General features: G+C 37.8%; 2 protein-coding genes across 3 annotated transcripts; one reads left to right on the forward strand and one right to left on the reverse strand.

Moving 5' to 3' along the window:
* Positions 1–32,995: 32,995 nt before the first annotated feature.
* cep162 (centrosomal protein 162) lies at positions 32,996–50,713 on the forward strand. Its single transcript, XM_088409506.1, has 28 exons — positions 32,996–33,145; positions 33,995–34,069; positions 34,464–34,587; positions 37,552–37,708; positions 38,440–38,501; positions 38,579–38,631; positions 39,053–39,083; positions 39,884–39,973; positions 41,006–41,212; positions 41,617–41,662; positions 41,899–42,166; positions 42,914–43,118; positions 43,264–43,367; positions 43,700–43,816; positions 44,700–44,831; positions 45,139–45,251; positions 45,420–45,495; positions 45,583–45,706; positions 45,827–45,975; positions 47,011–47,106; positions 47,180–47,398; positions 48,133–48,327; positions 48,483–48,765; positions 49,072–49,204; positions 49,271–49,412; positions 49,520–49,618; positions 50,037–50,171; positions 50,414–50,713. Exons 1-28 carry the CDS (start codon positions 32,996–32,998, stop codon positions 50,588–50,590), a joined length of 3,762 nt encoding a protein of 1,253 aa, XP_088265632.1. The 3' UTR covers positions 50,591–50,713.
* Positions 50,714–50,916: 203 nt separating this feature from the next.
* Positions 50,917–60,157, reverse strand: cyb5r4 (cytochrome b5 reductase 4). Of its 2 annotated transcripts, XM_088410856.1 has the most exons (16): positions 59,993–60,156; positions 59,374–59,498; positions 59,145–59,298; positions 58,258–58,358; positions 57,936–58,020; positions 56,661–56,739; positions 56,506–56,563; positions 56,027–56,120; positions 55,313–55,345; positions 54,917–55,039; positions 54,468–54,608; positions 54,218–54,364; positions 53,856–54,006; positions 53,101–53,187; positions 52,600–52,761; positions 50,917–52,434 (listed from the first exon to the last, which is right to left on the reverse strand). In XM_088410856.1, the coding sequence occupies exons 1-16, from the start codon at positions 60,093–60,095 to the stop codon at positions 52,380–52,382; spliced, it is 1,698 nt and encodes a 565-aa protein (XP_088266982.1). In that variant the 5' UTR covers positions 60,096–60,156; the 3' UTR covers positions 50,917–52,379. The 2 variants fall into 2 exon arrangements, with proteins under 2 accessions (XP_088266982.1, XP_088266981.1); XM_088410855.1 differs by having other exon boundaries at positions 50,917–52,761; positions 59,993–60,157.
* Positions 60,158–72,089: the final 11,932 nt, after the last annotated feature.

The following is a 72,089-nucleotide window of genomic DNA, read 5'->3' on the forward strand; positions in this document are numbered from 1 at the left end:
TCAATCACTGAGTAGTACCTACAACCAGTAACACAACAATTACACCTATTTACAATTTATGTATTTATTTATTTTGTATTTATAACTTGTTTTGTTGTATGCACATAAAGCAATCATCATGGGTCCATTTAGTCAAAAGGTCTACTAAATTGCACAGCGCAACTATGGAATGACATCGCTTTATGAGTGCTTTTTGAGTAGTCTATTTAGAGAATACAATTTAAAACACATTTAGCCTCCAGCACAAATGTTTCTCCTGTCTAAGTGCATTTTGCCACGTCATCTTTCATTAGGAGGATACATTCAACAGAATAATTTATTACAGTGAAACATCCACAATCGAGATACACTTTCTACTTGAATATTAAAGTTTCTTGCAACATGTTTTCCTTGTGAAACCAGAAAACGACTATATATTCACAAAACATTTTTTTTCTCGGGAAACCACAAGAAAATGGTGGTTTCCTTTTGCAAGTTTATTGGTTCATCTTTCCCTTAGCCATTGTTCTGATCTTTCAATGTAGGTTACAAGAAGAAACTGAGCAGAACAAGGCAAATTGTGCTATAATTGTATTGAATAATAATAACAATTAAAACAAGGTCATGTGCTTTGCTGTACATTGGCCTGATCTTTGACTTCATACTGTTATAAAAAAAAGTAGTATTAACCCCCTTACCGATATCTGTTTTTTTTCTTAATTTTTTTTTAAATCAATGATATATTAATTTAATATTTATATATTTGTATATCATTATAAATGATCACGTTAGAAAGTAATTGTCCCTGAACCTAATAGCGAGTCGTGCCATTTTTAGCAGCAATAACTGATATCAAATATTTGCAACAATTGAGTGACAATTGAGCCGTTCACATCGCTGTGGAAGAATTTTTGACCACTCTTCTTTACAGAATGCATTAAAGGCTCCTTGCAAAGACTTGAGTGCCATGGTTCACAGTGACGAGCTATTCAAAAGACTTGGTTCATCCGTGAACATCATATTACTTGTCACACCACAGCATTTCAATTAAATTTAAATACTGACTTACTCTTGGCTACTCCAAAATCTTTTTTTTTTTGTTCTTTTCAACCCATTTTGAGGTGGACTTGCTGGTGTGTTTTGGGTCATTGTCTTGCAGCATGATCCAATAAGTACTTTGCAGCCATAAACTAATGGCCAGACATTCCCTTTCAGAATCGTCAGGTAGACAGCAGAATAACTTTTTCCACATAGCCTCAAACAGGTTTGTATTTTTGCCTCCTTGGTAAATAAAATCAATATTTACAAACTGCGATACTCCTTGGGTTTTCTCAGTGTGATATTAATACTGATTTGATTAAATGAAACCTTTGCGCGTGATAAATCTGCAAAAACACAGATCAAAAGGGGGCAATTACTTTTTCACAGCATTGTACATTAGTCATGTATATGTATTTGTGACTATATTTCATGTTGTTTGTCGACTTCAAATTGTCTCTGATGGGCCCAAGATGGAAATAAAGTGAAGCACCCATCTGAAAATGTCTGGTTTGTTCAATGAGCCAAGGGACATGTACACACTTTAAATAATTAATTGACCAAAGCATGAAGAATTTGATGATAACATTTCCCATTAGGCTTTTGGTACACAATAAGGTTGATTATAGATGAGTGCAATTTCCCTCAGTGAACAAGGCATTTTCGACAAATTTTGATCACAGCCTAAGGAAATCCTGATGCCCTCCAACACACACACACACACACACACACACACACACACACACACACACACACACACACGCAACCACCCACCCACCCACTCATTCACCGCCCTACCCCGTTTCGCTCAGCAGCCTTAATGGAGTAATGAGGTGACATTGTAAAGATGTGCTATATGCAGTAAGTGCCCACAATCTTCACACTCTTTCTCACACCCTATTTAGCAATCCAGGCAGTTGGAAAAATTCTCAACGTGCCATTTGTTAAACATGCTGTCCTTGAAAACACCATAATGCCACTTCTCATGTATTATACAAACAGTGCTGAAACATTATAGATAGCAATTTCAATCACCAAACAATGGTTTGCATTAACTTCATTTCCATTCGAAAGCAAATTGTGAACAAATGCAAAGAAAAACTCATTCTAGTGACATTGTTATGATACACACACATGGTTGGGCTGTGCTGTGTTGTGATCGGGTGAAACCAGTTTGCCGCTATAATTTCAAAAGAGATATTTGGTGCAGACGCAACACTATTTAATTTAGTTCTCGGTCATCCCATAGTGCCTTTTACCCCTATGTTTTCTGCGATGAAATTCACCACCCTTCCAGTGCAGTCTAGCCTGGTATTCCCACTTCTTTGCACTTGGGTCCTCACTCTTTCCAGGCCTAGCAGCAATGAAGAAAGCTGTGATTTGAGCCACTTCAACCAGCGGAAAGTTGGTGTTTCAAAGTCCTTTTAGAGTTGCCATGGATGGTCTGTTAAAATCCAAGACTGCGTATGGCAAAAGACAGAGACGGCAAGACAAATTAGCTGGCCTTGCATATACTGCTTTGTTCCATAAACTAACACTGGTATTGACAAAAGAGGAAGAGAAAGATGTTGACAAAAATGACTGTCTTTGTTGATAGTTAGACTCAAACTCATTTCTGTCCCCTTGAAGGGAACTGGCGGATGGTTGGACAAAGTCCAAGGTCAGAAATTGAGGCAACGTTGCATGCCAGCCATTATCGCAAAATATTTGCTAAGTAGGGATGAGAATTAGTCCCTACTCTGCAGATGACGCAAATGGTGTTTGTGACACTTGTTTTCATACATTGTACACTGATAGTTGAGAGGAATATTGTTTTGATTGCTGTTTTGAACATTTCAGTATCACAGATTTCAATAAAAATGAATATAAATCACATTTTTTCATGTGGTTTGTCTTTATTTTGCTAGAATCAATTATTTCTATTTATAAAATGGTATATTTATTGTTATATTTAGCCTTAAGATGTGACTATTTGGCTGTTGCATGTGGCTAGTGTGAATTTTCTCTCATTTATGTCACTGCATATGGAAAATCACAATCGGGTAAAAAAAAAAAAATATATATATATATATATATATATATATATATATATATATATATATATATATATATATATATATATATATATGTGTGTGTGTGTGTGTGTGTGTGTGTGTGTAGTTCACACTGCCATCAAATACAGATGAAATGAAGGTTGGATAAAGGTGAATTGGGCCTCTTCAACTTGAGGGTAAACCTAGCTCTAGAGGTTGCATTTATTTGGAATTGTGATTGACCTTACAAAAAATGTAATCCCATCCAAATTACAGAATTGAACATCAAAACCTGCAGTCAGCACATGTACATAATTTTGGCAGCCCAGGGCCAGTTCTGCTTAAAAAATTTTAAATGAAAAAATAACCTAAAGAAACACCACTAAAGAGACAGCAGAGTGGCGCAGCGGAAGCGTGCTGGGCCCATAACCCAGAGGTCAATGGATCGAAACCATTCTCTGCTACATAGTTTTGATTTCTCATTAATGCAGCTCTACACTTGAAGTTGGACGTGGGCTAATTTTTAAGCATTACTCTTGATGAGAAATATTGTTAAGACACAAATATTTGGCTAGTGATTTTTTTTTCTCTTCTGTCTCACTTTGCTTTGGATCTGCGTTGGAAAAATAAACAGTTTTTTCCCCCTACTTTAATTAAAATCCACAGTGTAGGTACTCACAAAGGTGGCAGTCCAGTGAACGTAAAGCAAAGATATTGACATTTCGGGAGGTATTTTCTTGCTGCAGAATACAAACAAATGTAGAAAATGAAAAGAAAAAAACCAAGATCTCCACTTTGGGGCCAAAAGGAACTAGTTAATTCACCCAAAACCACAAATGAGCCAAAGACAGATTTTAGAACACTTTACCTTTAATGAAACAGTAATTCCAAGAGTGGGACTTAAAACCACACCTCTTGACAGACTGGAATCATGATCGAGTACCTCAGACCACTAAGCCACAGAAAAGCTTCAAATCATTACTGAGGGTGCAAATTTAGTTGTAAAATTAAAAACTGCAACAACCCATTCCACATGATTAAGCAATGGGTTTCTTGGATGCCCTCATAAAAGGCAAACATTGCAAGGAAATGGAAATGAGGGGTCTGAACTCAAGTAAGGACATAGAGAAGACAATGATTCACAGTATGTGGGTGACAAAAAGGTGAAAATTGTGGATTTGTTATGACCACATCAAAGATGGCTGGACTCTGTGATGGGATTTACAGAAAACCCTCACACACTGACCAGTTCCTTTGTACTCATACCAACCAGTGGAAGACAAAGTGGGTGTACAAACAATTCAACAACTCACAGCTAATGTTTTAACCAGACCATTAGCAAAACAGAGAGCTTAGGCAACTGAGGGTGTCTCAAAAGCTTAGGTTTCCCCAGCTGGTCTATTGTGAGAAGTGTAGCCTGTTACAGATGGGGTGAGAGCAAGTTGAATGAGGGAGAAACAAGTGACAGAAACAACCGTATTATTTACGGCAACGTTTTACGACAAACTCAACTTTATAATGCACTTCCATCCTGTCTATACCATGAGGTGAATACCGGAACACTCTAAAGATCAGACACGCCATACCAAAAAAATTAAGTATTCTAGTAATCTAGTTGAGCCAGTCCAGTACCAAATTGGTATGGTTTATTGGGAAAAACAAGCAACCAACTGATACAAGTGATAGAAGGGATAATCCCTCGTCAAATCAGCATTGAACCTGGGCCTTGGGAAAAAACACACTCATTTTAAGACAGAAATGTGCATTGTCTCAGCAGCCCAACAGCACTGAAATGTTTTAGGTGACTACAATAAACGGTAGAAAACACAACAAGGCCATAGCAGAGTGAGTGGGGCAACTAAAGCCTATTAGTAGATGGATTGAAGTTATCATTATCCTTAGTTTTAACCATCCCTTTTGATGAGAAACATTGTGAAGCCTAATGTTTTTCTTTGTATTAGTTTACTATATGCCTGTAAACATTGGTGTGTTATTTTCCCATAATTTGACATTTTAATTTCTTTTTCAGCTGGATTATTGTGATCTAATTTACATTCATCTCAAATTCAGAATTTTGTTTTGTGTGCTATGACTTTATTTTACAAGAATGAATTATTTCTATTTATAAAATGGTATATTTCTTGTTGTATTTAGCCTTTAAGGTGTGACTTTTTGGCTGTTGCATGTGGCTTTTGTGAATTTTCTCTCATTTATGTCACATTGCATTTGGAAAATCACAAACAGGGATAAAACTCAGCAGTGACAAAAGCTGGATGTATTTTTTTCTCTAATATTACAACTCTATTAATACTACCGCTCTTATTTGATCCAATAAGACCGAGTGGTGTTTGATTAGCCAACTATTTTTGCGAGTTACAGTGTAAAGGTTTTGAGGAATGCTAATACTGTATGTAAATAATGCAAAAATGATTCAATGATTTTTTTTAAGTTAATTATTTCACACCTAATATTGGTAATACAGTGAATTAATTGGTGCAACTAGAAATTTAGGAGCCACTGGGGAGACAAACGAATTGACTCTTTTTAGAAAGAAGAGAATCACTAGCTCTCAAAAAAACAGCTGAAAATCCCATCGCCACTCCAGTTACTCGAGTGAAAGCTTTCTCTACAGATGCTGCAAATTTGTCCTATGTTAGTTCAGCATTGAGTCCATTCGCTGCCTTGAAATTGAGTTGTAATGAGTAGGTGGATAAGACAGATGATGGATAATATTTAAGAGATGAGTGACCAACAAGAAGAAAGGAAAAACAGAATTATGGTTGAGACACTCTTAGAGGAAAGAAACAGAAGCAATGTTGCAGTGTCTGCTTGAGAGTGCATTTTAATCAGCTGAGAAAGCACCAGTGAATGAGATAAAATGTTTTCTGAGAAGTGGGAAAGTGTAGGTGGGATATTTGGTACATTATGTTCCCTACCAGAAACAAGTGCTCTTTACATTTTAGCCCCCAGAAGTCATTCATCTCACACAAACTCAAAGCTCTTATTTCTTTCCTGGTGCAAGTTAAGACTTTTTATTTCCAAACTTAGAATAAAAAATTCCTCAGCTTGATTCTACAGTTGTTTTTCTTTTCATTTTCTATCCAAGCTTATCGTCAGTTGGGTAAAATATATACCGTACCAGCAAATTTTTGACGAGAAGCTGGTCGACAAGAGGTTGGTTTTCACCGGCCTATTTAATACACGACAATAAAAGATAGTCAATGTTCAAACTGTTCAAATATAATTATTTATTTTTTCACAAATAATAATTAATTTTGCATGTTATGGCTGCACCATGTTCCAAAAGGCTAGAACAGGGTCATGTTCCCCTCTGTGAAAAAGCACCTTTCCCAAACATTCAGAACTGAAGACACTAATCCTCTGAGCTTTGCGGGTGAACTATTTTTTTTAACCATTCTTGCTTTACAAACAGCGACAGCTGTTCAGCAATTTGGAGTCTCCTTTGTTGTATTTTACGTTTCGTAATGCACCATATTTTAAATTGGGAAACAAGTTCATTTTAAGCTCAAAGACGTTTTCCGTGTTTTTTGATGGCCTTTGCATAGCCGTTTTCATTTGCAGATGAAGCGGCAACTGTATTTGCTGACTGTGGTTTTCTGAAGGGTTCCTGAGCTAATGTGGTAATCTCCTTTGCACACTGATGTTAACTTTTTTACTTCATTTTTACTTCATTTCTTGCTGCTTACCTGCTGTGATTTCTCACGATTCTATGAAAACAATAATGTTTCATGGACTGTAGATGATAAAATCTTGAAATTCCTTGCACCTGTACGTTAAGGAACACTGTCCTTAAACTGTCTATTTTCTCACACACCTGCTCACAAAAATGGATAAACATGTCCCATCGCTTGTGAATGATGAAGAAATTCAGCGAAGCTGCTTTCTTGTCGAAGCTTTTTTGGAGCATGCATGCATCAAATCTCAAAGGAGCTAATACTTGCAAAACAGTCACAAGAGTTTACTATTTTGAACATGAAATATTTCGTCCTTGTAGCATATTCAATGGGATATATTTTGAAAGTGATTTGAAAGTTATTATATTCTGTTTCATTTAAGATTTACATATTACCCCAATTTCATTGGAATTGGGTTTTTGAATAGCCCAAAGAATTAAAGCTATTCAAGATCGTGGCACATCCTGCACTTCAATGGTTATGAAAAATTTGGAGATAATCCTTAAAAACATTGTCCCTTGCAACCCTGAAAGTATTCACCTATGACAATGAAATGTATTATTTGAGTAAAATGACAAGCAAAAACTAGTAAAAAAGTACATTGAAAACACATGTCAAACCCGTTTGAAACTACAGATTTCATTTTGAGTCACCACTAGGATTTCACAAGTTTGCGCAAGTGTTTAGGTGCCAAAATGTATTGCAAAGTATTACATTAAAAAAAAAGGAAAATAAGGAAAAATTATGGCAGGAAATTTGACAAGTTTTCTTTACTTACATACAGATAAAAAATGTTATGAAGACACAGTAGAATGACATTTGCCAATGGCCTGGATTAAAAGCAAAACTATATCTTTGTCTTATTTTACTTGACTTATGCTGTTCTGATGACAGAGTAATGACATAATTCAATTCAAAACAAGATTGATGAAGCCGACTTCAAGGAAAATTCCAAATTAGTTATGATCAGCATTACAGATGGGTTTTTGGTTATCAACCATACTGCTGTTGCAACGAGTCTGGATTGACTTGCGCCCCACAGGATGGCATATTCAAGTTTGTGCCTGACAGCTGAGCTGAATCCCTGTGGATAGTATGCAGTGGGCCCAACCCAAACTGAGCACTGCAGAGTAATAAAAACCTACGGCATGCATTCCCATCTGACCTATCGCAGAGGATAGGTGCCTAATAAAAGAGATATAAGTAGCTTGTCATCAAAACAATGTGGAAACAACTGTAGACCACATTCTTATTTTATGTTATATGCAGCAAAATGAAATTTACTTTTGAATTGCACTCAGGGCCAGAAAAAAAAATTGCTTTTACTGCCCCCAATTCCCTAATATCAGCCAAGGTTGTTATGTCTGTGATTTACACATGTAAATAACACAATGATTGGGAATGGCATGCCCAGGAAATGAGTTAAATCAACAATTAAACTGAGTCGTTAAAAGCCGGTGTGGCCCATAGAGACAAAACAGGCTTCAATTTCTTTATGTAAATGATCTGAAATTACCTAATGAGGACAATCTCAAGTAAGGGTGTCTAATAAGCCCTCATGTATTTTATAACATATTTTACAGTAGGTCCTTGGCTTGTGTACATTTAGACGTCATCTTGTGCTTACGATGCAACCTTGATGTTTTATTAAGATGCTTATACGTGGATATTTTAATGCATCCAGGTCATTTCATTCTTGGGGCATTGAATCCATCGAAAATGGACTGCTGTATTTGTCTTATACATTATTTCGCTTTTCAGAGTTGGTGTCATCAGTTCATGCAGCAAGGCTTGGTTAGGAGTGCACCAGATGAAGTCGGTGTTGCAAACCCTATTTATGCTCCATGATTAAGCCACGCCCCGGCCAAGAATGGTATCATTTATTTGTAATGCAAAGCACTCCATTAATATTGCATTGAGTTATAAAATGGTAGTTAAGGCTGGTGGGTATCTGTTGTGGCATATACAGTGACTGGGAACTGTGTTGTTTCTTGGTGCCAAACTCATACATAACCCCCACAACCCCGGTAGAAATTTGGAACATTCAACAGGTATATTTATACAGGTTATTTGGAAATTGGTCAGTGTCGTTGGATATAAAAGGAGTACAGTATATCCTGAAAGGCTCAACTGTCACAAGGAGGAGAACATAGTCCAGCAGTTTAAGAACAATGCTTTTCTAATGCATGCCTTGTTTTTCAGCAATGAGGTCTTGGTGAGCATTCACACAAGGCATGGCGGCAGAACGAGCGTACCGTTTTCCTTATGATACCACTTCCTACTAATTCCAGTTCATTAAGAAGATCTCCACTGGTGGTTCTTGGTTCCTGGAGAATCATTCTTTGCACTCTTCTGTCAGAAATCTTGTGAGGATTACTCGATTGATGTAAATTTGTGGCTTTTCACTTTGATATTATGGGCCCCACTAGCGGTAGGAATCTTTGACTGTCTCACGGTTCAAATTGTGGGTTATTCGATTCAGAATCAATTTTTGATTCAAAACTATTTACATTCAAAATGATTTTATTTGATTAAAGTCAAAATGATTTCTGCTTCAATCTAAAGATGTGCAAAAAAATCATGCAATCGATTTGTAATTATGTGCCTTTTTCCATTGAAACAGCATGCTGACAACTGCTACTCTTTGAAACTAGCTTTACATTGTATACATTTAATAGCATAAAATTAGAATACTACAAAAAAATACGTGGTCATTTTACAGAGAATTGCACTACCAAAATATTATGTGAAAAACAGTTTCCCAAATGAAGAATATTCAGATATCTCAGTAGTATACATTTATGACAACATTTGAAAATAAACTTTTTCAAGTGAGAAGGGACACAAGTTGAATGTATGCGCAAATCAGGAAACGCGTGCCAGTCTGCAGTCTGTGTACCTGCAAGCATAATGGAAGCATTATCAGTCACAATTAGCTGATCTGTCGCGGTCAAAGCCCCTTCGTTAGCAACTGAGTAAAATGTTGCTTCACATTTGCGGCCATGTGCTTTCATGCATTACACAAGCTTGCAAAACACAAAAAAGCTACTCTACATCGGATGATCATGCATCACATGTTCGGCACTCTTCTCATTTCGGGCAAGGCACTGGCGACTTTTCTTTCAGTCTCTTTGTGAAGAGGGATGCTTTAGTGTAGCTTGGCCACATTGTTCGTAACATTTTCCACTATCTTGTAAGGGCTTAAATATTTGCTTTCAATGAGGACGGGTCTGGTTGACTTTGCTTCATTGTTTTTGTGCATCCTGCTGGCGAATTTGATTTTTCAGAACAGGCGTGGTCATGTTACGACACAGTGCGCCTCTAACCAGTACGTAAGCCGGCAGGAAGCGGATTGAGTTCTTTTGATCTATAATATTGATTTTGGGACATTTTAAAACAAAGAAAATGAGAATCCCTATTTTTATGTGAATTTCCTCACCGTGCTGGTGGGGGTAAGAGCCATGTTCACTGGAACTTTCCGTGCAAAGCTAAGAAGGCGGCCAAGGATAAAGACAAATGTGTCATTTTGTAACATCAAGTAAGTGTGGAGCAGACTATTTGAGGTTTTGGTTCATATGCTTTATCGCCAACTAAAGTTCCATGATGTGGAGTACTTGTCCTTGCTGACCTATAAGCAATGCCACCATTCAGTTTTGCTACAGCGATGGTCTTGAAACAGCTCTTTGCTCTTAGCCATCATGAAATATGTCTTGACTCACACCTTTGCAATGAGAGTTTTAGGCCAGCAGTTAGAACTGAACAGGCAGATATTCATTTGCATTGACAAGGGACTGGATTGCTGTTTGATTATTGATAGATGGCAGGTGTTGTTTGGCTCTCCAAACCGTTTGCAATTCCCCTTTTTTTCTTTGCTTTTGTCATTTTTACATTATGACACATGATTCTTTTATTTTATTTGTGCTACTGTTGCTGTATATAGGGATTAATTGGCAGTAAATAGGGATTACATGAGTTTTGGTTTTAACATGTTAGCCATTTTGACACTATGTGACATGCCAACCACGAGTTAAAATCGCTAAACGTGAAAATGTTGCCATAGACTTACATATATTCACATATATTCACATATATAGTGATATATGTGAATAGGTCTTTCTTGCCTGAAGCCAAAGGGAAGCCATTTTATGGCTTTACTGTTAAGCGCTTCAGAAACACCAGATTAAATGTTACAATACTTTACCTTTCAAGTGAGGCCACGTTCCAAAGCAAGTGGCGGCAGAGGAAGGCAAAGAGCAGGAAAAAAAACTTTACGATACCAAGATAACATAGTCGTGTCTTGGGCTTCATTCTGCTCACCCTCATAGTGTTCAAATCTTCCGCAGTCCGCAGTCATGGCATAGTCAATTCCCGAGATCCACTTTCCCTCAACGAACAGCCAAATTAACGAACAGTAGAATCTCATATTGTGTTTAACTCAAATGGGAATTTTGAGGTTTCAAGTTTTGTCTTTTTGGTTGTGTTTTTGTTTTCTATACTCAGTCATTTTTGTAATATGACAAAAAACAAAACAAAAACATTGATAGAGAAGTGACCGTGTCGCGGGGTTTCACTCGATTCAATAAATTACAGCAATAGATTTCTCCTTGGTTTTTGTCAGGGCTTTTTTTTTTTCACCAACGCGAATGACATCACCGTTTCTGTTTCGTTTGCAGTTGAAGAGCACTGTCACCTCTGTATTCCTGCCACATCAGTGCCATCTGAAAGAGTATGCTCAACTGCTAAGGACATATTAAACACAGTCAAGGGTACGCTTGAAAGAAACTTTTTTTTTGTCTTTGAAAAAGAACGTTTAATGTGTGCTCATCGATGTCAATGGCGTGTGTGGCTTCTGAAAAACAATAAATAGAACCTATTTGTCTATTTTAATAATTTCCTTGTTTTTTTAATTCATTGTGAATATATATGCCACATATATATATATATATATATATATATATATATATATATATATATATATATTTTTTTTTTACAAAAAACGCTCAATATTTTTACATATTGCTATGTATACCATATACCATGTGCTATATATACTCATTCCCTCCTCTGAATAAAACTCAGAGGAAATAGACTCTTTGCACTTACAAAGAACTGTCAGTGGCTTTATTGCCATTTGGAGACAAGAAGCTACTGGCAGCCATCTTTCCTTGACTCTTGCTAAACTCACCTAACTTGAATACATTGATATTTCTCTGTGGCGTGTTCACACTGTCTCTATGACAAAAATGCCACTGTTTACGCTCTCGCGCGTTTCGAGTGATGAAATGTACAGATACCACTTGTCTCAGACTTAGTGATGCATCAGTATACCATACATAGTGACATTTTTGTCATAGAGATAGTGTGAACACGCCACAGAGAACTATCAATGTACAGTGGGCCCCCGGGTTACGAACTTAATCCGTTCAGCGACTACGCTCTCGTATGAAGGGCAATCCGCACCTATGTTAGGTTAATTTAAACAGCATATACAAAGGAAATATGATATTTACCTTTGGAGCAACGTGACTTGAGCTGAGTGGAGGCGGAGGGGAGCTGAGACCATCGCTGATATGCTATTGCTCTTACAATGTCACAGTCACTGTTTCAGTCACGGTGTCAGTCACGGAGATGCTAAAACATATCATCCTATTACTTCTTCCTTTACCGCTACTAGCAATTTTAGAAGCTATGTCTAACAGATAAAGTTTGCAAAGTCTTCACAACATTCCTTTCTTCCGTTTTTCACTCATTTTCTCTCCTTCCTTCCATCCCGACCAGCTGTGCCATCAAGCTAGATAAAGGCGTTCGGCCAATAGCATATCGGCATTTCTGTGATTGACGGGACGCCGGCCTATAGCATCTCCGTGAGTGAGACCGGGTGACCTTAATCGACCAATAGCATATTGGCATCTCTGTGACTGACTCCGTGACTGACACCGTGACCAAGATAGTGACTGTGACATTGTAAGAGCAATGGCGTTCACGTTACTGTCGCAAGCGTCGACTGCTGATTTTGTTGACACAACTAAGCGAAAATATATTTGCATACACAATGGCCGACATGTCCGATTGTTCGTAAGATTGTTCGTAAGACGAAAGGTTTGCTCGTAAGTGGGGGACAAAAATCTCCGTGGTCCATGCTCGTAAGTCGAATTGTTCGTAAAACAGGGTGTTCGTAAACCGGGGGCCGACTGTATTCTAGTTAGGTGAGTTAAGCAAGACTCAAGGAAAGATGTCTGCCAGTAGCTTCTTGTCTCCCAATGGCAATAAAGCCACTGACAGTTCTTTGTAAGTGCAAAGAGTCTATTTTCTCTGAGTTTTATTCAGAGAAGGGAATGAGTACCCACACCTAACAAGAAGCCTGAGCAATAAAAACATCTGATCTCAATGATTTTGCTCTTTTGTTTCCGCTTCACATTTTCTTATCATTAGAGATACTGCACATGCACATACCTTCAAATAAGTTTTGTCAATTCTAAACGCAAAACTAATAAGTGACCACGACCATATATTTTTGAGTGTCGCACCAATGTTCTCGAGCCCTGACATATGTTAAGAAAACTCTTGAGTGGATCTCCAATCACAAGCCACTAAATAGCTCAACCAGCTCTTTTATTTCCCGTAGTAAATGTAAGTTAAAGCTGTATGAAAATGGCATTGCTATTACTGCGCCCTCAGTACTGCAATCAGACCAAAGTGCTTGGAAAAGCACATCCAATTAATCTGAGAGCATTACAAGGTTTGACATTCAGTGGCTGTTTTTGACAGAAAGTGCCATGCAACATTGAATGAAGCAGTTTTCAAAAAGACTGCCGGCTATTGCTGCTCAGTTCAGCTCTTAGGAGTCACAAAATGTCTTTCCGACACGAGGCTGTTAAAAAACCTGGGTGTCAGCAGTGACTGACTGCGTGTAGCCTGTTCGGAGCAAAAAAACAACACATTGTGTGTAATTATGTTCCTCTTTGCTTTGGTAATAATTAGCATAGATTTTCTTTCTGTTGCTGCATTTCATTCAGTCAATGCAATTTCCCCTCGAATATTGCTCTTGTCACAGAAATTATATTCATTTTTTCAATGTATAGTCTGTATGTTTGTATATCTGCAAAGTGATCGATGATCATCAATGTTTTGCCAAAAGGCCTGTGATCTTCTCAGTGGTTGCATGGCCTGATTGTGAAATGGAATTGTCATTAGTCGATGTCTAGCCAGCATAGGTCTCTCATTTGTGTCGCCTCCTGGCCAATCATATGCCCATTAGTCTTCATTTTGCCTTTTATGGCTTGGACCTGCTTGGTTCAATCAGCTCCTGCTCTCATTTCGTCACATTGCTTTTATCTATAGGATCGAAAAACAGGGCTTCAACTATTAACTTCTCAATTACTCACTGATAAAAGCATACAAGTACTTTGAACAAAAACAAGCTACAATGGCCCTGACCTCATCCAAGGCTAAAGAATCCAAGATAGTTCTGACTGTCTCATTTGATATATGAAATTGTGAGCAGTCACTGATGATGTAGTAGTATTGTACATTCACCTGACTTTGATACAGGTAGCATTAGGTCAGTCCTCTGTCACAGTTTGAACATGTGAGTGAATGGTTGATGGTCTATGTGTTTTATGACTTGGTTATGAAACAACACTGTTGTATCATAAAGTAAACTGATGAATTTGATTAATTTGTTAATGACTTTGCATTTATTTTTTGTCAGAAAAATATTACTAATTCTTTGGAATGCATTGTATTGATTCTCATAAAAGGAGTTGTAAGACTTATTTTCAAATGTAACCCTCTGGTGTTGTTTTCTTTCAGTAACAAAGCAACTATGTTGAAATAACGAACTGTTCTTCAAATGCTATGTTTGAGGTTAGAAGATTTTTTTTTTTTTTTTATTGTCGCTGCTGCATTACTGTTGCCTCCTAACACTCCTCATTATGGCTTTATTTGGATGAGAGGAGCAATCATTTGTGTCTGAGCTCTGTTTTCTTGGCCTGTGGACGATTTCTCTGGGGGACTCAACCAGCCATTCACAATAAATGGGATGTGGCACGGCAATCTGTGGGAAGAGGCTCAGGTCATAATATGTGCCCTCATACATAAATTACGTAGTTAATGCACAGCTAATCTTCCAAACAGACATAGTATCACCCGCTGGTAATATGTATACGCAGTGCAGTTGCAAGACTGACATCAGCAATCACATCAGAATTGACAGTTTTATGGACATTTGCGAGTGTCTCTGCCCAGGCATTCTGTTAATCCCCTTTGTGAAGTAGAAAAAAACTGTCATTGCACAAAATTGTCTATGAATTTTCTTAGCTGCTTGTCGTCACAATGGTAGCAGGCTTGCTGGTACCTATCACAGCTGTCTTTAGGCAGCAGACGTTTACACCTTGAACTGGTTGCCGGACAATCACAGGTCACATATAACAAACAACCAGTCAGACTCACAAGCACACCTAAGGTCAATTTGAAGTGTCCAGTATACCTAACACGCATGGTTTTTTGTAATGTGTGAGGAAACCAGAATACCCAGAGAAAACCATTGCGAAGATGCAAACTCCTCACTCGAGGGCCAGAACCAAGTCACGAATATATGAATCACTCTTAAAGCGTTCATGCTTGTGGAATACAGGAAAAAAGGCAGATTTACCCAAATTCAGGGAAGCGGGCATGTAAGGCACAAGTTAAATAACAAAATACATGTATTACAAAGCTCACTAAAACAAATGAGATACAAAGGGTACAAGCTAAAATGAAGTGTACAATTTAGCTCCCAATAAGTGTATAAGGTATGTTATGTAATGTTTTATCCTTTATTATTCGTGTCTTTTTTTTTTTTTACATGACTAAATTTCCCTCATCCATTCATTCAAAGTTGCAAAAAAGCATGGGGAACAAGCATCTATCACAACAGTTTTGGTGCAACATTTGACAATACTCATTATTTCTCACCAAACATCTCAACCTCTCCACACGCCGTATTTTGCATAGTGCTGAAGTTGGGTTGCCAAAGCAGGGGCCTTTGTTAGTGCGCATATGTAAGTTTGTGTGTTTGTGCGTATGTGCATGCGCATTTCAAGCAATGTTAATTGTACAGTATATCTAAATGTGCCTGATGCATAGCAAAACAGATTATATAAGTATAATCCATCTTGCCATGCATCCATTTTCTTCTGTTTATCCAGGGTCAGGTCACACGGGTAGCAGCTTAAGCAGGCAAGCCTAGACTTCCCTCTAACCAGTCACCTTATCCAACTCTTCCAGGGGGAATCCCGAGATGTTTCCAGGTCAGCCGGGAGACACAGTCTCTCCAGTGCGTTTGCTCTCTGCGAGCAAGCCGCTCTGCTCATCCACTCCATTGTTATGAAACAGTCAGACTAATTACCACAATAACAACCCCCACACTGAGTTTGTGACACTGAGTTGACATGATCCTCTTGGCCAGCCAAAGCTCCAGAGGACTACTTTGGATGAAACATTATGATGTGAGACCGGCTCAGTGGATGAGTGGTTAGCACGTCCGCCTCACAGTTTAGGGACCTGAGTTCGAATCCAGCAGCCTTCCTGTGTGGAGTTTGCATGTTCTCCCGGAGCCTGTGTGAGTTCTCTCCGTGTACACCCGCTAACTCCCACACTCCAAAAATATGCATGGTAGGTATTATGGACATACTAAATTGTCATTAGGTGTGATTGGGTGCGTAAGTGGGTGTTCGCCTAAGTATACCCTGTGATTGGGTGGCAACCAGTCCAGGGTGTCCCCTGTCAGCTGGGATAAGCACCAGCAAGCCTGTGTCCCCTACGGATGGATGGGGGGACCATGATGTCAACCAGATGCAACGCTAGCACAGATTATTGTTAGCTATACAGTATAAGTGTTTTGAGCATTATACTTTTACAATAGGGTAGACATTTTTGGGTAAGTTTTTGACATGATGTTGTGGGGGCACTAAGTCAAGATCAGACTTCAAAAGTAATTATTCATTATTAATGTATTTGTAATGCATAAATGTAATTTCTAGGAAGTTGTCAACCATGGTTTGATTAATAACAACATAAGAATTTTATCTAGTGATTTAAATGATGCATACCTACTTTTTAAGCACTAGGTCAGTTATGGTTATAATGAGGTTTTAGAGGTCTTAGAGCATTTTTTTGAAATTGATTTTTAAGCAGAGGCGGGTGGATTTGTTCATTATTTGGAATTCAAATGGGAGGTCTGCCATTTAAGTTTTAGGAGTTTTGAGATGATGTGCTGCAGAGCACTTTCCTTGAGCACTTCCCATTTTGCGAAGGGACTTTTTTCGTCACATGAGCACAGCCCTGTAATTTTGTGGTCAGTGGAAAATGGCAGACCTAGTTTGTGTTGGCACTCTTTGCGCGACCCCCACTTTTAGCCAAATAATACAATCGAGGAGGTAGAAAATTCCCTCATGATGAGGTATAGTAGATTACTTCTATGAGTCAGTTCTCAGAAATGTACTTCTGGATAGAGAAGGATTTTATTATAGCTATTGCTGTGTTTCTTTTTTTCCATGCCTTGAAACATGGATTCAGTTGCTCTTTTATTTTGTATTGTCAGGACATCTTTTGCTAAATGATCAAACGACTCCCTCATAATACTGCTGTGAATGAGTTTGTTTTCAGAACAAGGATTGTCGTCTAGATTTGTGGGATTTTATTTCCTTCACCTTTACTTCCTGACCTCTCTTTTTCAAGGGCTGTAAGGTTTCATCAACAGCCAAAAAAATGTTATTCTGCATTTCCTTTTTTTTTTTTAAACAGTGATGGTTTATACTTGATTGGCAGATGAGGCAAACACACTTACACGTCATGTACACCATTGTGGAAAAAAAAACAAAACACTGCTCCCTTTCCCTAAGTGGTATATTTTCAGTTTCTTATTTTGTCAAGCTCAGCAACTCATTTTAACACACTTTCTTAAGTAGGAGAAATATATCAGGGATTAATTAGGCAACTCGATATCTTGTTTAACACTCGCAGCACTTCATCTTTGCATATGTGGAGTAATCCATGTGTCAGAGTAGATAAACCTTCACACTGGTTGCCCTGGATGTCAATCAAGTGACAAACGTCAGGTTGAGGATGAGTGAGGATGGGAAAAGGATTACTTTTTTAACTACCATGTGATCCAGCACTTCGGCTGAAAAACCCAGCATAGACGAGCATAGAAACTTGTTTTAGTGTATAAAGACTAATGCTGGTTTGTGCTGGTCTGATGTCAATGGACCGGCATGGCAGTGATGGTGAGCCAACATGAGATGCTGGTTGTCCAGCATGTGAATGCTATTGGACACTAAATACATTCTAGATTATGCTAGGAGCACCCATGCTGTGTTTCTCGAGCAGTTTTCCTGATTTCAATATACTTGGTTTTTTGTTGTGCATTGAAAACCACTGCCACAAAGAAAATAAAACACTTCACATAGCAAATTGTTTGAGGTTGTGGGCACATTGACAATGTGTTGACAATGACTGAGCTAAAGGTTAAAAATGTGAAAAATAAAACGGGCACTCTGGCAAAATGTCCATAGATGTGAAAGTTGGTGCATTTTCTATTTTGTTTCAAGAATCTAATTTTATATCATTTGTTTCAATAGAGAATATTAATGTTTATCATCCGTTAACTAATTACGTACTGCCACTTTACATAGTCATGAAAAAGGTTTTGAAGCCTAAAACTGAATACACTGTTTTGTTCAGTGCATTTGCGCTACAGGAGATTTGTGATGTATACTTGATAAAATGTAATTTTTCATATATTTACTTAGTGGCAGGTACTGGTAAATAATTGCCTACAAGTGTCAGCACATTGTTTACCCCATGAACACACGTCCTTAAAGGCAGACAAAAGCAGAGTCATAATGATTTACCCTTTCCCCTCTCCTTGCGTACATATTTAATGGCCTCGAATGAAGATAATAATAATAAAAAGAAAAGTCTAATTGAAGGGACTCTAGAGGTTGGCTCTGATGTTTCACTTTGCTAGTCCATGCTTAACAAATGACAGGTTTTCTCTGTGGTTTATAAGTGGATGGTTTGAGGAGGGTGGTGGATAGGGGAGGGGAGATCTCTTTGACAGAATTGTAAAGCGGCAGAATGAACAGATGTCTCCCAATGATTAATGTTCCTCCCCGCCTTGCCTCAGAGGTGCTGCACGCCCATGCATCTCTAACCCTATACCAGCGCTATAAAGCTAATTTCCTTAACTTGCAGTTCTATGTCTTTATAAAAATGTTTCTTTTCTCCGATATGGACTATTTGTTTGAAGGTTAGGTTTGTTCACAATGTCTAGCAGTCTTTAAATAGAAGTATTTTGGTAATTACTAGAGTGGACATCAAGGGCATAACAGATACATATTTTGACCATGTAGTGAAAGGGTTTCAATGGAAATTTCCCTGCACTGGGACATGGCAAGACTACAGATGGCAAGGTGTGTTGAAGGACTGAAAGCCAGGGTAAAACACTCAGAATCACTCTTTTTTTTTTTCTTTTATATTTAAACAATGACTGAACAACGTTAGCAGTTGAAAACAATTCACAACTCCAAAATCAATACCGACCAAATTTTTATTGATTAATGAAGGCACTTTGTGATCAATTCTGGCTTTATATTATTAGCAGAAAGATGCAGAAGTTCATCTTGGGCTTAAAAACATATATTTACACTTAAATGTCTATTTCCAAACGTATATTTTAAGCTCTTCCTTTTTTTAATTGTACTATTTACAGTAGTCATCGTTAGTCTGAAAAGGGTGTAGAACAACAGCGACCCCTGCTGCAGTCTTTTGGTAAAGGGGAAACCCACACACTGTCGAGGGGAAATAGCCCATTAAATTCTAGCACTGCATGGTAATGACTACCAGGCATATGGTAAAGGGCTCTCATTAAATATTTACACTCTTGGTTAATATTTTATATAGTAATTTTGTATTTAATTGGAATTCATATTTGATATAAATACATAACTAAGTGGGACATACTGTTCTCAAATTGCCAATGCCAACACACAAACACTTGCATATATACACACTTAAACTCACACGTGCATGTACGGGCTGGGCATGTACTGTAAATTGCTAATGTCCCCATTGTAGGACTAATAAAGGTTATTTTACTATATATAATCTTAAATATGACATGCACCGGCGAGTATGCGCGAAAATGTGGTGATTATTGCATCTGAAACACACTACGAACCATTTTCCTGCTGTGCTGAGTTTATCACTCCGTTTTGTGTTCCCCTGCTAAGGAGAGCCTTAATTTGCCTCTTACATAATGGACAGTTTCACAATCATAAATTCATCATCATTAGACTAAATTATCAGATAATTTATATGATCTTGTATTAAATTCATGGAAAAACAAAAGACAACCTTTGTCATTCTGGATTTATATGTTTAATTAAAATTGTATTCATGAATAACATGGTAGAATAACAGTGTTTTATATTACATAAAAACAATAAGAATACTTGCGATCATCCTAATGACAAAAACAAATGCCAGAAGATGTTCAAGTGTAGAACCCATTTCCCTCATTCTGGAAAACTTTTGGATGAAACATGCTGTATTTATAATGTTATGTTACTCATACGTGCCACACATCTCGCCCACTCAGCTCTTGTTGGCTAGATTCCCTCATCATCCACTTAGATTATCATTATAGAGTATGCATGAGTGGAATTTCTAAGACTGCATAACATCTTACAACACCAAGCCTTCCTACGGCCACACACACACACGCACGCACACACATACACAAAACACACTCCTACCCCCACCCGCAGACACTTTCTTGGCACAAAATAATGTACAAATAGAGCATATGTCAGCACTGTGATAATATGCAAAGTGATTGTATATTTTATTTTTACAAAATATGTAAAAAATGTGTCTGCAATTTTAAAATACTATTTTCAAAATCCTTGTGTGTGAAATGCATGCATTTATGAACATGCTTGATCCCCCTAAAACCTAAAACCATAAATCATGAAAATACAAAACCAAAAAAAAAAAAAAATACTGTATGCCATTTATGGTGATATTTCCTCATTTAACTCTCAACATAGACAATTGTCTTGTCCTTTGCTGATAGATTGGATGAACCCACCAATCTTCGCCTATACAGAATATATATATATATATATATATATATATATATATATATATATATATATATATATATATATATATATATATATATATATATGCAGTGAGAGAATATAATTTAAGGACGATATGCTCAATTTGACTAAATTGATCAATTATTGTCATGCAAAACTATATGTGTATCTGTATATTCTGTAATTATTTTCAGTCGGTTAGTGGAGCAAAGCAATGACAGCAGCCATTAACTGAAGCTGTCCAAGTGTCTGGAAATGGTCCTGTGCAGTGGATACTGTGGATTGTCCATGATGGACAGAAGCTTGTTCAGCATCCTCTTTTTGCCACAGATGTCAGGCTGTTCATTTCTATGTCCACCACAGCCTGCCTCCTTGATTTGTCCAGCTGAGAAGTGTCCCTTATCTTGATGCTGTACTGCCAGCAGATAAAACAATACCGTGCATGAAGGTGCCCACAACCGTAGACAGACACAATATTAACAGCATTTTTTACAAATGAAAAGGAAGTCAGTCTTCAGTGTTGGAAGTCCAGTCTAGACTTTCTTCCAGCTGCACGCCAACATATTTGAATTTCTGTACAATCATCCCGCTGTCACGATAATGCACAATAATTTAGGGACATAAGAGCAGTATGTCAAAGGCATTTAACTACTCGTAATATTAGACATTTTGTAACTTCTCAACTATGACTGGACTAAGAAAGCTTTGGACAAAAATTAAAGATGTGTTTAAAGTAAATGGACAGCTGTTTGTTTCAGTTGGAAAGACATCAAGAAGAGCAAATGTAGACATCAGACAACTCATAACATCTGATATATAACAGTACATTATTCTTGTCATTGGTTATTAGTCATTGAATACACACATTAACCCTTTCTGGTACAGTGCGCCCCCGTGTTACGAACTTAATCCGTTCAGCGGCTACGCTCGTAACTTGAACTGCTCGTATGACGGGCAATCCAAACCCAATCAATCAATCAAATTTTATTTATATAGCCTTAAATCACCGAAGTCTCAAAGGGCTTCACAGAATGAAAAGAGGTCGTACAGAGACATCTTTTCAGTATAAGGTACACAACAGCATCCCCTGCCAAAGCTCCCAGAGGGGGAAGGAAAAACTCAAAAACCCCAATTTGGGGAAAATCAGAAACCTCCAGAAGGGACCACAGGTGGGAGGAGCCCCCTTCCAGACCCACAGGTTGAAGTGGATGTTGCATGTACCAGACACAGAAACAATATAAATTACAGAAAACATATTGTGCTATATACTGTAGTGCAGTGATGTCTTGACAGCAGGCAAAGCCATTGGGCAGGAACCATCCCACATTCCAGCCAGGTGGACCGCAAACGGCCAAACTCCTAACCCGTGATGGTCGACCAGCGCAGGACCCAATGGAGGCGGTAAAGTCAACCCTCACCATCTAGCTAGCCCCCTCTCCCAGCCGGAAGAGGGGGGCAGGAAAAAAGAAAAAAAGAAGAAGGCTGCAGACAGGCTAAATTAACTAAATGCTTTTGAGTATAAATGTGTTTTTAGTCAGGATTTAAAGATTTCTACTGAGGTGGCTGCGCGAACTTCCATAGGTAGGGCATTCCATAGTACTGGCGCGCGAATGGAAAATGCCCATGTTAATTAGTGAATGCGTGCAACGCGTGCAAAAACCTTAGGTAAAAACATCACGACTTTATACACATATTAAAAATGAGTAACATAATCTACTGTACAGTTAAATTAAATAACATATACAAAGGAAAAATGACATTTACCTTTGGGGCTACGTGACTTGAGCTGGGTGGAGGCGGAGGGGAGCAGGGACCAACCCGCAGAATTTATTTATTTATTTTCTTAAACGGGAACTTTTCTCAAACTAGAACATTTCACCGGCGATTTCCTTCTATTTAATCCATAATAGAAGAAGAAGAAGCCTCTCAATTTTGTTGTCGATCGGGGTCCGTCCCCCGGCAAGGAAAGTCTTGCCCTTAGAAGATTGCCGAGCGGTTCCGTCCATACTCACGAGCAAGGTTAACCATGCGTGCGCCTCCTTCGTATTTTTTATTAATCTCCTGCTTTGTTTCTATTGTTATCATCCTCTAACTTCTTCCTTTATCGCCACTTGCAATTTTAGAAGCCATGTCTAACAGATAAAGTTTGCAAAGTCTTCACAACATTCCTTCCTTCCGTTTTTGACTGATTTTCTCTCCTTCCTTCCATCCCGACTAGCTGTGCCATCAAGCTAGATAAAGGCGTTCGGCCAATAGCATATCAGCATTTCTGTGATTGACGTGACACCGGCCAATAGCATCTCCGTGAGTGAGACCGGGACTGACACCGTGACTGAGACAGTGACTATGACATTGTAAGAGCAATAGCGTTCAACGTTGCCGTAAAGAGCGTCAATTTCTGATTCGGTTGACGTAATCTACTTATACAATGGCCGGCATGTCGGACTGCTCGTATGACGGAAGGTTTGTGCGTAAGTGGGGGGCAAAAAACTCCGCCGTCCACGCTCGTAAGTCGAAATGTTCGTAAAAGGGGGTGTTCGTAAACCGGGGGCCGACTGTACAGTGGTCTCTATCGTGAACAGCTGTTCAAATGTTTTTTTTTCTTTTCAACATTAATGAATCTTAAAAAATATATATATATATATATATATATATATATATATATATATATATATATATATATATATATATATATATATATATATATATATATATATATATATATATATACATACATTTAAAAATTGATTGGAATTGCTCCTTGTTTTTATTGTGATATGTCTAGTAATACTACGCAATGAAATTTCTATTCTGTTCACTTCGCCGAGCAGACTACTTTCCATAATCGAGCAAATAATAAAGTCGGCAATAAAACAAAAAGTAATAGAGCAATAAAGGCAGTAATAAATAACCACTAATAAACAAAAAGACTTACATTCTGAGCCTATTTAGGAGTAGATGCGACTGTAGAACAATACAAGAGATCAGACCCAAATGCAAGACTTCACGCAAAGAATACAAAGTCACACTGTTTATCAACCGGCAGGGTTCTGTTAAAAAAACAGGCAATCAGGCAGAGACAAAGCAGAAATCTTTGAGAGAATGTGATGCTCAAAGCAGGGTCTAGAAACAAACAGGGTTAGCTCTTTTGTGAACAGAGGGCTATTGAAAGGTGTTCTGGAATTTTTTCTACGGGGTGGCCAGAGTGTCATAACACCTCAGTGAGGGGTGGTCAGGGGTGGCATGCACAGAGTTTTAAAGAATTGTATTTTATGAACTGAAATGTAAATATGCAGCTAATTTAAATAAGTGGCAGGTGTCAAGGGGTATAACAATACTGCCAACATTTTAAAATGGCAGAAAAATCCTTTCCCCTACATGTGGAGGTGGCCAAATAGTGACAAGGATTGGCCATGGCTACACTTGGGCACCATGTAGCATCGCCCCTTCTGGAACATGACTACAGGGTAGAATGAATTGTCAACAAGACATAATGTGACTGATTAAAAGTACCATAATCAAAAGCAGTCATTTACAAGCATATAGGACCACCACAACAAAAGCACATTTCTCAGCCATCTGTCTCTTGCCCTGCTTGACAACATTAGGCTAGGATGCAGAAGCTCCTCTGCAGGAATTGTCAAGCAGATCGATGCATCCCCTCCTATCTGAAAACTAGTGGCAAGAAAAAGACAGGTGGTTTGCGGCATTGATGGACAATGTGGTAATGCGCGCAGCTACATCGTCGACTCTGCTTTTTCATTTCTGTAGTGGTAAATTACAACCAGCTGTGCTTCTGTTTGTGAAGTTGGACAACAGCGCAAGTGTTCATCTCACTTTAGTTCACGTGACAATCGGGGGTGCTGTGGCTGTAGTTGTGTCTTCTGTGGTGACCCCACATATTTCCAATTTTTATTTGTATATGTTGAACATGATTTTTTTGTTTTTTTATCATTTACAACTGTTTTTCAAGCAGTTGCTGTACATGTGTAAGCATGTGTTTACTGCACTTAGCTCATCTAAAACATAGATTGCGTGACATCGCTAAAAAGCGCCATTGATACTTCTGTTTAGCTTGATTATTGAGATCATTCTTATCCTGCTACCGTGGAATCCCACCAAGATTAACTACGCCCACTGAAGCAGAAGAAAGAACATTGGATAGGATAAGAAGTTTACTCTTTGAAAAATTGTCTTCCCTCATGCCTTCTTGGGTCCTCTGCATTTTTTAGAATTGTTCCTTTAAGTTTTGCCTTGATTTTTTTTTGCATTTCAATCTCAACCTGTACCAACATCACTTCTCTGACCCACTTACTCATATTTCTAATGTGACTAGAATTCACTACTTTGAACTGTCCTGTTTCTTTCATCCTGTCTGCTGAAACTCTCTGATATTTATGACTACAGAAATCGGAAAGTTTACATTTGCAGTTTCTGTCCAAAACGCTCACCATCTCAAACTCCAATGACTTTTCTCCCTAAATGCAGAGGACTACTAGATCTCAAACCTCTGACGGATTTTCAATTCCTACTCGTTTTGATCTCTTTTCTGCACTTGTTGCACTACTTCTGGATTTTTTTTTTTTTTTGTCCAACTGAGAAAATAGCCTCTCTTTTTGGTGTACATAGTCTAACCACTTTCACAAATTCCCAAATCTCCTCACTCTGGTCTATTCACAAGGCATCTGTCCCTATCCGTCAATGTTTTCTTCTGTCTCGGTTTCTTCCTTTTGCCAATTCTTTTTCCTACTACTCAAATATTTTGTGTCTTCTGTGCAAGATTGCAAACCTGTTGCAAGGATTTAAGATAAAAGCCTGATATATGCTATGAGATTCAGAGCGCTGGGCTCATAGATGTCACAGTCACAGCATGCATGCCACAGTAATGTTTGCTACAAGCTAAGTTTGAAAGTAAAGGAGCAACTGTACTTTTCATACATCTGGTAGTTCATCTGCTGGCAAGTAAAACACAGGCAGAAAGCCTTTTAGTGTGACTTTTAGTGTGTAGAATAACCTCTCTCCACATTTCTTCCAAACACTCACCTCCTGATGCTCAAGAAAAATAGGACTGTTGTAAAAGTTCTGCCCAAAAGGCACAACACAACAAGTGCCCGTGGCCAGCATAACCAACTTCAGCTCAACAAAAGATTTAGCCTTCATCTTGAATAAAGTGTTAAAGTATTTTGTTATTTCTAATTGTTTCATTACTGTACATTAGTATGGATTAGCAATATACTGATAAACCATCCCGTGAGAGATGTGTGCATTTGCTGATGTGTTAACATTAGCATTAACATCTGAAGTTATTTAAGCAGAAAACAATCGTGTTGCATGTTAACTGATGTTATTGTTTATTTTTTTACATCTACATTTGGTATTATTATGCCAAATAAAGACACACATGCGAGAGTGTTGCAGACTTTACACAAGGAAGGATCTACAGGGAAGTATGAAAAACCACACTCTGAAAACAGGGATATATTACATTGTCAAAAGTTGTTAAGCAGTTCTCAAAGTTTCGAGGTCAAGCTGTGTTCACTGTGATTTTGTTACTTTTCCAGGACATGGCCGTGTTCCATTTAGTCTCTTTTACTCTCATGCATTTGCTCAAACTTTTCCAAAAGCTGTGAGTTCAAGTTGTGCATGTTAGGTATGGCCACAGCTTTCGGCTTGTGCCATACTGTTTTGTATTTGTTTAATGGTGTGTTCGAATGGGATTGTGTTTACAATATTACCTCCTGTTATTTACTACTTTGAATACCAAATATCAACTTTATGACTTAAAATGATGTTATATCTATATACACCACTTTCCATTTGATAGCACATGTGTCCCAGTGATTCCTCAATTTATAGCTTTGCTGTATTAACAATGGCACAAGCCCCAGACGGCTGTAAATTTCATAGCAATGCACATTTCACATCTCACAAAATGTATGCCATGCAATAATCTCAAACTGTAAACTCTGACTTCTGCATATTATATTTCCACAAATAAAGGATATAAGTCATCAGTCCTCTCAGTTTTTGTCATATTTCATGAAGATTTCTGCATTACCTTAAACATACAATTATTTCTGACATTGGCTTTAAAATAGACTACGATAACAATAATAATAATAATAATAATAATAATAATAATAATAATAATAATAATAATAATAATGATAATAATAATAATAATAATCCATCGATTCTACTACAGTCTACCAAACTTAACCCAATTCTACAGAGCATGATACCAGATCCAGTTGGCAAGATGGTGGTGGTCAAGTCCGTGCAAGATAAGATGAGTGAAACATAATAACAATAAATTGTATGCTATGTTCATTATGTTTGTATGAAAATAGTCTCGTCCAAAGAGGTTTGAATGGCCCTCTTCCTGACCTATCAGTTCTCTCAACTCAGCATTGTTTATATAGCATGTTGAAACAGCCATTGCTACACTTGGGATAAAATCAGTCACGAAATAACAAACACACACAGTTCGCTTGAGGCGTACAGTGAAGAAACTTTGGAAATCTGAATTTGTGTTGGGGCAGAAGCTCTCTTTTTGGCAGCTGAAACTTCAAACATGAGGCTGAGATTTGTATCTTATGTCCCACCCCCTCAAAATCTTCCCTCATTATCTATCAGCTGTCCAACAGAATGCGTATGGGTCCGCATCACAGAACTTTTACATACAAATATAGCATAAATAGCTTGAAATTTTCCATGTAGCGAGACAGATCACAAAATTGAGTCATCGGATCAGAGCAAAGACCTAAAGTCGCATTTGCTGTTTAAATCAAGAATAGCCTAAAGATTTAGAGGAATGTGCCATTTTAGGCAGTAACAGAGTTTTGTGCCAAGTGTATTTTTAGAGGCACCAAGCCAACTGCTGATATGAGGAGGAGTTCAGATGTAGGGTTTCCGGCGGTGAAAGAATATGCTTGATGTAACAGTGTGACTTACTTGATGTGCACTTGTAATTCATCCACAGGTAATATGGCAGGGGGCCTCACCATACGCTCTTGTTTATCATCCCATCAACCACTGATGGTTTGGTGGAATGACATGCTCAAATGTGAAAAGGTACAATGATTGCAGATTTCTACCTATTTCAAATGGCACTTTCAAACTTAGGAAACGTCGTGGCAGTTACTAGCAAGTGCAAGTCCAGGTTCTCCTTAGTGGTACTGAGTGTTACTCAGTAACTTCTTCTTTGGAAAGAGGGGGATTTCTTTTTCCGGACCGCAACAGAAATATATTAGAAATACTGTATGTACATAGGCAGTAATGTGACCATTTCTATTACAGCATTTACATGTTAAAGTACAGTTTATCTCAAAGAAATGACGATGCAAATAGTGTCAAGTGCTGCCTTACCATCTGACTACATTTTGGCCTGTTTGGCTGCTGCTTCTCTTCTGCCCATCACCTACTTGGAGCAAGGACCAAACGGTAAGTGAGGCTGACATTGTGGATGATTCTCTTTTGTCTGTTTAGAAAAGGGCCTGAAAAAGAAGCATTACTGTTTATTATGAGTGTGCCAAAAATCAATTTGCATAAGAATCGGAATTCTCATTTACTGCAATTTTGTTATGTTCTTGTGGTGTTTTGTTGTGTTTTGGTTGTTGGGATTTTTTTTGTTCTTTTCTGTTCTGGGTTTTTGTGGGCTTTTGTTCATGTGTTTTATGTCATGTTTTGTTCCCCCTTGTGTCTGTCCTCCGTCAGTGTGATTGTGCCCAACTGTGTGCATTAACCTGCTTTCTTTGTGTTGGCCAATCAACTCCCTCTTCCAACCGTTTCTTATCCAGGTGTTCCATGTTGTCGCATTGGATGTGGATGTATTAAGTTTGCAGTGTCCTTTCACTTCTTGTCGGGTCATTGTCAACGTGTCTAACTGTGAAAATGTTACTCCCAGTCCCTCGTTGTCATTGTGCTCCTGTGATTTCCCGAGTTTATAGTGTTTTTGGTCCGAAGTTTATTTCAGTTTTTTTGTTTGTCACTTTTTGAAGTCATCGACATAGTTAATGTTTTCCATCTTTATATTAAACCAGTGTTCCCGAGCACAGCTGTTTGCCTCCCTGCCTCTGGGTCCACACCTTCACTCAACGATGCCTGTAAGCAAGTTCTGGAAAGTCAACCAAAAACAAACAATAGAGGAACACCCCCCCCCCCCCCCCCCCCCCCCACCACCACCACCACCACCACCACAACTTTGTGAAGCCACACGGCTGCGAGTTTAAATGCAAAGCTTCACTCCGCTTTGAAGAATGATAATTATGCATGTATTTATCAAAAGAGTCTTTTTCTCTACTGTGGGTTCCAATAACATTGATGTCGTGATAAATACTTCTGCCCCCTTCCTACTAAATAGGTCGACAACAGGATCTTCTGCTTTCCCTCACACTCGACTATCCTGGCTCTCTTAAGTGCACATGTAAATTAATTGAGCTACCCAGGAACAAATATTCCTAAAGAATAGAAAGCAAATGATCCCTAATGAACACAACACAAAACTTCAGCATGCCCACAAAACAAAATATAATAAAACAAATGAAGATAAAATACAAAATAATGTATGCGAACTCCAAATAAATTCACATATTACGCACGTACATGTAAATGCATGAAAATACTGTTTGTCATAAATATACTGAGAAATATTAACATTTTTCACTTGGGCAACAGTTTTTCACATAGTATTTTTTATCATATTTAATACTACAGAAGCTATACTATTCATAGCTAGCATCAAAGAGTAGAAGTCGTCCACATGCTATTCTAAAATTGGAATCAAATTAAATGGAATTGTTAGTCATAGATTCCCACCCCTATTGTTTAGCATCAACCTGATAGACCGTTGCTGATCATTTTAACACTGTTGTGTGTAGCATTTAATATTGCCCATTCGGCAGCCTGGTTATCGCTGGTAAAAGAGACAATAAAGGGCTTTCTTGTCTCTGTGTTTTACTGCCACAAGATGACCAAGTTTTCAACATTAAGCCATGCTATTAATCAAAAACTGTCAAGTTGTCTTAAGAGCAGCATGTAATCTACCAAACCTCAAAGGAGGAGCGAAAACACATCACCCAATGTGGATTTTAAATACGCTTAATCAAAAACTCGAGGTTAGATGCTAGAGAAAGTGCACTTATGTCTCAGTGAAGGTCACTCCTATTATGTTTGATGGAAGTGCATCTTCATAAGTCACTTTTCCATAAGAGGTGTCCCTTATGAATATAAATCAGAATAAGAAGCCGGTGTGTGGTACGATGAAGGTAACTGTCCAGTTTTCACAGTAGTGCCAACACTTCCAATGTCAGTGTGACAGAGGAGGACAGAGCTTCCATTAGCAGAGAGCTGGTATTTGACTTAAACTATGAAAATTAAAATGTACTGACCAAATTCTCCATGTCCTCTGTGAGATGAATGTCCGTGGGTATTTAAAAAAAAAAGATTGCTGACCTATCTGTCATAATGTGTTCAATCACCCAAATAATCTAGAGATTTGTAATTTATTTTGTTAAAAGATCAGTCATCTCTGCATGCGTAATCACAGGGAATTTACAAACATAGGTTCATAGGATTTCATAATGGTCAATATATATAAAGAAGCTACTTGCATCTTTGTTTTAGCTAACCCTTTACAGAATGTTGGGGAGGTGTGTGAGACTGTTGTAGGGCATAGCGATAAAGTGATGCAGGTGAAAACAGAATTCATATGGATCCTCACTGACCTCTAAAAGATAGAAAGCGAGGGAAGTCAGACAGTTTATTAGATTACTTCTGATGTCTCGCGATGGACCGTTTACCCAGTCACTGCCTGGGGGTGGGGGTGGGGGGGGGGGTGGCGGGGGGGCAGTTCTGTGGCTCGACACTGGCACCAAGTGGAATACATAGAGCATTGCCAAAACTTTCAACGAGGGATAGAGGTTTTCCGTATTTCTCAGGAACCTAGGGGTTATTTTTTTAGCAAAAAAAAAATAATAATAATAATAAAAAGTTTATATATGGTAATAACATATTAAAATAAAAACGTTGCTTCTGAAAACTCCAAGTTTATCTTATAGTTTAAGAAATGTTCTTGCGATTTATTTTGGAAACAATAAAGTAACTGTTCCTTTCGAGCAAAGCAAAGCAATGCATTTCAAACTGTGTCGCTATTTTTCATTTTATTGGCGTGTGATGTGTGTCTTTGTAGCCAATCTGAACTAACTTCTCAACCGAATTGCGTTGTGTAGATGAGAAACATTCAAAGTTGATACATAGAACATGGACAAATAATAAATCAAACTCTCCACCATCTTGAAAAAGACATGTCCTATTACGAGATTAAAGTCCATCCATCCATTTCCTATAACTGCTTATCCTCACAAGGGTCGCAGGCTTGCTGGTGCCTATCCCAGCTGGCTTCAGGCAGTAGGACAACCTGAATTGTTTGCCAGCCAATTGCAGGGCACACAGAGACGAAAAACCATTCACACACCCAACCACACCTAAGGACGATTTACTATGTCCAATACACCTGCCATGCATGTTTTTGGAGTGTGGGATGAAGCCAGGGTGCCCGGAGGGAACCCACGCTCTCGGGAGAGCATGCAAACTCCACACAGGGAGGTCGGAGACAGCTGGATTTAAACTCAGGACCCTTAACTGTGAGGCGGACGTTCTATTCACTGCCCCACCGAGCCGCCCTGAGGTTAAAGTCTTATGTCCATAATTTAGCCAACATTTATGACTGAGATTTCACGTATACGGAAAGTCTGGTTGTTTGTACTGTATATGTTTTTGTTGTTATTAATGTTTAGCTGTTCATTGTTATATTATTGTTATATTATTGACAAGGGATTTGTTAAAATATTGTGGACCGAAATGCCAATTCAACAGTCTCAACACAGGAGTTCAAAACTAGTCATAGTATGCCATGTTATAGGCATTTCTGAAATCTAGTGGTAGAAATAGCGTACAGCATCAATTGTCGCTGTAAATTGTGAGATAATTTACATTTCATTGGTGAATTATGAGAATGGAAGTAAAGAAATAGTGGAAGCGGGATCAATAATTTTTCTATGATCACATGTTCACATAATAAATTTTTACCTAATATTTTTTGTTAAAGGTCAAATTAGAAAACGCGATTAAATATAAAAAAAAATCTCCATGCGTAATTTAAATTGTACTCTTTTAAATAATTTTAATCTATTTATTTAATGTGATTCATTATTTTTCCGGTCTCACTGTTTTTTCCATGCCGTGCATTTATTTTCTACTTTTGAGTGATAAACACAAATATACAAAAGACGATCATTAAGTGATATTTGGATTATGATATGGTGAAGCAACAAGAGATCTCAGCCAAGGCTTTAAACGTTGACGATGGATAAAAAAAAAAAAAAAATCAAAACAATCATTAAAATGTAAGCCTTTATTCTCATGTGCCTCCGGTGTATGCCTGCACGTCTGTTTTCACTTTTGAGGGGCACTTAGCCTCTATACTTGACTGGACGAAGTTTTTCCCCTTCAGTTTGTTGCTGGGATTCGACCAACGGCCTGCCACCTGCGATTTCGGATCTTTTGAGGTTGTTTTTAATTGTGCTTCATAAATAAATTTTGACTAGATTTGACATATTCCTAAATTGAGCGACCAGATTAAAATTGAAGGAACAGATGAACAAATTGAGGGAACAGATTAGTAAATTGAGAGCAAAAATGACTAAACTGAGAGTACAGATAACTAAATTAAATGAGATTAGTAAATTGATGGCACAGATTAATAAACTCAGTGAACATTAATAAACTGAGGACAATGATTAGTAAATTGAGGGAGTAGATAAGATTTTTTTTCTCATACACTGGCATCAAAGGGGCCCCGTAGCTGTCTTGAGTGCCTTAAGTAGATCCCCTTCTATTTTTCTTTACATCTGTAGTCCAGGTTTCATCAACATGCTCTGATGTTAATAGAAGAAATACATCGGTAAATATTCATATTACTCAGATATAAAACACAAGCGTTTGTTTCTCAAACATATACACATACGCATTTGTTATGAATAGGTGAATGAGAGTCATCAAACTCCGTGCACGTTGCTTTATCTGCAGCTGTGCCACAACCAATATGGCGGATTCGTTGACGATTGCAGGAAAGAGAATCACACAAGGCGGTATTTACGGCCTATATATCTATGGCGGGAACAGTCGAAGGCTCGAAGTAACCAGGAAGAACTTGTTTTCCGATGTATATCTTGCGTTGCTCTTGGACATTCATGTGAGTTGAATGATGCGCTCGGTGCGATACGATGTTAATGCTCGTTGTTCAGCCCTTATATTAAATGCTGTATACTGCTCAGTTGTGGTGCATTCACGTTTACGAAGGCTTAAAGCTGCCCACATTAATGCACTGATGCTCCTTGTTCGTGTTCGAGATGGCATATTGCCTGTCAGTTGTTTGTGACTAAAAGAGTGATAGCATTTAATGGGCTAACAAGACAGCTGATTTGTAGTTTCATTAGTCGATTAGACAAAACAAAGAACCACATAATAGAAGCCCTGGTCAGCCCAGTGAAACGCTGTTTTAGATTCACCTCTAAGGTTAGAATGCATTGAAGCGAATACTTAGTATTTATTTGACTTGTACACCTTTATATCTTTTATGTTTAATCATTTGTGATTGTGTTATGTTTGTGTGTCTGCAATAAAGAGTTGATTATTTCAACACGTTTACTGATATAGAAGTTCAACGTGAGTAAGTTTATTTTGAGATTAATCTAGTTGGCTAACGTTATTACTAACACATTTCTGAATGTAAATTAATTTTGAACACAGCTAATGCAGATTCTCGCGATAAATATACGTATATATGCGATATATAAGTACTAAATATGTCTGTGGCATACCTAAAGCGACAGGCAGACCAATCCCACTCTTCCACTAGATGGCAGAAGATACCATTGATATGTGATTTCCTTCCGTTATTTATTTATGACGTTGGCTCAATTAAGTTTGGAAATCACTGCCTTTGAGCATAAATCAGTCTCCTGATGATCTACTATGCGAATTGTTACCAACTCTAAGGGTCACATACCCCCTTTATTATCTGTGTTCTTACTTTTTATAGGACTTTATTGGAGTTCAGAGCATCATAATGTCTCACAATCAAGCCAAAGTAAAGCCAGATGAACTTTTCTTGGAGGTAAGTCGATCTGAACATGGAATTTTATTGTAATATAATATAGCAGCAGCAACAATGCTGCTGTAATGTTTGAACCTAACACTCTCTTATTGTGAAATTATCCATTGATGAACCGGGCTTTAACCATGCAGTGTAAATCCAGCCTAATGTCCAATTTATGACCCTAAAATTGTGAAGGCGTAGATCAGACAACAACCCTATTATCTCAAGGGTGTATTGGATTACCAAGGTTTTATTTTGATGATAAACTGGCATGCCTTTTTTATTGCTAGAGATCAAAACGACAGTACCCATAAAACACACTAAATTTAAACGCACACATCATATTTACACTAAAGTATAAATAGAAAGGTACAGTATTTGCCGCGTCAACTTGACCATGTTTTCTTTTCAGTCTGTTTTAGATGGCTCAGGGGATTTACGTGAAATGCTACCAGCTTTCAACAGTAGTCATGAGTCCCAGAAAGGGATTGTATCACCATGGAAAGCTAACAAATGCAGCAGTGAAATGGGAACAGGTAAAGGCATTACACTCATTCTGTAAATACTGTAGTTATGTATTTGCTTTATACAGTAGATATGGTATTTATGTATACACACACACACTTAAAATATATTGTCTCTCACTGCATATATATATATATATATATATATATATATATATATATATATATATATATATATATATATATATATATATATATATTAAACCTATGCTGTTTAACTCATATCCCTCAAATACAATATAAATCAGCATACCCTGTGTGACTACATAGAACATTTTTTTGTAAAGAACATTTTGGGAGCGACTTCTCCTTTAATGTCAAAGCTGTCATTGTTTCAACAACATGTCGGTTTTCAACACATGTGTTTCAAACAGTTTGTACTTGAGACATAAATACAGTGGGCCCCCGGGTTACGAACTTAATCCGTTCAGCGGCTACGCTCGTATCTCGAAATGCTCGTATAGCGGGCAATCCAAACCCATGTTAATTCGTGAATGCGTGCAACGCGCGCAGAAGCCTTAGGTAAAAACAATATATTAATATTGAGTGACATAATCTACTGTACAATTGCATTAAATAACAAATACAAAGGAAAAATGATTTTTACCTTTGGAAAGACGTGACTTGAGCTGAGATAAGCAGAGGGGAGCAGAGACGAAAGCTTAAAGTCAACACGGTAAAGCAGATATGCTATTGGTCTTACAGTGTCACAGTAACTTTTTCAGTCAGGGTTTTCTCTTCTTCCTTCCATCCCAACCAGCTGTGCCATCAAGCTAGATAAAGGCGTTCGGCCAATAGCATATCGGCACTTCTGTGATTGACGTGTGACGTCGGCCAATAGCATCTCCGTGAGTGAGACCGGGTGACCTTAATCGACCAACAGCATATTGGCGTCTCCTTGACTGACTGATACTTATTGGCACGTTTTTTTTAAACGGTTGGAATGTATTGACATCTTATTGATTAAAACACATTTAAACTTGTGACGATTCTTTGTCCTGCAATCGGCACACTTAATTTCAAGTCAGCTGTTTTTCCCGACGTGAATTGAGCTGGGTGGTGGCGGAGGGGAAGGTTTGCATGTGTTATATTAACAAGGCACCACACTTATAGATTGTTCGAGCATCAGTTTACTGTTCGGTTCAGCTCACAGTATTGCAACAATGGCGCTGCCCCAAAGCATGTTGGGAGGTTGCTCGATTGACATGACTTGCAATTATGTCAAGCATCTACTGGATGGTACTATAATACCACCCGTATCAGAGAGCAGACCTACGCTCGGACATAGCGCGCGACGCACATATGCTATTGGTGTTACAGTGTTACAGTAACTCTTTCAGTCAGGGTGCAAATCACGGAGATACTAAAACATCATCCTCTTATTTCTTCCTTATCTAACAGATAAAGTTTGCAAAGTCTTCAAAACATTCCGTTTTTCACTCATTTTGTCTCCTTCCTTCCAACCTGTCCCATCAAGCTAGATAAAGGCGTTCGGCCAATAGCATATCGGCATTTCTGTGATTGACGTGTAACGCCGGCCAATAGCATCTCCGTGAGTGAGACCGGGTGACCTTAATCGACCAATAGCATATTGGCGTCTCCTTGACTGACTGATAATTATTCGCACTTTTTTTTTTAAACGGTTGGAATGTATTGACAATTAATTTAAAAAAAAACACACATTTAAACCAATGACAATTCTTTGTCCTGCAAAAGGCACATTTAATTTCATGTCAGCTGTTTTTCCCTTTAGCTGTACAAACACTACACTTAAATGGTAATATATTTACACACCGTGAGTGAGACAGTCAGTGTGACATTGTAAGAGCAATAGCGTTTACGTTACCGCCACAAGTATGTACTAATGATTTAAAATGACGCAACTGCTGAATTTGTTGACGCAGTTAAGCGAGAACTTTCTACACACTCAATGGCTAGAATGTCGGAATGCTCGTAAGGCGAGAGGTTTGTTCGTAAGCGGAGGACAAAAATCTCCCTGATCCACGCTCGTAAGGCGAATTGTTCGTAAATCAGGGTGCTCGTAAGCCGGGGGCCGACTGTATGAGTTTTTTGGTACTGACATTTCTAAAAAGGGAGTAAAACGTCTAGTTGGCGCACCATGCTTCTCAATGTGTGCCTGCCACGACCCCTTTATGATGTCGTTCAATTTCGTGGGCCACGAAACATCCATCTAGACCACTTATCCTCATGAGGGTCGTGGGGTGAATGAAGGAGCCAAAAACGGGCGTTTTACTGACTATGGAATTCAGAACAGTGTCTATAGATAGCACTCGCCAACACATATTCCTCCTATCAAATCAGTCCCTGTGGGAACTCAGTTTGCATAACAACAGTTCAGCAGTTCCTGGCTTTGAATTTCTGGCTGTGTGCTCCCAAACACACATTTTTGCCACTTTGGCATTTCGTACAGTAAAATGTTGTAACTAATATATGAAACATTGCAATTTACTTGGCTGACTCGGTGCAAAATCGTGTTTATGGTGGAAATCAACACTGTAACATGGTTACAGGCTCCAAAAAATTGACTTTTAATAATAGGCCCCACTAAATAATTACCCATATCAAAGGTGTCTTTTTGTTCTTAAACATTAGTGTTGTATATCGTGACTTGTTTTGTAGCTTAATATTTTCTCCTTATAAAGATTTTGAGTTATTCTCTCCTTTGGTTTTACATTTGCACCAAGAAATTGCACTTTATTAGGAACCCTAAAAATGTCTCAATAGTGTTTTTAGTACAGAGGGTACACAAGTGACAAGTTCAATACTAAAGCAAAGATGAAATGGAACATGACATACAAGTATAGTACAAAGACACATTTTATGGACTCTTGAGAGAAGGATGAAAATATTGTATAGTGTTGGAAACAATTAAGCTTCAAAGCTCTGAGGATCCCAAATGCATAAATTCATCTCTGGAGCTTATCAGCATGTATTGTTTGCATTTCCTTATGTCAGGTGTGAACTCAAGTGAGGGATTGGACACTTTGATGGAAGAAGAAGAAAAGGCCAAGTTTTTTGGAGAACTTGAAGCACGAGCTTCGTCAAACATCGATTATTGCCAGTTGAACAAGGAGATTGACATTACAAGTCATACTTCCAGTATTAACCTCAGGTGTGTAAATACAAACAGCAGTTGTGTTTCCTTGACTTACAATTTGCTTTCCATTTAAAGCAAAACATGAAATTTAATGACTGGATAAAATTGGACCTTTTTTCTGGCGTCCACAAACATTTTTGAACTCAATTAGGTGTTTTTTGAGTTATATGACAATAAAGAACACATTGCATGTATGAAAGTAGAATCTCCTCTAGCAAAGTATCATTTGAGTACCACTACCAGTATGTAGACTTCGTCTGTGCAAAAGAATTAAATGTAAAATGTGTTCACAATGTGTTAACATTGGTTTGATTGTTGTTGTTTTTTTTAATCCAGTACCGCGTTTGTTAAGGTTTATTAAACTTTCAAGTACAATATTTTAATGTTTGTTTTTAAGCAAAAGTTTCTTGATACAAATCATTTAACTTTTGTGCAGGACATAAAACCTACAACCATGATTTAAGTACGATATTGCCAATTTTCTATTTCCTCTTAATGTCGTTGATGTTCAAAGCTTCAATAATACATATTTTATATTTACAGTATTGAGCATGCGTGTCTTTTATAAGGGTATAAACAATTTCACATTTTACCATTTTCTTGTCATTCTTTGCATGTGTTCTTTCCAGGTAAAAGATACCCACTTATCCAAAAATAATTAGATTTAATTCATAATCCATCCATTTTATGAATAATTTGAGGATATTACTGTTACACTTTACTGAGAATGGGTCTTATCCGTGCAGAATTGCTGAAGACGCACCTGATCTGAATGATGAAGACCAAAACAAGATTGCTGGCTCTCCATGTAAGTCGCAAGTACTGTATTTATCTGGCTGCTCTTTTGTCCCTGTTTATCCCCTGTTTTTACTTCCATGTTCATAGGTTTGCCACAGAGCAGTAAAGATTTTGAAGAGGAATTTGAAGATGTTGAAAAGGTTTGTTGATTTACAGTATATCTGACACAATTTGACTTAAAAGGTTGATCTGTTGGGTTCATCTTGAGCAATTGTATTCTCTTAGCTTGGCTGTTAGTGATGAACCCAACTCACCCTTTTGGGCCCAAGTGGCTTTCAGGAAGGTTGCTTGGTCACCACTGTCATGTCACATGCTGCTTAGAAAGAGACTCTCTCGAGACTCCTGACCGTGTCCCATCAGTGTGTGCTTGAGCTGATTGCTGGCCATTAGCGGCAGCATTAGCTGTCATCATTACTCTCATAAACATTACTGTTGCAACTCAGCAAATGTTTATTGATTTCATGGCTGACAATTGCTTCTTTCATGAGATGAGAATTGTGAAGACAAAAAAAACCCCAAAAGTTTAAGTCTTTGGTCCTTTTTTTTTTTTTTGTCTTGCAGAAGTATCGAAGGTGTCCAGTTATTACAAAAGGTAAGGAAGACCCTTTAACTCAAGGATGTCAAATGTACGGCCTGCGGGCCGGATCCGGCCTGCAAGGAGGTGTAATCCAGCCCCCAAGATAATTTTGTGAAGCACGAGAATAAATAATAGGACCGAACTCATTAGTCTGCCGTCCATAGTGAATAAGTAAAAAAATATTACTTTTACAACCAATGCCCCTGTAACTTAGAAGCAAAAGTGAAAAGTTGCCACGCTTGTACAAAAAAGCTTGCTGATCGCTTCCGTGACAGCAAATGGAACACTACACCAGCGTTCATGTTAGCATTAGAATCTAGCTTGCTCTTGCTACTGCTCATCGCAGGTAAAATTGCTCAATCTCTACAGAGTTTGACAATGGACAGGTTTCGCCATCACGGCCGTTACCAGACATTCGTTTTTGGTCCATGTTGTAATGTAAAAAAAAATCAGTCTTTCTTGTAAAATTTGCTTCATTCACGGCTCAGCAGTTTATCACACCGCTTCAGTATGTCAACTTCTTTTGTTCTTTTGTATATACAGTATAAACTTTCCACAAAAAAAAAAAAAAATATATATATATATATATATATATTTTTTTTTTTTTCTTTTTTTTTCTTTTGGGGGGGACAGGGGTTTATCCTGTTATCTGTGCCTCCACCTGTGTGAGAAAAGTTAGCATTGCAGCATAGAGCAGGTGTATTGACCTAGATGATATACTTAGAGAGAGGAAGGGCGTATTGACAGATATCTATATTTTTCTTTCAATGTGATCTATCTACTGTATGTGCTAATCAGATGAACATTGCTTTCAGATTCTGTGGATAATTTCTGCAATGACTCTCAAGGACAAAAGGAAGACAGAAGGAAAGAAGCACTAAAAGTGTTAGAATCTCAGGACAAAGGTAACACACAACATGCATAATTTGTGTCATGTGTTTTTAACTTTTTTGCTGTGCTTCTCCCACACTTGAAGGGGTAGTACCAAAGCTGAGCTTCTAACTGGGTTCCACTCAATGACCAGCCTCTTGTTTTTCCTTTTTTTTTCCTTTTTTATTTTGATTTTCCTCAATCCTTGTTATGTTGGTCACAGATAAAAAACCGGCTGTCTGCTCAATTCTTGCTTCGGATCCACAGCTACTGTATAGTAATTTAATGTCTGCGCCTAAAATCATCTTACGGCGTGATGGCGTCTATTGCTGACTCCGCTCTAGTCACGGCTACGTAATTGTTCCATTTATTTACCTTGATTACGCGCAGCTTCGTGATTAACGTGCTCGGCTTGCGCTCACGTGACAGCTGTCAAAAAAAAAGGCCGTTCGCTGTGACAATTTGTGTCCTTTCATTTCAAGGACACAATTGTTTTTGTCGATCCCAGTTAAATTATTATTTTTTAAAAATCCTGTTGGCTTAAAAAAAAAAAAAAAGCGTATTTCCCTTGAGTATCGCAAATTTTAAACTATAATTCACAACTTTTTTTTATCATGATTTGAGCCTTGTGGCTTTTAGTCCAGTGCGTAATATCTGTAGTTTTGTTTGCTTGTTTGTTTTAACTTGTCACCAGTGCGTCATTCCTGAAGTTTTTTTGTTTGTTTCTTTGTTTGTTTGTTTGTTTTTTAAACTAGCCAACAGGGAGCAACTATCAAACAGAACTGAAAAGATGTGCGTTTTTACGTAAAACCATACTTCTGTATACATACCTGATGTTACGACCTGCAGCTTATAGTCTGGTCCAACTTGTCCGTGACAAAAATGTTTTTTGTTCAATTTTTATTGCTATGGCGTACATGCCGATGCAGCTCAGAGGCCGGTTTAGAGTAATTTTCATTCATTGGAATGACCACTGTGGGATTCATCTTTTTGATAGAAAATATAGTTTTCCCATGTTTTATAAATACCTTGATTGTGGAGTGTAATATGTTTGCTTTTTTTGGCAGGTCTGTTCTATGAACAGAGTACAGGGTCAGATATGGATGCTCTTCACAATGCCTACCAACAGATTCATACTGGACAGGTTTCAGATGACCTTAAACAACATCATCTGTCACTGGATTGGAATGAGAGCAACAATAGACCGATTGCTTTGTCCTTCAAACGTCAGCAAGCCACAAAGTCACTTGAATGTGCTTCTACTAATGAGTCTGGTACTGTATTGTATTATGAACCACGCATACCTAATGTGTTAAAAATCTGCCTGAATTTAAATATTATTTTTATTTATCTATCTATTTATCAACTTTTTTTGTAAAAATGCGTAGCAAAATGTGGATTGTTAGGGCGGGTGGGTGGTGTCTAGGACTAGTTAATGCCAATTCAGTTCATTTCAAAGGGGAACATTAATTTACTATACAAGTAAAATGCGGTACAGTATAAGCTTTGTCACAAAATGTATCAGATATCAGTTCATCAAGTTATGTACCCATTTGCACTGCCCTTCAAATTTGAGCAAACAAAACACATTTTTTAATTCGCCAAAAGGCATTCATTAGCCTGGTTGAAATTTGTACATTCACTTGAGGAACATGATCAGCATCTATTCTGTATCTAGAATTACCCACTGCTGAAGAACTGATGCGACCCATCCGACCAGTCAGGTTAGTGATACAATATGTTCTCTTCAATCAGACACTTGTGTATAATCGTTTGCTTTCTCACAGAGAAACAAATGCTGATATTAAAACTAAACCGTCGTGGACAGAGCATATTTTGAGGTTATGCTTATTTGTTTCATTACTGTGTAATGTATAGTGTATGTATGATATGTTTTTAAATTGGTTCATATAATTTATAACAAACATCATCTTCTGTTTCTCACATTACTTGATCATAGTGAAGATGACGAGGAGCTCATCCGTCCATTAGACAGAACTTTTCCAATTTTGACCATCGATGAGGAACACCATGAAGAACCACAGCAGGCAGAATCAATAAAGGTTCAAGAAGTCAAGAAATCTAAAAGCTCACTCTTCATACATCCGGAACATTCGAAATCTGGCTTGACCCATCACATCAGAGATGAAGTAGAGAGACTGATGCAGGAACAGAACACAGGGGCTCCTTCCATGGCTTCTCAGCTTGGAAAAGAAAAGAAAGAACATGTGAGATAAATGTAAAATGTTAGATTATACTGTAGTGTAGATGTCTTATTTGAAAGACTGTGTGGTGTGCCAACAGTGGAATCTTTAAGGTGTAACTTCTCAAGCATAGCTGCCAATCAACAGAAATTCACGTCCAGGACAATTTGCCTAAAAATCCTTTTGGGCCCCCAAATACCTCTAGCTGTGGTACTGGGCTGAGGCCCCTGAAGTGTGTTTAGCAGCTCATGGATTGAGCTATGTGAACTTTGAGGAAAAAAATGTTGCAAAGAAATTATATACATATACAGTACAGTACATACAGATACAGTATGTTTATCACCAATCAGCATTTTTAACCAACAAAAGAATTACCCCTCTCATTAAAAAAAAAAAAAAAAAAAAAGTGAATCCACAGGTGCTAAACTGCAAATGTGTAGGGGTCCAGTGTACATGACTCTAAATACAGACAACAATCATACATATATAGATTGTGTAAATTCAGTCTTCGCAGAACGGAAGTTGCATGCTGGCATGCTTGATTATGGTTTGAACTTTGAAATTGTGTGCATATTTACAGTTGGTTTCCAGAAAATCTGGCCAGATTCCTGATTGTACAATTTAAGGGTCATTTGAATCCAAAGTTTCCACTGTTAATGTGGCTTATATCATAACGTATAATTGCATACACATGGCCAAGTTAGATTTGCTCATCGTAGTCACTGCAGTTAAAATCAATATTTTAAACACATTCTTTGTATTTTCTCACAGCGTCCCCAGCGCAGTACCTATAATCCTCCCTCAACATTGTCACTAAGGAAACCATTTGTGGCAACTTCATCGGTACAGAAAATTGAGGGTAAAAGGATGACAAGAGCGAATAAATGTCCTGCTGCAACCAAATCTTCTGTATCCCAAGCAATAAAGACCAGCCACAAAACTGCGAAAACCAAAGAAAAAGATGACAACAATGCAGGTTAAAACTAACGTTTACTCACAAAATATTTTGAATGACCTTCTTCCAGGCTAAACCAATGATCATTCTAATTATTTCAACACGATATATGTAACTGCAATAAAATGTAATGTGTTTTCAGTCATTTTTTTCCCTTACTTTGTAGACCCAGGTCTGAAAATGGGCAGTGAGCTCGTGGTATCTGTCCAGTCATTAGTGAATGTCCTTCAACAGCAAATGGCAGCCAACACTTGCCAGGAAGTATCAGATGTATGATATTTGCATCCCTGCCTTTGTCATACAATTGTCAAAATCCATTCACTTTCCATTTACCTTACATGCTTCTAATTCTGGGCATGAATAGTTGGGTTTCCACATCAACACTCCACTTAATGCTATACTGCCTTTTTGCATGATAGGTGAAACCTCCTCCAAGACAAGTAAAACAGTCGCTAAGAATGAAATGAACCGGATAGTTAAGAACATTCATTGGCATGCTGCTGTTTATTTAGATCTTCATATGTCAAGATGGTTGTGTTTACATACTCTCTAGCATGTTTTTTGATCAGATGTGTTTTGTTTTGTTGTTTTTAATTCTGAAGGGCATTCCACTGTTTGAGGAACTAACAGGTCAATTGACCCAGAAGGAAAAGGAACTGCAAACAATGAACCTACAAATAGAGGAGCTCCAGCAGCAAAACTATGTTCTGCAAAGCAAGGTTTATAAACATGCACACAAAGAACAACTGTATTTTTTGAGGAGTCAGAAATCAAGGTTCGAATCTGGGTTTGGGGTTTGTTAAACTGATACATTTCTAGATGTTATCTACTTTGTGCTTTCTTGTGCTGACAACTTACTTGTGCTCGGGGAGAGCATGCAAAGTTCACACAGGAAAGCTGGAGCGGTGGTTGAACTCAGGTCCTTGAACTGTGAGCCAGACGTGCTAACCACTGCCCCAACGAGCCGCTGCAAAGAAGTCAAACAAGCCAAATTGTGCCAAACTGATCTTAATTAACAGGACTGCTAATATCTTATTTCAAATAGGGCACCAAATGAAAAAGTATCTGGAAAAAAAATCAAAAAACAAATTTAAGTAATGCACCAAAGAACGCAACTCATCATATGGACAAAATTATTCGCAACTCTGTTAAAGACAAACCTACAATGCTTGTTTGCACAACAGAATTTGCTTAAGTAGTAGCTGTGTATGAAAATGGTTTTATTGGAAAAGGAAACCTCGGGAGGGTCAGTCTTTTTAGTATTTTTCACTCACCTTTCAAGGCCAATAGAATATCATGTGCTATGTCTATGTAAATCTGCGTGGTATCATATGAAAGATTGATATCCATTCCTTACTTTGAACTGCATGTAGATAATACCTGCATTATGAGTGTGAAAACACTGCCTTTCAATGTCACAGTTATCACTGCAGTGCTCAATTGGCTTATAATAAGGGAAGCATTAGTCAAGTGTGTCAGCTCCTGTCCTTTAAAAAACGTATTTGACCAGAATTTAATTGTTTATTATTTTAAAAGACGGAAATTCTCGTCCATGGCTCTCACTGGCTTCCTGTCAAGCTGTGCTTTTTCTCCTCTTTGTAGTTGCATCGTGCAGAAGAAGCCAGGAAAAAGTTTAGAGTGCCACAGAAAGCAGAGCCTATGACAGAGGAAGCCCTCCAACAGATTAATAAAGAAATTAGAGATCAGGAAGTCATCATTAATGGGTACCAACAGGTAAGCAATTTAGAAATGTCTTCCTCTGACTCTCTCATTCCTTTTTGCTTTTATCTTGGAGTCCGTACTGCACTGTTCGCGATCCTATCCATGTAGCATGTCTGTATGAAGTGGTATTTGACTTAAACTGGGGCCTTTTTCCTACAAAGGCAGAACGGTGAACACCACATCCGCCTCACCATAATTTATCCCCCCATTTTCATAACATATTATAGTACCTCACTAAGAAGTACGTCTACTAGCTAAGTAGTTTTTTAATTGTGATCTACACAGAATGCTTCACTTGTTGTATGGTGATATTGTACAGGAAAATGAGAAGCTCTACTACCAGTTGAAAGCTCAGCAGGCTAAGAGTACAGCCAATGAACAAGCCATGTTTCAAGAAAATCAAAGACTTCAAAGTGAGCTGGTTTTCACAAGGTAAAGTAAAAATGTGCACAATTGGCAACCAAGACATGACAGGTTACTAAAAGGTGAATGGAAGATGGTTTCTTCGTTTACACCATAAGAAATGTCCCCTTTAAATGAAGTCTAAATGGTATTTTTGTGTTCAGCCATTCTGTCTGTTTGCTTTTCTGTCGCATTTAGAGAGCAGCTCAGCAAATCGTCAAGCTCATTGAATCATCGTATTAAAGACTTATTAGCTGACATTAATATAGCTCAGGCAAGTATATCTTGTCACGCATATGTCTTTGATCTTAAGTCTATTTAAAGCGTCCTGACAGGATTTTGATGTGTTTCTTTCAAGTAGAAGAATGAGGCCAAACTGTCAGAGGACATTGACAGACTGAGGCAGGAGAACCAGGCTCTGCATCTGGAGATGGAACTAATCAAGGAGAGAGCTATGGTTAAAGCACAGACTATCTCCACCTCTGGTAGGACTGATAACAAACTGTGCTACAATAGATTTAAGATACAGTAGATTATTATTTGTTTATATATTAAGGAAATCATAAATGTGTATTGAGAGTTGGTACGCTTTTTGCATGTGCCAGTCAGTGTACCCGTGGATACACACAAAGAAGAAGTCCTGGCACTGAAGAAGCAGCTCCAGTGGTTTACGGAAAACCAGGAAGTGTTGTCCAGAAGAGATGCGGAGCGACTGAAGGCTGCTACAGCAGAGATCAATTCCCTTAAAGTTCAGGTCAGTTTCTGTGTGCGCTTGCTCCGGATAATCGTATATATGTATGTTATTCGGTCAGTCAATTGCATCAGTCAATATGAGGCTTTTTCAGAAAAATCGTAATTGTCAGGGGGTTTTCTGTTCAAACATGAATAGAATCTTACTTTCTCATGTAACAGTAAATGCTTTTCAGTCACTCTGGGCGGGAAGTAAACGGCAGGCATGGCTAACAGAGTGGTTTTATGTTTGAAATGCATCTCCGATCATTTGCCCATTAACTCTTTCAGTGCCGAGCGTTATTGGAAAAGGCAACCAATCGGCCGGCCGATGTTCAGCATTTTCACTCGTCCTTCAAGGCCTACAGAATATTTTGTGCAATGTCTCTGTAAACAAGGGTGGCATCATATGAAAAATTGATTTCCGTTCCTTACTTGGAATTACAAGTATGTCATGTATGTGTAGTATGTATGGCTTTCTTCCCTAACGTGAGCAACACTGCCATCCACTGGTCACTGTTCATCACAACAGTGCTCAATCGCCTTAACTTATTCAATGCCATAGATGAGAATGGTCGTCTTTTAAAATAGTAATAACAATAATAAATATGCTTTTGTTTTGTTTGTTATGGAGAGGAGCTGTCACTTCTGTCACTCTTGACTAATCATCCTCCTATAAGCCAATTGAGGACTGTAGTGGTAACTGTGGCCTCTAGATGGCAGTGTTTACATATCAGAATCGGTATCTGCCCGAAAAAGTCCTATCAGTTTTAAATTGCACTGTTTTTGGAAAAACGCTGACAAATAAAAAAGCATGGCACAGCAGATGAAAGATGCGGACTGATTTTATTAAAATTGGACTGTCTTTAAAATACTTGAATTATAAATCATGTCATACAGTCCCAACATGTCTTCTGATTGAAGCTGCTGCAATGTTGTGCAGAACAAATGGGTGCGCAAAAATCACGGTTTTGCCTGTGCCGGCCATAAGTGATAGCGATGCAAATCTCCATAGTACGTTTCAATGAAATTAATTTTAAAAGATAGTGCTCATTTTCAGGTAGAGCGCATGAAAGCCCAAGTGAGTAAAAGAAGTGTGGGACAGATAAAAGTGAAAACAGTCAACTTTAAAAGAATGCAGGACTTGGAGCTGCAGGTATGGCTCACCTCACACGCAAAATATAATGAGACAGCTGGTTTTAAGTGTTAATTGTTTAAAAATTGACCAGGTAAAACAGCTGGAGCAGATACTGAGATCCAGAAACCCAAACTCGTTGCCAGCTCTCATCGCCGCCGCAGCCGTTACTGATGCTAAATGGGATGCGGCCAAAGATATGAACACCCTTCTCGAGCAAAGGATACAACACATTGAGGCAGAGATGGAGAAACGTGATGAAGATGCCAAACAAAACCTACGTTCTATGGAGAAACAGTTTCAGGACACCAAGGTATGACTTGTTGAGGGAACACGTCAGGATAAAATAGAAATATTGCTTCCAAATTGCGAAAAATCGAATATGAAGTATTATTTGCTCATCCTTGCACACTGCAAGTTGGATGGTTCATACTCGTATGATTCACGACGCATATGAGAATTTTGGTTGGAGTGTTGGTTGCTCGTTGCTCTTTTTTTTTCCCGATAATTATTATGAGTGCCATTTTTAACATCAACCCTAAGAGTTTGAAACATGGTGTATTTTATCATCTGTCCAAACGATCTGGACTATAAATTGTAGCCACTATTGTCAGCTAAGGTAGGATTTCACAGTCGTTTTCAAGTCATGGTATCCAACTTGGCTCATAAAAAAAAGATCAGAGCGGATCTTTACAATGTACAAAATTTGCCATGGCAGGAGTCTCCTTTTACTACTCTGATTGGAAAATTGTGTGAAATGTTTCCATATCAAGACATTTTGCCTTCTTAGACTTATTTTTTACAGTATCTATCTTGTAGTTCATATCGCTGGCGCCAATCCATCCTGGTGAATTTCTTGTTGTTGGGGAACATTTTTTGTGTACCGCACTATAAGATGATCAGATGCTGTCACTGCTCTTGCTTTGGGACGGTCAAAATGCACCGAGTTGAGACGATGCTTACGTTAAAGCAACATAATCTCTTAAATGCACAGTCAGTTAGTGCTCAAATAAGCGCAAAACCGCATATCTGTGTCTCACCATGTAGCTGCGTTACGAACACCAGATCTCTGAGTTGGAACAGCAGCTCAAGCGCCAACAGGAGGCGTCAAGTACTGAATCGTGGATGTCGCAGGTTGAAACAATGAATAACAAGTTACAGCATATAAAGGAAAACTATGAGCAGAAGGAAACTTTTCTTCAGGATCAGATTGAAACTCTCAAAAAACAACTCCAACAAAAGGTTAGTATTTTTTATATCTACTGCCTAGCAATGAAAATGTTTTTTAATTGCAAAGTTTTCCACGATTATTCACGTTTCTTCAAAACAGATAGTTACTTGCACAAAATCTTGGAATTATATATGTACAGTCGGTGTAAATCACCTATTTCTCTCAGACCCTGCACAGCCCAAGCCGACACCAACGGCAGGCTGAGGAAGCTCAAGGTGCCCGCATAACCCGACTCAACCAAGAGTTGGCTACTAAAACACGGACTATTCAGGAGTTGACTCGTACTGTAGACAGACTGCAGAAAGAGAGGAGGAGCATGCTCTCCGGCCCTAATGTAGAACAAGACTCTCAAAGAAGAGAGACAAAAGCACCACCCTCAGCCTGTGCACAGGAAGAAATCTTCTCTGGCGCTGAGTGCGAGAGAACCGAGCAGCCCGCCGCCTTCGCAGGTATGCGCGTGACGACTTGCAAGAAACTCTTTTTTATTTGTGCGTGTTTTGCGGCTATGGCGGCCCAGTATGAACTCCTTTATTACGAACAATAGCTAATTTGGCGGAAAATGCCAGATTGAATATGTTTACATAAACAAGTGAAAACGTATAGTTTGCGATCAATGTGCTCAACGTACAACACGATCGATAAGAAGAGCAAATCCTTACGAAAATGCGTAAGTAGCGAATGTTGTCATAGTTCTCCTGCACAACGCGTAGCGTATATTATTTGATCCTATTGTATTTTATAATTCCACTGCACAGGAAGTCACATCACAGAGGTGATGAAGGAGAACGACACCCTTCGGGAGCGTATAAAGCAGCTTGAGCTTCACAGTGAGCAGCAAAAGGAGGCACTCAAAGCTGATGTTGTGCACACAAAGGAGGAGCTGTGCAGGTATGGAGACAACTTTGAGCCTCAGCAACAGAATGGGGATGTCTGAGTATGAATTGTTGTGTTCAGGCAAAGGAATCACTTTTTGGAGCAGATTTCCACGCTGAAGGCAGAAAGCCTCAAGGCGTTGGACCAAATGCGTGCCACTTATGCCGTGGAGCACTCTTCTTCAAAGGTTGCCCATCTTACCAATGAACTCAACACTCAGGGGGTAATCGTTTCACACCATATCGCACGTGTTTATTTTGAGAGGAATCGATAGCAATGTCTAAAACTGTTTTTGTTTTGTTCGTTTGTATTTCCATTCCGCACCTTCAGGTCAAGATAAAGGTTTTGCAAGATCAGCTGAAGGAACTGCATGGGGCCAAAGAAGCACTTGCCATATCACTATCTCGAGAGTCAGCTTTGGAAGCTCAGGTTTCAGTCCTTAGTCCTCAAGATGTTTTTTGTTTTGTTTTGTTTTGTTTTGTTGGGCTTTTTTTGAGTCTTTGTGTGCATTACTCTGAACACCATTCATCTATAAAATTCTGTGTTCCCAAGCTTTCGGATGTGCAGTTAATGCGCAAATGTTTTCCACATTCTGTAGCCAACAATTTTGTTCAGAAGTGCTAATTTACAATATTCATTATAAATCAGTGTACCATAACAAATCTTTGATTTATATATTTTTGCTGGGCTTTAGCTGAGAACGTCATCCATTTTCTCTTCTACTCTCAAGCTGCATTTTTCCCATGGGACTGTTTTTGGCACAGTTCTCCGTTTGAGGATCATCCAGAGTAATTGCACTTTGAAGGTAATTTGGATACTTTTCATGTGTTGTTTTTCTACTTTTCAGGTCGGTAAACTCTTAAAGGAACTGAATGAAATGAAAGAAGCACAGAGTCCAGAGGTAAAACTCCTATGTAGCCTGGAGGAAAAGATCCTCACCATGGAGCTAAAACACCAAAACAGAGAGCAAGAGTTGAATCAGGTAGAATGGCTTGAAACATATGATAGAGATTGTCATGGTACAAATCGGTGTTGGAAAATGGCCTTTGGCAGACAAGGCATTGTTCACTAAATCGTTTTTGTTTTTTTTAAATATAGTTGGTTAGTCACGTCAAGAGTTCTGAAGCACCTCCAGCTATATTTGATTTGGATTCAGGATGGGTTTAAAACCAGAATACAATTGATAGTATGTGTGGGGTTTGATCCTCCATATTCTTCTCACAGATCATTGGGGGTTCGTGGCTGGAGGGTGATCAGCAGGCACAAGTGGAATATTGGAGGTGTCTTGCACTGGACAAAACCAAAGATCTGGAAGCGTTCCGCATGGAGTTGGACTCTATTTTGGATATCATAAGACATCTGCAAAAACAGGGATTGATCCTCCCTACTCCCGACTCATGAGCCCCAACAGAGGTCAGACCATCCAAAATGGATGGACCATTTTGAATATTTCGGCTAATTCTCACAATTTCAAAAGCACACTTGTTTATAGCACTATTGTAAAAATAAAATGATCACATTTTATTGACTGGAGTTGCTTTTGGGTCCTACTGGTCACAATTAGAGGCGTCTGGTGGAGTTTTTGTTGGAGGGGGTGGGATCGTTTATAATATTATACTGTACATCAGAATCTATTATATGCATATACAGTGTATGTATGTATGTACAGTATATAGTGCAGTGTTTCAATTGTGATGTGCAGGACGAAACAATTGCACACCAGGAGATTGAGCTCACGTTTTATTGGGCACCAACTGACACAGTTGGTATCATCGGGTTGATATTTACCATATAAAAATAAATTAAATACCGTAGGTGGATAGGACATGTTATAGCAATGGTATTTTTCCACAGTAGTTCCATATACTGATGAGGGGAAAACAAACCTTGCATTTTGCTTGATAAATCCGTTTTTCTTTTTACTCCTCTCGATAGCACTGTTGGTTTAAAGATAGGGGTTTAAAAAGTAGCAAGTCGTGATGCGTTCAGCTCGGGGTTAAAACATACAACAACTGGTTCATGAAGCATCCCGAAGCTTCATTCTCCCATGTCCACCTGCCTCAGAATCAATTCAAGACCCTCCATGGACTGCCAACAGATCCAGTGTTATGCTTGCATACAGTGTGAGTGCATTCATTTGTATTTTCTGTCTCCAATACCATTTACATTGTTTTCATAAATGTGACACATAAAGCCACACAACTTGACAAAAATTGGCTTACACAATCATTTGTACCCCTTGAGTTTTTTCCTCATTCTAACACATTATGTATGCTAAACATGTTCATGGGGAGTTCAAGAGGTATACAAGAAGTGGTACAGTACATCATTAGGTGAAAGAAAATCATTTCCAAATTGCATGAATTGACAATGTCTTAACCCTGTATTGGGCACAGCGGCCGCTTTCGGCCAATAGTCTAAACAGGCAAAAACAGCCTTTATCAGGTTCATGTCTTTCTATTTTTGAGTCCTAAACAGGCAAGAACTTCCTGGATTTTAGATCAATTTAGGGGTAGGTTAGAATTTAAGCAAAGGCTGTTATGGACGCCTTTGGCCGTTTTGCCTGTTTAGACTATGGGCCAAAAGTGGCTGCTGGGCCCAGTAAAGGCTTAAGACAAACACAGAAATCCAGTTGCAGTGGATCAAATACTGTTGGATGGGGGTGGGGGTGGGGGGGGGCATCAAATTCACTGTGTGTTTGGGGTGCATTCGGCGAAACGAACAGTTACAAATAATACAGACGAAATTGAAAATGCAGTACAGTATATATACTACTGTGTATATATGTGTAATTATATACACACATCAAAAATGTGTGTACAGATGTCTGCATATATACATATATACATACACACACACACGCATACACATATGTATATATATGTGTACATATTTAAGCGGTTCAGATGACAGATGCACATGCTTTACATATGTACACATATACACACACATACAGTATCTACATACTGTATATTTTCACACAACATATAAAACAGTCCAAATTCTCTAAAACGGCTGGTAACATGGAGGTGGCTGCTCTGAAAGCAGCTGGCAGTAAAAAGAGTTCATATCTTCACATCCTTGGTGCATAGAAGGTCTCCTCCTTACACAAATTGTAAATGTGTGGTATAATTCACAATTAGGTGCGATTGCCACTCAAAGGCACATGCAGTCTTTACCGGAGAGCACATCAGCCCTGGAAGGCGTGGACCTCATCTTCAGCGAAGCCCCGCTGTTTCAGCAACCTGGGAGATGAGAAGTAAAATCATTTTCATCTCCTGCACCGTATGCCTGTTTGACCAGTAATTTCAACCTTCCCCAAACAATATCAATGACATTTTTCTGTGACTGAAATTGAATGTTTGTGTGAGTGTTTGTTTATTGTGGTTCTATTTTCAAGCGTCACACACCTGACAGCGAGCTCCGTAAAGCCAGCGGGGCCACATACACAAACATAGCACTTTGAGCCCTCTGGTTTACCGAGAAATTCTTTGATTATTGCATCGTCCACACGGCCCTTCCTGCCGCTCCAACTTTCACAAGGCTCGGAGAGGATGTGCGCCACCTGAAACCTGACGTAGTCAAATGAACGCAAAGATTTTCACCTGAGTCCTTTCGTTTCAGAATGTCATTGTAGGAGTTGCTGCTCCATTCGGGTGAAGAAAAAATCCCCGAACCAAAAGAAAAATACATTTTCCCCATGTTCATTTTCGCCTTCAATAAAAAGTAGTCCATTCGTGACGTAAAAAAACGAAATACAATTGTGTGACCATCCAAATACCCGATTGTACTTTTATTCCTCTTGCTCTTCAATTCCGCAAGTTCTTTACGTCAACTTTTGTAACTTAAGAGTATCAGAAAGATACTGGGGAATGCTAATAAAATGCTTTCAACAATTATGACTGTTGTACCTTTCATCTTTAGCCGTTAGTTCATCCAGTTCCTTTCGCCACAGGATGTCTTCTTCCCGTCGATTAAAAAATAGCAACTGGGTTTTCCTGGAGATGTACACATTCAGTTGTGGTCAGACGTTTTCATATCTTCATCATGAACATGAATGGAATTCAATTTGGTCGTGCCAATTCTTTTAACAGGGTGGCATAAATTGTAGGTGTTATTGATCAATGGTTTTTAAAGAATCGGATGCACAAGTTTATTTTGGATTTTGTCTGGAGGACGACACTTATAAGACAATATACTCAGTGAGCCTCATTGGTACATCTGCAGATTTTTGGGGAGTATATTCTCCATTTTGCAAAAAGAATCAATTACTTTTGGTAATAAGTGCTAAAGTCATGCATTACTTTAGGTAGTAAAGACCAAAAAGAATCAAAAGTGAGTTATGTATAAAGTAATTGATTATTTAAGGACATCATTCATTTAGGACCACCCATTTTCTAACACCCTTTTAAGCCAAACACTTGGAAAAAAAATTGAAAAAGGTATTTAAACAAAAAAGTACCTAGGATTAAAAAAAAATGTAAAAATACATCTTTGGGATTGAATTGGTTAAAAAAATTTAAAAAAAAACATCTGCTGCATTTTTGGTGCCATTTGAGAGTTTTATGCCACTCAAGCAAAGCATGATTCTAAGAATTTACATCTCCAGAATGAATGTAATCGGCATCTGTATGAGTATACAGATAATCACTGATTAAAATAAGACCTCATAGTGGTGCTTTCCTGTAGGGCCACTCGAATGAGACGAGCCATCGGAGTGAAGCCAGTGCCTGCTGCTAAAAGGTAGAGGAGTGTGGTATCACGAAGGGGGCGGAGACTGAAGGTACCCTCTGGACCACTAAGTGATACACGGTCACCTAAAGAGTGACGACAAACAAAGTAACAATAGACATCACGGATAATAATGGAATCCGGCTTGCTTTCATGGAAGTCAACATCAATTTGATGGCATTTCATTTTGATTTTTGGCTTGCGTTAGCATAATGATTGCAAACACATTTATGGACATTTTTATTTGAAGACCTTTGTAGAGCCGTCACTTACTTGAGTGAAATGGTAAAGACTTACCTATGCATAGGCTGTTGAGATGTTGAGTCAGTACTCCGTCCGAATAAACCTTAATCATGAGGTAGAGGTCTGTTTTTTCTGACGAGGTATTGGGATCACTAGAAAGACCCTTGTCAACTGGGGTGTATGGTCGCACAACCTCTATGTCTGTATGAAGCACAAGGGCAAGCTAAAATCTTCTTTTCTATCCACGTTCACCCGTTCAAATCTGATTTGCTTTTGTAAAGAGACCACATTTTTGGGTGGCTACCTTGAACAAGGCATTTGAGGAAGACGTGTTTCCCCACAGGCACATGCATGATAGTCCCACGTGGAAGTTGCAGTTGAAATGCGTGCGTGTTGTGGTTCACCTCAGTCTTGGACACCAACGTGCAATCCCGAAAGAAAAGTGCTGCAAAAAAAAAAAAGGAGTTTCAAATCCAGCTCAGGCTGAGAACATTTGAAAAAGAAGAGCAAACTTTTGCCGTTATCTGAATGGTACTCTTTTTTTCTAGTTCTTTGCAATAATCCCTGCTATTTGTGGGGAATAGTACCACACGTCCTTTGATAATTGACTATAAACGCCACAAGATGGCGACAAAGCACTACTTTAGCTAAAAGACAACAATCAGCCAAACACATGGAATAAATTAGCCACCAACTTGATTCAAAAGGGGGATTGAAGAAAACGGATGCATATTTCTACAAACTTGGAGTCACCTCTGTCTTTTTTGCTCAAAAATGTATTGTGGGATTCCAAAGGCTGACCAAAGGTTGACCATTTTCCTTGAGCCTGCTTTGGGATGGTCAACTGGATCTTTCCAACGGTGAAGGCAGTGTGAACTGGTGACAAAATGGCAACGCAGCATAAGACAGGGCAAAAAAAAAAAAAACCTCCAAAACAAAAAGTATAACGTTAAGCTGATCATGTACTATCAGTGTGTAGCATCGCAGCATTTTAATGAGTACAGTGACATTGGTGACAGTTAAAACTTTCAATTACAAATACCACCGTTTCTATTCCCAGTAATATTCCAACGTTTGCTGTTAGGAGTGAGAAGCTTCAAATGTGCTTTAGTAAGTCACATATAATTTTAACAACTTGAGGTATCTTACCAGCAACATCTCCGTCAACATCTTCTGAAAGACCTAAACACAAAATAAAAAAGATTTCACAACATATATGAGATAATCAGAATATTTTATGAATGAGATTTTATATCGTGCTTTTCTACTTTAAAACATCAACCTACTAATGGCGCATCATCGGGAGAAAATTGGGGATCAATACCTCACTTGTATTTGTACATTAGGGGGGTAATATAAAAAGACTTTAGGGTGACTAAGCATTTTAATTTTTCCCTGAAACCACATGTTCTAACAATTCACATTTGTAACACTGACAACATCCTCTATAACAGTGCTTCTCAAATGGGAGTATAAAAGAAGGGCTATGTGAAATTTTGAAAGTTTCTGTAAGTACCAGCAAATCTAATTTTATGTGTTTTAGTGTCATAACAGCAACAGTTCATTTGTCTTATCAAATTAATAGCAAATTAATTATAACATGAAGCAAAACTATTGCTAAATGGTGTTTTACACACACACACTAGATCTATCTTCTTGAGTTGCTAAATAAAAGACATAACACTACAAATGTTAGTTCCAAAGTTCACAGGTTAGTTGGTGCTTGGTTGAAAAATATTTTCACATCATTGGAAAGAAAGAGAACCACTGCTCTAGAACTTACTATAAGAAATGGCAAAATGTGTTTTTGCGTGAAAAAAAAAAAAAAAATCTGATACATTTTCAACTGCTGTTTCTACTCACGTAAATGTACCATGTAGGACATTTTTCCAAGGAGCACTTCTACGCGCAGTACGCCAGCCTTGAGATCAACAATGGTACAACCAGAGTTGGGTATCTAAGGGTGATACCACAATAAGGGATTATTAAAAAAATAAATAAATACAAGAAGTGCTTTTTAAAAGGTAAAGCACACAACTGGCTACACCTTGAACTTAATAGTATTTAAAAATGTGTAAATTAAATAAAATAAGCATGCTTTTGCATCTTTTTGATGCAAAACTAACGCTGGCCTTTGTTAGTAGACATTTCTGCGCCTTTGGTACACCATTTTATTAGTGTCACATCTGTCTGACAACAAAAGTGTCACAGATGAAACATCTCTAAGGATAGAACGGAACAAGATCTTGATTATGGGGCACATTTTTGCTTTTGGTCAAACATCATTTTTGTAGATTTCTGTTTATCTGTGACAAAAACAGACATAACAGATGAGTAAGTACCTTCCGTTGTGTATAAATAACTAGATGAACTGTTGTTGCAGTTTGGAACCAGTCGTACCTGTGTGAACACACAGAAGGAAAAGCAGAGGGGGGAAAAAAAAAAATCAGTCAACATGGTTAATGTTTTTAGTTCTATTGCAAATGTCTACTTATACCGAGGTCGATAATCTTTGACAGCCAGAGGAGACACTTGGTTCGATGGGGAAAACACGGGTTGAGGGGGTGGGATCATTGCTGAGGAGAAATTGGAGAGAAAGACATTAGGAAAATTATTGATGAAATTGTTGCTTTAGTGAAAAAGTAATTAATAAGGAATCTACTCACTAAGGCCAACTGCCTTACATATAATATATATATATATATATATATATATATATATATATATATATATATATATATATATATATATATATATATATATACACACACACACACACAATTTGCTGTTGTCATGTAAATATTGGTCACAGTGATTTTTTTCCTATGACATATATTTTATTTTTAATTTTTGACAGGTCTTGATCTTGATACATAGCATTGAATACATTTCAAAACTCAATTTGGGTAGACGGGTGATTCCTTGCATTTGTCTGCACCTTTATGGATTTGGAAAAAAAAAAATCAAACACTGTGTTTGTCAAGCAGTTCAACACTCAAATGGATGACACCCAAATTACAGCATGGTTGCGTCACCTCAGGAAGTTGCATTTTATTCTTTCCTCAACCCTTCAATCTCTTGACCAAAAATGCCTTAAATTTTCTTATAAATGGAAGTCATCACAAAAGTTTTTCACATTAATGGCAAAGAGCTGCAAAATGTCAAAATGGCTGCACTCTTTGATGGATTACAACTAGTCAATTACATCTTTTTATTCGACCAACATGATAATCCGCAGAATAATGGAATTAGACAGCAAGAAAAATTGGATTTGACTTTCACCTTAAATTAACATAATGCATACTTGATTGTGGTCAAAGCTGCGTCAAAATGCATCATCAGGCAAAAACACATTTATTTTATTTTACATGGAATTCAAATTAAACTATATGTAACACATCAACACACTATAATTGATCTAAATAATTAAAAACATAGCAATCGAGGAAATAATGATTCAGTTATCTACAAATTACTTTCCAAAAAAAATGTCCAACACCGCACACTCTGTCAAAGTACAGTGTGTAAAATTATGACTGCAACTACAATCAATAGTTTATGACTTAATGTCACCCAATGAGATAAGATAATCCATAATGAATAGTCTCACTGCTAAATTCTGCTCAATTCCCATTCTAAGACAATGTGCCATGTCATTTTACAGCACTGCATTACCTAAATACAGCACTGATAAAATTGAGCATTATTATCATCGTAAAGGTGGATTTTTTTATTCTATTTTTAATAAATCTCTGTACTCTTGTGAAAATACCTTTAATTGCTGTGGTGGGCTTTGTAGCCATCCTGCCCACCAGACACTCTTTCAACATGGATTCATAATTTACCCACCGATGGACCTGTGGACAAGCAAAAGAGGATGCAGGAGACAGGCTTAGATGGAGGCAATTGATTCGCTGTGTCAACCCTTGAAGGCAATGCCGAAAGAAGAAGAAGCCCACGCGATGTTCAGTCTTAACTTATCAGACCCAATTAATAATTCTAGTTCAAAGTCAAGCTCCATTTAACGCACATTTAGATACGAGTAGTAGGAAGTGCCATTTAACATAAAAACAATTGGTGTGAAACATCCACACCTGGTCAAAGAGCTCGGTGCCATCTATGCCTGCCGCCTTCATCAGTTCATCCTCTCCACCAGGGTGGTAGTCCATGTAGGGGGTGACATTATACACCATACCTACAAAAAAAAAAAGAGGTTCATCCAGGTAACTCAGTGCCATCAACTGATAATAATATCAGCAAGTAGTTTGCATGTATATGTCCAATAATGGACAAGGGAAACACTGAACGCGTGACAATAAAAATAATGCACTAGGGCAGTAGTTCTCCACCTTTTTTCAATAACGTAATATAACAAAATATTTTTCTTAGTTGAGTACCCCTAACCAGTGCATAGCATTTACTGATGAGAAAATGTAAATAAAGTAAAAATTAAAACAATGTCATGCCATCAACAGCTTATGTATTAAAACTTCGGAACTTCATTTATAGTGGTATCTAGGTGTACTGTATACACCATCTTTACCAGATCATGTAACATCTTTTGTTTTATTTCTGGCTTGTCTGTCAGAAAACTGTAATTATTGACAATACACAACTGGATAAACATGTTGCAAAAAGTCACTAAAAGATCATTTGGAAATAAGTTCCTTCATGTTCCAATTAGTTTACAATTGTTTTGTAAAGAAAAATGTACTGTGTCTGTTACATCACTAAAACGCATTAGATTTCATGATGACCTGCAGAAATCCTCTTAAATTCACACGTACCACTTGAAATTCCCCAGGGGCCCTCATTTGAGAACCTATGGGTATCCAGCAACAAAATTGAGACTAGTCAAAAACCCTGTGGCTGAGTGCTTGTCAGGATGACTAAATATATGAAATTGAGGTCTTCTGAGTCACAATCCTGACCGCAACAGCCCTCAAGTGGACATCTCTTGTAACAGTCAGGGGATGCTTACCGCGTATACAAGTCCAGCAGTCGTTCCTGGTGTTGTGTTTCTGCAATTCTTCATGAGTAACCTCAATCAGACGGCCCCTCAAACCGGTTAGATCTTTACCACTTTTGGAGAACCGAATCCAGTCCATAAGACTGTGGCCTGGTTTCAAGGCGACCTACATAATAAAACACAGGCATATATATGAGGATTAACGATTTAAAGAAATAAAAGTTACTTCTATCATTGTTACCTTGGTCCTCCCCGACTGTCCGGGCCGAGCAACCCGCTGCTGGGAACTCGGCGCAGGGAACGACTGAGTTGGAATGTTCAACATGTTGAGAATGCCTCGCAGGCACCTCGACTTTCGAAGAAAATCTACTTGGAGAGACCGTTGTTACTACACCCAGTAGCCAAAGCACAAAAATCCACTCAGCCTTGCTGCGAGTCAAAATCCTGACTCGCAAAAAAGCGTCGCTTCTGACACATCTTTGTCAACAATGTTAAGCAATCCTACTGGGCTATAATGCTAAGCTAAACCAGCTAGCGAGCTCAGATGATAAAAAATAATAAGCATGTTAATTAATTTATTTCACAGTTATCTGTGTGTCGCGTGACATTCGAAGTCCGCAACGACCACCAGCAGTTTTACTTGTGCTACATTCTTCCGTGCATGTTACGATAAACGCAACTTGTTTCGTCATCAAACTGCGACGGAACTTGTGCCTTCCCGTTTCTATACTCAAGTAGGAGGAGCTAACATCTAAACAGAAGTTCAAATTCATCTTCACGCAAATATAAACACGCGCGGTATGTTGCCACGGAAAGCGTAATCAACGAGTATTGAAGATTAATAAACGCAAATCCCTTACCATTTATTAGGGTGATCAGCGATGTGCCCGAAAATGAACTATCCGACTCGCTGTCACTCTCGGTATCGTCGTCCTCTGAATCTTTGGAGTTTTCATCAGTCATTGCACACGGCTGAGTAACAGCTGTATATTCTTGTGTGTCATTTGTGTTACAGCAACCCTTAAAACAGCGACGCGCTTTATATGATCACCGAAATCTTAATCTGTTAAATGGATTATTGTAACTTCAAAATAAAAGAGCACACACGTTCCTGAAACTTGACTGGAGGCTTTTGGGCCATTAAACTGCATTATTATTAATTATTTTCTATTCCATACCACCACTTCTATTAGTATTAGTATTTGTCTTAAAGTTCTGTATTTTCGGGTATTTTCTCATTCGTCAGGGTGGTTTATCGGTTCACTCGCGTTGAAAGCAATTGTTTGTTGATGTAGTGTTTAAATTGCCCAGCAGATGGGCTCATCGCTACACTTATACTAATTTAAATAGGCAGTTCGTCCATCGTTTTTTTTCATGTACAGTATTTTGTCTAACGTTTATGTTGATGTATTATTGTTAGTTGTTGTTGTTGTTGTTGTTTTTTACTCATTGAAACACCTGTTCAACATCTGGATCTTGAGAATTGTTGAAGAACGCTTGAGAGAGGAAAAAAAAAACTATGCAAAGCTTGACACCAAGCAGCGTCTGAACTTTCTTCATTTCCTTCTATAGAACATTTGGTGAGAGGATCCCCACCAGTTTCTTGCTTGAAATGAATCTAGCGACTAATTTGCTGTGTACAAGGGAACAAAAACATTTCATACTCCTCCCACCTGTTTCTCTTAAAAGGCTACTCTTAGTCGTATTTCTAAAATACATGTTTCAGTTTAAAAACAGTTCTTTTTCTCAATTCATCTCTCGGTTTGCAGTTGCTTTCTTAATACCTCTGACAATAACATTTCATATTCGCCTTATCCTCTATTTTGCATTCAAACAACTTGAGCTATGTTTTATAATTAAATGTGTTTCCCTGTTTAACCTTGTGTGTCCTCATCTTAATCTTGTTATTGTTTGTTCCCTTCTTTTTCCACCCACTGCCTTTATCCTTTCCACTGTCCGCTATATCTGATAAAGATACCGTCCTGTGTGACCTCCACTCTGTAGCTTTTGCCACTCACTCTTAATTTGGATTTTTACATAGGCCTCAGATCCCCTTTTGTTCTTCTGTCTTCCTCTTTTTTTCCTCTACTGTATGTGAAAAGTGTCAAACTTATTTGTTGCTCTCCACATTGTATTTATGGTATGCATCAGCGGGCCATAATGATGGATGGATGGATGGATGGATGGATGGATGGATGGATGGAAGATGAAACTACTTTTGTAATCAGAAGCCAGTAAAAAAAATGTTGCTCAGAAAAACTTCAGTTTTCAAATGGGAAGAGATAACAAAATGTTTGCAATATCTACGATATGTTAACCAAGGAAGAAGACAATATGCACTTCTAATTTGAGCAAGAAAATTGAAGTTCACTCAGACTGTATCTTATTTCTAATTCATCACACATTTTTACAATGAATTCTATTTATTTATTTATTTTCATTTTGACATTTATTTTTCATTGCATATTTGGTAAATTTTTAATCTTGTTTTTTAATTTTCATTTGGACTCGTGACTCATTCATTTAGATCTTATTTTTTGTTGTTTCATTTATGTTTGTGTTTACATTTTGTATTTATTTTTTAAAAATTGTTTTTACAAGATTTTATACATGCATGTATTTGTTTATTTATTATTTTGGCCGTTTTTGGTCCCCTTACTCACAAGTTTTTCAAAGAAACATAACTTATATGTAATATAAGTTAATATAAATATATGTAATATAACTATGTAATATGTAAATATTTTTGTCAGCATTTGCTAGCAATGTGTGTAAATCGTGTGTTTATTTTTACAGTTAACAGTACAGTACAGTATTATATAGACAGTATATATATATATATATATATATATATATATATATATATATATATATATATATATATATATATATATATATATCTATATATATATATATAAAACTATGTAATATGTAAATATTTTTGTCAGCATTTGCTAGCAATGTGTGTAAATCGTGTGTTTATTTTTACAGTTAACAGTACAGTACAGTATTATATAGACAGTATATATATATATATATATATATATATATATATATATATATATATATATATATATATATATATATATATATATATATATACTGTATATATATATATATATATATATATATATATATATATATATATATATATATATATATATATATATAGTGGTGTTTTGCAATACTAAACACTGTATATTGTGAAGTGAGCACTTGGAACAGCTTCCACTGCAGTTGTGTGAGTCCGACGCTGCCCTCAACTCTGGGCCCACGAAGCCCTTTGAGACTCTTTTCTGATTTAGGCTTTACAAATTACTTCGACTTTTGAGAGGATCCTGGATTTTATTCGTGTCGGTGCTGTCATGTGGCAAATTTAACAGAGAGTTGATTCTTGTCATCACAATACCTGTACGTCCCCCTCAGCTCCACTGTCCAATGCTGCAAGGGATGACATCAAACAATGTTGACAGCTTTTTCGACATCCCCGAACCCGTCACAGTGATTCCTTATATTCTTTGCACTGGTGCCTACTTGAATCTCACGATTGATAGCTGATTAAAATGAGACTCTCATCCAGCATGGAACACGTTCCACCACCCACCTGTCATCACACCTGACCTCCGACCTTTTTCTCCATCGCCTTGGAAACCGCTTCTGTCGCGATGAAAGGAGGTTGGGGAGAAGCAAAAGGGAGCTATACGGGTTTGGTATTCCAAGCCAATCTCATTGCTGCTTATGATCCATGAATAGAGAGTGAGTCCGTGTCTGGCTTGCGCAAACCCCCAAGACCCCACCCCACATCCCCTCGCTGTCATTTCTCTTTCTATGCGTGTGTACCCATGTGCTTCTCTGTTGCTTCTCTCTGTTTACTTTCTCTTTGCTTGTTTTGTCTGTTGATGTGCCAGACAGATGGCGTGCACACGAAAAGCTTTCTCTGAAGTTTGGAACACATCCCTGACCCTAATAAATTAAACTAACAAAGGCAGCAAGTGATCGTTTGATTAAGGTATTCATCGCAGGATGAGATCCCCTTGTCAATTTTATGTTAAACATCACATACATCATGCCATCTTTATGCGCACAATTTAAACAGCACGTTATTAGCAAGAATACTGTCTGTTTTTTCAGAAATTTCAGCACTATTGTATTTTATATTCTGTGCATTTAATGCCTTTAAAGATTCAAAGTTTCATGTGCGCAGTGTAGAAACAAGTTTTTCCGTACAATGAATTAGGGTTATACTTGATTTCGTTTGGGATACACTAATTTCAGATTCTAATTGAAATGTGAGCTTTTTGAAACAGTAAATAAAGTTCAATGGCTTGAACTCCACCTCTTGTCTGTTCTATGAAGAAAGTCACTTTATGTAGGCCAATGCTGGCAATGTATGGAGTTGCATTCATGCGATTTAACAAGAGCAAATGTGAGTTAATTACTCTTGATTTAGATAATGACAAACTATTATAAGTTGCAGTACCCTCTGTCTTTGACACTTAAAAAAAATATTTTGATATGGCATCACACAGAAATGTTTATTTCACTTTATTTCACTATAACTTCAAATTGATGTATTGATAATGCCTATAGACTAACGCAGAACAAAGAAGTATTTCTGCTATAGCAGGTATGCTAGATACTGTATCATGGCTAGCTACTCTGGTTCAACATTTAAGGTTAAAGAACGTATTTTATTATTTATTTTCATGCACGTGATACACAGAACATATGGATGATAACAATTTTTAATGATGGAATGATTCATAATGCAAATAAATGAAAATACGCAAGTAAATACAGTGCATGGGTTGGTTATTCCAAAAGCACTCTTACATGAGTGGACCTGGCTGTTCTACCCCCAGGGGGCCAAATGTAAATTCACAAATGACATAGCAAATTCTTATAAGGGACAGCAGTATTGGTGAGTTCAAGTAAATGGTCTACAGACAACAATTAAAGTCATCAGCAGATGTCATAGTGACAATTCCCAGCATTATCTGAAGGCGAGATCTGCACGCATAAAGAACACCAAAGAAACACAATAGAAGCAAGCACCATGATGACTGAGATTAAAAAAAGTCAGATTTGGAAAATGTATATGTTAAAATTAATTAATTACACTGTGATAACATCAATACCGGTCAATAGGGGCGACTATGGCTGTATATTTTTTTAACATTTCTCTTTTGTTTTAATACCACTACAACATTAATTACAGCAGAATAAGTGGCATGTGTTGCTGCATACACCTTTAAAACCGGACTACAGGAAGAAGGAGAAACAAAAGGAAAAAAAAAAGAGAAGACAGACAGATTTACACTTGGAGATTAAAGAATAACACACAGCTAATGTAAATTATTATACTTTTAACAAAAGGCTGTTATTCCTCAATTACAATAGCCATACCTTTGTGAAAACTATTAACTGAAGGCTGAACATCTATCATTCAATCACTGCAATAGTTTTTCAATTAAAAACTATTGCAGTGATATATGAAGGTAAAATCTTGAAAAAAAAACGATTGAACTGTACAATAAAAAGATGGTGAGAATAATATTTATTTCAAATACTGTGGAGAACAACACTGAAACAAAGTATTTATGGTTTGTGGTGTAAACATGCAAAACAAATACACACATTTGTGAAGCAATATTTGAGATTAACAGTGACAGACAGCCGTCTTGATAAATATTGAGATTGGCTTGGCAGGCTTTTTCCCCCTCTTGCAATGGGCTAATGTTTAATTACACAGATGAGCAGGTTTTAGCAGGGAAACTTGATAAACATATTTCATATGTTCAGCTATGTTGCAACCCGTTCATACGCACAATTGATTGACTAAAGAACAGCAAGGGATGCTGAATTTATTCTTTTTTTTTGTGTTGTCCAACATTATCTGTGATATATTTCAGCGTGGACAAAAAACATTTGTTAATGCAATTATATTATGATAACTAAGACCCATGAATAATCTTGTTGCTCAATCACTGCAGATGAGCACTTCTTAATTTGGTTTCCTGCACTTGCAGGTACGCTGGGGTGAAGTGTCATTTGAATGTGGTAATCATGTTACAACACAAGTGCAAAAAAATGCAATTAATAGTTGTGACACCATACACACGATAAGTTAACAATTTCCTGTTACGAGAAGACTGTAAAATAGCACTTGGTTGCTACTGTGCAGGATACGCTACAATTTGGTGGTTTCCCAGATCATAATTAATATGTGTTCCTTTGATGACTAACCATTTCTGGTTATTTTTGTGAACAGACCTTTACTATGATCCAAAATGAGGACAATTTATGTTTAATATTTATTGTGGACAAATATTTATTCATAATGATTACTTTTTGAGTACAGGTTTGACACATTGTGTTGATTATTTTTTGTGGACAAAAATATAATAATAATTTAAGTTATTTCATTTTGACAATAGATCTCATATATGATCCAACAGAGGACACTTTGTTATTTTGTTTGTTTTTTGTTTTGTTTTTTTATAGACCAACACCAATGAAAGGTACTAACTATTAATCCTGTAAATCAGACACTGATGACATGTTTTAAGGTTGTTTTTTTGTTGTTGTTGCTTTTTTTAACCTAAAATGCTTTGCACTGATTAAAGGGACACTGTGTAAGATTTAGACCATTTTTTCATTACTGACAGCAGGAGGTGCAGCAGGTGCTGCAATTACCATTGCCGGCAGCAATAACAAACATGGCAACCTCCAGAGAAGTGCCATCCCCCATGTAATGTAATTTAATGAAAACTAGACCTACAATTATATTTAAAACACATTTTTGGTTGTTAAGAACACATTTATTTGCACTTTTTGAAATTTATAATCATTTAATTTATTCCTTTTTAATGAAAAACCGTCTAAATCTTACACAGTGTACCTTTAAGGGGTACTTGGCTGAAAACCTATTTCATAGGGGGTTCATCACTCAAAAAGGTTGAGAACCACTGATCTAAAGTATCTTTGGTTTTGGCGAGTTCTAAATTGCACGTCCACTCTTAATAGGCGACATTAGTTCGGCCTTGCAAAACTAAACTGTGGTTTTGAGAGGCAAGAATCAATGTTAAATCTTTCAAGCAAAGCACATCAGCACAACATTCTTGATCATTTTTTTCCTTCTTTGGTAATGAGTTCAAGTAGCACTTCAGACAAGCAGCAGCAGCAAGTTCTCTTGACAGAGTCGGTTGTACCCATGAAGCCACTTTATCAGGGAAATGTACGCGAGGAAGACTAGTGCTCAGCTTGACAACTCTAGGGTCTTTTTTTCACACAAAACACCCCTGCACCATACGTTTTAACAAGAGTTTGCTGTTTTGAGGCAAACCGAGTGTGTGCAAATATGTCCAGCATTTAATTGCCTGAGATATTGCGCATGCTAAATTACTGCAACAGTTTATCATACAATGAGTATATCAGCGTTCACGTCTGTTTACGCTGTCTTTTTCATGCACAGAACTTTTGCAAATTGAGCCCATGCTGCAATGCTTTTAATCTATCATCTGTGGTCATTTCATCGTGTGGTTGACTCAAGTCCACAATATCCTACAAGGTTTACGCACGCAGGGAAACATCAGCTAATGTTGATAATTGAATAACGTTCGTACATTCTCTTCCTTCAAATTAAGCTTTTTTTTTAAATCTCAGACAAGGTATTCTATCGGAGAAAAAAACTAAACAAAAGAGTTTAAGATAATGTTAATGTCAAAGAGCAGTATAATTGCAGTGAACCGCACAAGTTTTAAGTGTCAGAGACCTGCTTCTTAATTATTTGAGTCTGGGTGTTATGTGATGAAAAATATTCATTATCAGGGATAGAGGCAGAGTTTTGTGTGCTTTTGTGAGTGATTTAAAAAAACAACAACTTTTTTTCCTCCCAATATCAAGTATATTACTCTTAGGCCCTCTTCACACCTAACTGATGTCAGTGGTCGGAATCAACTCGTTGTGGCAAAACCGTCGCTGGGCCTCACAAAAGGGTTTCTGGACAATTCAGCATGTTGAATCGAGTTGTGGCCATCTGAACAATCTTCACTCTGAGTGTCTGTTTAGCTAGTGGATTAGTGCGCAAGAAGAGACGAGAAACAAAAGTGATGAATGCGGAAAAAACAAGCTGGAATGCAAAAGCTTTCTAATGCGCGTCTTCATCAAAAACAGCACCATTTCTAATCAGTTTTTAAACATCCTAACTTTGGTGTTTGACGTAAATGCTATCTTAGCAGAAGAGCATTTAAAGGGATACTGAGTAATTTTTCGCATGCACCTGTGGGAGCTTTAGGGGCAATACAGTAAATAGACACAAGAGACACGGCGACCTCTGGAGGAGTGCCACCCACGTGTAATATAATTTAATGATAACTTGATCTCCGATTATATTTAAAACAAACTGTTGGTTGTTAGGAACACATTGAATGCAAGTTTTTTAAATGTATAATCATTTAATTTATTCATTTTTTTATGAAAAACGGTCTAAATCTTGCACAGTGTCCATTTATGGAGATCCATCGTGAATAAAAATGAAAGCACTGTTTATTTGCACGCAAATACATTTACGAACGCGACGTGAAACATCATTGCACAAAATTTACACCACACGGTAGGAACAGTGACTATCGCCGCCTATGGTACGGAGTAGTACTACATCAAACTCATGAGCAGAAGGTACGTAGTAGTTGGCATCGCTGCAGTGTCTTCATAGTGATTTTTCTGAGCCGACATACCAAAGTAATAGGGCGGCGCCGCGAGGGGTACACGACGGCCCATTGTCGGGTTGGTGTGTAGATCCTTCGTAATCGCCGATACGATACCAACAATACTAATTCAACTATTTCTTTTGAGACATAAATTTCCTCCAAAAAACAATGACTGATCATTTTTAAGAAAGACATACCTACTCCGATACAGCATCTTTCTTAGAATCTAATGAGATTTTCTCAATTTTCCGTACTTCTAATTTGTAATATTTAGTTTGTAATCGTAAATCGGCTCCAAGAAAAAAGTATTGGCTGCCATCGTAAGAACCAATACTTTGAAATGAGGCCAGGTACCACCCGTCCCTAAAGAATATATATATATATATATATATATATATATATATATATATATATATATATATATATATATATATATATATATATATATATATATATATATATATATATATATATATATATATCTCATTAAATACACATTATATATTGCACATGTCAACTTTATTGAAGAATGGCAGAGTTTTGCGTTGGTTTGACAGCGTCATCTCTTCCTAAGCACATTACCTTGTTAATATATTAGTGTTCAAAATTGATTACCTCGCTAATCCAATCACAGAGGCTGCAATTGATCCCTCCGCAAGCAGCGACACAATAAGCACTTTAAGCAAAGAAGCGCTCAATATCTCTTTCACAATTGGCTCTCTCACAGCTTAATTGGCTGAAACAAGCCAAACATTTTGGTTTCAGTCTCAACATGAGATCAATGAAGGAAATGAGTACTGAATTTTGAGTACTTTCTTAACAAGCTCAAACCATTTTTTTTTTACTTGAGCTCTCCAAACTACCACCTCCCACCCAACCTTTCCCCTACCAGGCCGAGAGTGTCCGTCCTTCATCGTGATTGGGTTTGATACAATTCATTTTATGATAATGTAAAGTGAAGGGGGACAAAGGGCTTTCACTTTCACTCTGGTGCAAGCAATAATTGGAGTTTTCTTTCCTTTCATATTTTTGAATGACAAACATTTGAATGTTCACTCTTCTTTCTCCAATCTCATGTCCACGCCTCACTTTCCATTCAGTTTAAGCATAATTTTGTAATAGCAAAAGTGTAACAATTCCAAAAACATGCATGGCAGGTGTATTGGACATACTTAATTGTCCTTGGGTGTGACTGAGTGAGGGAATGCTTGTTAATCTTTGTGTGCCCTGCAATCGGCTGGCAACCGATTTAGGGTGTTCCCCGCCTACTGCCCCAAGTCAGCTGGGATAGGCACCAGCAAGCCTGCGACCCTTGCGAGGATAAGCGGCATAGAAAATGAATGGATGGATATATATACAGTATATATATATTCATTTGGGAGGTTTATTTGGCAACCAGCTGTTGATTCCTAACAGCTGAGTTCTATAACTCAGACAAGATTCGCTTTTTGTCAGCCATGAAATAAAGATGTTGAGGACAAGAGTTCAAAACATTTCAAATTCTTGCCCTCCCCAAAAACAAAAAAGCCTACAGATGTGTTTCCCGCCTGGTTTTAATATTATATACAAGTAAATCAGCTGCTGTTCAAATTCAGTTATATATACTTATGTACTCGTTGTTGGGCTTAAACTGACCTTGTATCTATTTGTAAGTATTAAATGATTTTGAGGAACGTCAGCCCTCCACAAATAGATTCTATGTACCAATCCAAAATAAATATGAACAGAATATAAACATTTATCATGAACAGGCATTCAAAGAAAATGACAGACGATAGCTGAGTTTCCTTGTGCCAGTGCTCTCAGGTACATCTGCATAGAACACAGGTTCTTAACCTTGTTGGAAGTACTGAACCCCACTAGTTTCATACGCACATTCACTGAACCCTTCTTTTGTGAAAGCTAAAACCCTTCTTTTGTCAAAATTAAAATATGATTTTTTTGTTCAAATTCAAGACATAGGTATATGTTTACTACGAGTGCACCAAATTAACTGTATATAGACATCACTTTGTTCAACAAACCAAATGAACACAGTGCATGATTTCGCAACAAATCAGCAGAAGCTCCGTTGAATCTTTGAGACCAACTCACCTAACCCTGAGGGTTTGATCGAACCCAGACGCCACTGGTGTAGAAGACGGACCCCAACGTAAAAGTTTGTGTCTGTACCTATGCTAGAAGCTATGAGCATTTTACATGTGGTTTGATATGATCAACAAACCAAAAAGTAAATACACAAACATTAAATCCGTGCGTCTGACTATGGAAAATTAGAGCACATAACGAAAGACAGTAATACAAATTTGAATCTAAAACGCCTCAACCAGTTAGTGAGGGATTGCGCAAAATTACCAGAAATATGGCTCGGTCCCTTGCCCCAATGCGTGTGTGGTCCATGTAACTGAATAGGAAACATGCAAATCCAACAATTTTAACAACAAAATCTTTGAGCACAAGCCGGAGACCTCATAGCGATAATAACAACTTTGTATATTCACAGTAGGCTCTGCCAAAGCGATCTCCCGTGATCGTGACTGCCCATGATTTTGTCAAAGTGCACCCTAGTATACAAACAGATAAATGTCTGATTATTCATATTTCCAAATGCAGTTTACTAATATGACACAAAACCTTATTTATAAAGGCGGAAAAAACATTTCCCCCAAATTTAAAAAACACTTGAAATAGTATTTGTATTCAAGAGTCTTTGAAATGTTCTTCTATATTATCTAAATATATATACCATATCACATTGAACAATTTATTATGCATGTGTTTGGTTTCATTCTGCCTCATTTTACTATCGGTGCTCATTTACTTTACCTGATGAATATATGTAAAATAAAAACTACATTAAAATGCAAAACGTGCACAGAAGCAAGCTGCAGTTTCGTGTATGAAAGAGTTCATTGTTGTAGTACACCTGCCTCATCTCCAGCACGACTCCTGCAACACATTGGAATCGGATGAAGGATTTTTGCTTAATCCACTTTCTGCTTGTTCCTGCATTAGTCTGCTTATCACAGTGTCATGTAGCCAGCTCCTGCCAGGCTGTCCAGGGGGATTGTGTTCACCCAGTATGTACGGCAATGTATATAACACATGTTGTTCATTCCTACATGCGTCCACATAAAGGAATGAACAACTGAACGAGGGAGGGCTGACAATACAGGTCAAGTCATGAGGATGCAAAGGTCAAAGGCCATTAAGTATCAGTTACATTTGGTTGCTCTTTATGAGCCCCACCTAATATATTTTGATGATATTAATTACTCCATTCCTTAATTGAAAATAGCTAGAAAAATGTTGTACATTTGTTGTACAAAATAATTATTAACTTTCTTTTTCTATACAGTTATTACGGGACATGATTAAGCAGGCGAGTAATGCATACAAGCAAACGACCAGTCACAGTAACATTCACATATGTGGACTATTGAGATTCTTCAATTAAACAAAAATGTATGTTTATTCTATTATAGCCGAAGTACAAGGGGAAAGCCAACACAATCATTACCAAGGCAGGCGGAACCTGTGTTAACCTAACTGCTATTCCACTATAATGCCCCAATCAAAAAACATTCACTGTTCTTTCAACAAAACCTAAATAATGTGTTCAAGTCAAAGACACAAAAGCGGAAAAAAAAAAAAACGTCTAAAACTTGACCATCTGACTACTGGGCACCTATGATAGAATGTGGACGCTGCTCTCACGAGAATGAGAATCCTGTTACGTCTGAGATGTTAGTCTTGGTAGGAAGAGATCAGGTTGATATTTCCCTTTTGATGATCCTTTGAAGAGGAACAAAGAGCTGAGCTGTCATGGAGATTATCCCATTAAACCATGGCTGGCCGTGCCCACCCAAGATGAGTGCAGATTGTATGTATGGAGCTGTCATATCTGCGACAATATCAAAGTCATTCTGGCTCGCTTATTGAATACTTTCCAAAGAAGTTGTACGATATTCACCAACAGTGATGCTAATGGGCAATTGGGGCCTAAGTGATGTTTTGGTTTTTTTTGTTTTTTTTTCAAAAAGATACTTAAAATGTTGAAAATATTATTTATAATACACTCTGTTGACTCTTTCAGTGGCAAGCATTATCCAAAAAGGCAACCCTTAGCGTGAAAGCAGATTTTGAGCATTTTCATCATCTTTCAAGGCCGACAGAATATTGTGTGCCATATTTATGTAAACATGAATTGTGTTATATGAAAGACTGGATTCTATTCTTTAATTTG

This window comes from Hippichthys cyanospilos, chromosome 3, assembly GCF_059441005.1.
Source record: "Hippichthys cyanospilos isolate Australia breed blue-spotted pipefish chromosome 3, RoL_Hcya_1.0, whole genome shotgun sequence".
NCBI lineage: Eukaryota > Metazoa > Chordata > Actinopteri > Syngnathiformes > Syngnathidae > Hippichthys > Hippichthys cyanospilos.

Coding starts and splice junctions, on each gene's coding strand:
- cyb5r4 (XM_088410855.1), bottom strand. CDS start 60,095: ATGACTGATGAAAACTCCAAAGATTCAGAGGACGACGATACCGAGAGT. Junction 58,359..59,144: donor CTGCTGGACTTGTATACGCG/GTAAGCATCCCC, acceptor TTTTTTTTGTAG/GTATGGTGTATAATGTCACC. Junction 54,609..54,916: donor TTTGAGCAAAAAAGACAGAG/GTGACTCCAAGT, acceptor TTTTTTTTGCAG/CACTTTTCTTTCGGGATTGC.
- cep162 (XM_088409506.1), top strand. CDS start 32,996: ATGGCGGATTCGTTGACGATTGCAGGAAAGAGAATCACACAAGGCGGT. Junction 39,084..39,883: donor GTGTCCAGTTATTACAAAAG/GTAAGGAAGACC, acceptor CATTGCTTTCAG/ATTCTGTGGATAATTTCTGC. Junction 42,167..42,913: donor GAAAAGAAAAGAAAGAACAT/GTGAGATAAATG, acceptor ATTTTCTCACAG/CGTCCCCAGCGCAGTACCTA.